The sequence below is a fragment of the Alosa pseudoharengus genome, unplaced genomic scaffold, assembly GCF_046254945.1.
Source record: "Alosa pseudoharengus isolate Yale_2024_CS ecotype anadromous, Long Island Sound unplaced genomic scaffold, YU_APseudo_1.1 YU_APseudo_1.1_scf_22, whole genome shotgun sequence".
In the NCBI taxonomy this organism is placed as follows: Eukaryota; Metazoa; Chordata; class Actinopteri; order Clupeiformes; family Clupeidae; genus Alosa; species Alosa pseudoharengus.
The window spans coordinates 22,138,322-22,210,410 of NW_027468680.1; the positions used below are offsets into that span (position 1 = coordinate 22,138,322).

At 40.6% G+C, this 72,089-nt stretch overlaps 1 protein-coding gene across 5 annotated transcripts; it reads right to left on the reverse strand.

The window, feature by feature from the left end:
- Positions 1–20,463: 20,463 nt before the first annotated feature.
- On the reverse strand, positions 20,464–44,990 carry pax1a (paired box 1a). Of its 5 annotated transcripts, none has more exons than XR_012990302.1 (6): positions 44,607–44,708; positions 43,625–44,236; positions 42,407–42,537; positions 41,902–42,112; positions 40,743–40,911; positions 20,464–22,798 (listed from the first exon to the last, which is right to left on the reverse strand). XR_012990302.1 is itself a non-coding variant. In XM_076299346.1 (5 exons), the coding sequence occupies exons 1-5, from the start codon at positions 44,716–44,718 to the stop codon at positions 40,826–40,828; spliced, it is 1,044 nt and encodes a 347-aa protein (XP_076155461.1). In that variant the 5' UTR covers positions 44,719–44,990; the 3' UTR covers positions 40,273–40,825. The 5 variants fall into 5 exon arrangements, 2 of the variants coding, with proteins under 2 accessions (XP_076155461.1, XP_076155460.1); XR_012990301.1 differs by lacking the exon at positions 20,464–22,798 and adding an exon at positions 25,174–25,579; XR_012990300.1 differs by lacking the exon at positions 20,464–22,798 and adding an exon at positions 31,601–33,820.
- Positions 44,991–72,089: the final 27,099 nt, after the last annotated feature.

Genomic DNA, 72,089 nt, shown 5'->3' on the forward strand with positions numbered 1-72,089 from the left:
AGTTTTGGAGGATCGTTTTTTTTTTTTCTAAACAGTACCATTTGGTGAGATACTGTAACTCCAAAGTCCTATGAGATAACTTGCACAGTCATAAGGAACAATAAACAAAACCAGTCTGCATCGATACCCAGTACAATTTCTTGCAATTTGGGACTATCAAACATCTCTGGGAATTTTTCGAGAGCACATGCTGACCTTGGCTGAGAGACCACAGAGAGTTGGGGGGTAATTGAAATAGGAATGAACAAAAGAACGACATCTGGGGGGGGGGGGGGGGGGGGGGGACCCTGTAACTCAGTATTGCCACAATGTCTACATGTGTTCAAACAGCCAGGAAGAACAAACTGGTGCAACATGTAACACAGGACAACAACAGCCTACTATTTCATGAACAGGAAGAAGTAGAAAGCTGTAATGTTGTATTATGTTTTACACAAAAAAGGTGTTTGGAAGCCAACAGAGGTTCAACGGTTGTCAGTAGGTAGAGATGCTCCTTGCTGTAGATGAATTGATGTCACAGGTATACAATAGCTGTGGTTGTCAGGCTGTGAAAATTCAGTCTATGTAAATAACATCTTGTGCCTACAAGTCAACCACATCCAGATGGCGATCTGCCTTTTTGGAGAGAAACCCTGAGGGAGAGATGGGTGCCTATCTGGCTTTGCCCACTGCCAGGAGTGAGATGTTTTGACATAGTTTATCAGTCTCATCGACAAGTAATATATATCTGCCCTTAGCCTGCATAGTCCTGCTATCTGCTCTGAGAACTCAGCTTACAAATATGAGAGAAATGCTGGTAGCAGGTTCTCACACCTTTGCCTAAGAAAGCACAGGGAAAAAAGGCACTCTATCATTGCCCACATTGCGGGCTTGCACACTCTAGAGGAGAACTGACGTATCAGTCAAAAAAAGAAAAATGCTGTGGTTGCGTATTTAATGAGTAGGTGGGGGAACCTTAACTGACTTTAGATCACATAATTTCGCCTGTTGCAGAATAAAGAAAAGCTGAAGTGACCAAATTACTTGAACAATCCTGAACATAGTTCACGATACTCATCAAACCACATACTAAGCCGTGTATGGAAAAGTATGCAGCAACCATACATACACTGGGGCTGGCGTGTATGTACACGATCTCCAGTGTGCAAGAGCCAAAGGCCCCTCTCAGCTTTAGTTTCCCCTGCTACCAAACAAATGCCAAGCTAAAAATGTTTTCATAGGTGATGCTATCATGGCTTCCATTGAAAAGAGGGACTCCACCTCAAGATCCAGCCTCCTTAAGTGCAAACCACTGGTGCCCAGGTATTGAAAATTTCAGCATGTTTTTGAGTTTTTTTTTTTCCCTTGGCTTCATGAATGTGCCAAATGTGTTACAGGAATGTATACAACTGTTCCCTATTTACTTATCAAACGTGGTTAGTAAATTAACTAATAGGGATATTGAGAGATAATCATCATGGCCCTCGTGCCAACCATATATATATATATTATGTATATATGTATATGTATGGACCCTTTCAAGAGAGTTCCATTATCAGCATCATAGTTGGCCCCACAAGACTTCCTTTTTAACATTCCATATGTTATCTTAATGCAGAGGAAGTAGATTGGGGCCCAAATAGAATGTTCAAGCATTGTTTGTGTTTACCTTGTTGAAAGGGTCTATAAGTAAAACAGAAATCTGTGTACTCAGATCTTTCAGCCTGCTCTATCTTGGTTGAACATGTTCATTGTGATAAGTATTGCTGCCTGGTGGTACGTTTCTTGTGAGCATGTTTCAGAGCTATTAGTTGATAAGAGTGGATAAATGCTCTTATTAAAAAAGTTTATACATGGCACGGCTGATGATACCAATACATGTACTAATTCTAATTCCTCAAGTGACCAATTTCATAACTACCTTGTGAATTTTACTATGCTGTAATAGTCTGGCTGGCCTGGGATGCCTTGGATTGATACTTTGTGTCAACAAGACACTGGTTAGACCATCTATTGCCAGTTATAGGCCTGGCTACTTTTATGCAGCAAGCATAATTAAACACTCACTTTCCTGTGATCTCCTCGTCCACAGAGTAATTTGATTCAATTGAGGGACATTCTTGAGAGAACACAAGTGAACATGAGCCAAATATCAAAGAGAGACACTACCAAGAAAACCAGACACTAATGCTCTGCCATGTTTTTGTCAGCCAGCCTACTTTATTTTGGTTACGGATCTGCCATGTGTTTATCATAAATAGAATTGAAAAATATCAAGTGGGGATTTTCTCCTCAAAAAAAAAGCAGGAGACAGAACAGAAAACCTGCACTTTAAACATAAAAAGAAAGCCCAAAATGTAGGCATGAGGTTTTGTTCAGGGCTTTCTTGTGTGCATAAAATGAAATTTAGTTTCCAAAAAGCCACCCATACTTTGCTCAGTAGTCAGCAGCCAAACAGCAACCATCACCTATTTATGGATTAGGCTACTGCCAGCGAAAAATTCCACAAAGAGAGACAAAAAGCCCAGAAAGTAGGAGTCCTCTATCACGGCACATTAACTGGCTGGTAAATACAATTAGGAAGGGTATTATTGGGGAAGAACCATGGCTCTGATTCTCATAGACCACTATTTCACCCCCCCCCCCCCTTCTCTCTATAGAATGTTTTTGCGTTTGTTGTTTACATTTCACTTATATTCAGTTGTACTGTACGTTTTGGTGTAAGACAATGGATCCATGTTCCCTGTTATATGCAACGGCTTCGCTGTTTTGGTCAAATATAAATACGTTAAGAGTAAATAAGTGTATGTATGTGTGCTTATTTCCTATTTTTTCTATGTTCCTCTTTCACCAAATAGTACATGGCTTGTAGGGATATGACCCAAATGACCTTAAAATGAAAATGAGAATGAAATGGAAAAGAGAAAATAAAAGTAGTTAATGTCTGTTTTTGGTGGGATGTAGCATTTATCAATTTCAAATAGAAAAGTCTTGCTTTACTTGTTGGTTTGTTTTCTGTGTCTGTGTCTATGTGTGTTCTGGCATATAATCTGAAGTCTCCTTTATAGTGGTTATGGTCAGAAGCAGTTAAATGTGAATTTCAAAGCAAACCCTGTGTTTTACGTACACAACATGCATTTAGAGTTAGGGAGCTATCTTCATTAGTTTTTTTTTTCTTGTTGCCTATTCCAAACTGAACTTACCAAAAGCAGAAGCTAAAGATCAGGAAGCAGATTTACTCCTGCTCTTCTGCAGACTACTGACCTGAATCCTTAACCTCTTTAAGTCAAAGCTTTCAAGGCTAGTCTAAAATAAATGATATTGTGATCTTGTGCTGTAAAATAAGCTTTGTGTATTATAATATAAAATAGTACTATTTTGATATTCCCTCATTTTCTATACTTGCTGCAATGCCTGAGACAGTGCATATATGTGTGTGTGTGTGTGTGTGTGTGTGTGTGTGTGTGTGTGTGTGTGTGTGTGTGTGTGTGTGCGTGTCATCAACCACCACTGTCAGAGGTGACGTCATGAACTTCTCCTCACCTGTGCGGATGGTTGACTGTGTATGAGCGGGCAGGGTGTCCCATGCACCCCTGTCTTTGATCCTGGCTCCAGCAACTCGCCGTCCTTCCTGGTATGCAAACATTCCCCCGTTATCAGTGCGAACATCGCATAAATAGTCAAAATGATTGCCATTCAGCAGCCTCAGAGCCAAAACAACGGGGAGAAATTCCCCCCATATGCAAGACTAAGGGCAGGGACCCTGAACACCTTGCCTCATCCTGCTTATCATGAGCTTCATTCATAATTACAAATATGGAGTTAAAATTCAGTTTTTCGTACCTGTTTGGAAACTGACTGAATTATCTGACAAGGCTACTGGTAGGCTTTTTTGTGTGGCTATAAGTATACAGGGTCTGCTTGCCAGTGAAAGGGTTAACACATAACAGCTGAACTTTTCTTAAGGGGACCTGTTTGCTGTTGCTATGGATGTTAAATGTTGCCATAAAGGATATTTTGGAATATTTTTACATGCCATTTCCTTCCAGAGGAGCCGTCTCCCTGAACTGCTGTAAGTCATGGCCCTGTTTAGCAGAGAGGAGATTTATTGGAGTTGGACTTGACCACTTGCACAGCACGGCTTAGAACACATGGAAGATCTGGACAGGCCAGACCAACACGGGAGACCAAAAAATGCACAGTGCTTTGTATATATATATACTATATATATGAAAACGTTTATGATGCACTGCTTGAAGCCATTCTAATAATCTGCTAGAGCCATCTGAGTTAATATGACAGAAAAAAGCAACTCAAATCTCATTGCATGTTTTTAATAATTTGCAACATGTCACAAACAAAGACCACAAATGACACATTTTGAAAATGTGCTTAACTCCTGTCCAACACAGACGCTGAAAGAGATGCAGATTCCCGAGCTGCTTCTGGAGCAGCGCAGCTCTCTGTTCAGGAAGCCCTGAGTCTCGGAGGGCGAACTAGCCGGGAGACAGACCGTTTGCGGATATATTTATGTTTCTTAATGGCAAAGCTTTCCTCTAGGAGCTTCCCAGGGGTGCGGTAGTCCGGCCCATATTAATGTCAGGCCTGCCACTATTCATTACCATTAGGGGTCATAGTGTCTGTCTGACACCTTCCCCTCAAGAGCAAACACACACAGCCCCCCCCCAAACACACACATCTGTGCAGACAGATACACACTGCCATGTAGGAATATGCACACAACATCTCCCATACACAGCATCTCCCATACACAGGTCCACTCTATTCACACACACACACAAACATACAGTTTGGAGACCCCAGCAACAGTGGCTAGATGAGAGAATGATGAAGCTCTAGTCTGGGGTCTTTGTAGCTTAGCCAAACAGTAATATTATCAATCAGTGTTTGTCTGGGGGTGCAACTGAGAAGAAGGGAGGGGGCAGTGGGGGCCTGACGAGAGTCTTGGCCGCCAGCCAACTCCCTCTCACTCTGCCTGGTGCACAGTTTTAACAGGTCTGATTTGAGTGACCTGGGGAAGCACTTTAATGACCAGTGCTAGACTGCGTTTCAACGCGGCATGACTGGGTGGTCTAAACGGCCGGTGGGGGCACATATTATCATATCCAGTGCCTAATATGTGCAGCGCATTGATGTTACAGTAGAGCAACAAACAGTTCCCTTCTCCACCCTCCCTGTGTGTGAACTCACTGATGAGGTCATAAAGCATATTTACACAATGGGCCCAAATTGCAGGTCGCTTTTGGAATATTTCCCACAGATCCCCCTTTGTGCTTCCATTTTTGGAGCACTGCTTTTGAAAAAGCTTCACCCCACTAAGGCTGTATGGTGAGAATGCTTTTTTAATCATTCTATGACTCAACAATAAAACAAGAAAAAGGTGATGAATAACGCATTTGACATAATATCACACAGACTTACTCATTTTATTTTCATTCATCTTTTTTCATCTTTTTCATCATCTTTTTTCCCCCTTTGACTTTGTTATCGTATGACTTTTTTTCCCCTTTGTTCCTTGGAACTGCAGGGTGTCCTGTGCAGATACCGAGATACCTTTTCACTAGTCGGGCCTTTAGAAATGCCCCAGAGTTTTATAGGTACCGCGGCGCCACAACCTGAGAGTTCACCTTCAGTCGGATCCTTCCCCGCACAACCCCTAAGAGTCGGACTGTCCCTCTCACTCCTTCACTCGGACTCATCTGCGATCAATCAGCCGTCCTGTTTAATATGCGCTTGCAACGTTTGCCCTGCCTCCACCCCCCCACAGCTCCTGCCAGCTTTATGGCGAACACTGTGTCGGCATCCCAATTTTAAAGAGTTCTCACACTCGACACAGTTATCAAGTTTGTGTGCTGGAGTGGCTTGGAGGAAAGAGGCTGTTTTAGTTTGTGCTTTCTTTTGGTGGTTTTCTGTGTGGTGGCAGAAATACATTTCCAGTGTTGAATATGAAATTATATGTACCTGATGGAACTATGTTAGAACAACATGGGAAAATTGCTGGACAATTAGATCACAATGAACGCTTGTGCACCTATCTTTTCTTTGGCTCCTGTTCTGACTCATAGCTGTTAATATGATTACAGTGAGGGTGGTGTACAACATATTTATGGATTAAAATTTCCACAGAAGAAATAATGTTTCCAATTACCGCCACTCATGTTTGTAGTGGACAAAAATACTGGGTTAGATTAATGCCTTTCAACCCCGGCCATTTGGATTTATTTATACTATACAAATGAAAAAAATATTTCTTTAATTATGGTAAATGCTAAGCTGCTATTTCATGTGGAATTACTCATGTTTGATGCCTGAGGTGATAAGGCACTTTTGAAGTTGCACTGTATGTAGTGTAAACTGTTTCTTTTGAGTTCAGTCACGAACCAAAATGACTCCTGTTTCACAACTGGGAATACAAAATGGCACTTCAGCAGTTGGGTCCGCTACCAGCTCTCCTTAAACATCTTTTCCTGAAACTAAATTTAGCAGCGTAATAGGGCCAAGGCGCTTCCCTTTCTCCAAACAAATATGCCCTCCCTGTGGAGATGCATTATGTGGAATAACAGAGGGTGAAATACAAGGGCATGGCTGAGTCAAAGACACTGAGACACACTAGAAAGAGTGGATGAAAACGAGCAATAAAACAAAACATGTGGATTTGACATGATAGTACTTTTCAAGACATTTATCATCTTAGTAAGAATCATAGCCATTCCTATTTAAAGGTTATGTAAAGGTGGGAAAATATGCACCTGCTCAAAAGATTGTTCAGACATCAAAAGTAAATATGTCATTGTATTGATTTAGCAAGTAACTATATATTCTAAATTGACAGGTAAAATGCCTTTATGGATACTAGGCATTATCTAGGTATTATGTATTATATGACCCATTCACTGTTGTTATATATATACCTGTATACAGTCTTTCATAAGACCAACTATGAATAATTAATTGCAGTTGTTCATTACCTCATTCATTCATTAAGTCTGTAGCCACACTATTCTGTTCCCATAATAATCCCATAATGCACAACATTTTGTGATTGTAAAGGTACTGAAATGACTCGAGACAACGTCCCGGTGCTTGTTCTCCTCCTGTGGTGAAAGAGCCGATTTGTTTCAGCTGGACTGTCTGCAATGTAAATGCTCATTAGACCGTTTCACATGACCGCCAGGATGGACAAAGACAGACATGTTTAAGTAGAGTCCACTCGCGGACCCAACCTATAGGTCACATTTAATTGCACTTGCATTAATCTGTTTTATTTCTACTAATGAGTGCGGCCATAAATTTAACTGTTGGAGAAGGAATTTTTATGACTCTCAGCCATCTTTTGATCAGGTAATGAAGGTCTTTTGGGGGCTGGGCGCTGAGGCCATCTTTACAGTGTACAGTAGAGAGTCCGGTTACTGACAGGTTACATTTTCTACACTCATTAGGGATTCTCCGAGGGAACTAATGTGTCAACAGCTCCGCCAGAGCAAAAAGGTGTGCTGGTGTGAGTTACTAAAAGGCTCAAATTTGGAGCCACTTGGAGCCTTCATTAGATGACTTGCATTAAAAACACCTCTAAACCCACATCACAGTCCACTGTCTAATAAAAGAGTAGCATTACCATATCTAAATCATGAGGTGACTGGTTATTAATGTTTTTAAGCATGAAGCAGTTATCAAACATGCAACTATAATATCTCCAGTTGTCTGTTGTTTAATTAACTTAGTGTTGTTGAGCCCACTCTGAAATAAGGAAAAAATATCACAAGACATGACATAAAAATACTTATCATAATTGTTTAACATTTTCATATAATGTATGGTGTGAAACCATAAATATTATGTCAACAGATCATCTGCAACCCATCTCGCCTCCTCCCAGCCCCCTGACACAGCATCTGTGGATGGCCCAAAGTATTCCTCCAGCCCATTGACTGTGGAATGGCTGGCCGACCATCATGCACGTTCTCTACACAAACACACAGGCCGACCTGCACGGGCGTCCCAGGCCTGGCCCAGGGAGCCGCAGCCCTGAGATTGCCTCTGACAGCTGTTTCCTGCTCCCTAACTACACACAGCTGCTATTTCCAGGAGAGGGCATCTTGGCGTTGTAGACATTGCCAGGGGTCAAAGGGAAGAAAAATAATGCCGTTTTAATAGTGACCCAACAACTTGGACCACCAAGGTTTCGGACGTCCGCAGCGCACTCTGCAGGGTGCGTGGACGTATGGAAAGGTAAATACCAGAATGCTGGGAGCGTTGTAGCGGAACACTCTAGAGGACATCAGTTCTCGTGGTTATTGACATTGACATTGATAAACTTCTCTTTGTCATGCGACTGCATTAATCCATCAATGCCTTTTGTTTACTGGAAGCAGAAAACATATTTGATACTGCCAGTCGTAGCATCTTCTTAAACAAAACTGTCACAAAGACATGTCATAGCTAGTTCATGCACACTGCATGTTACTCTCCAGAGTTCAAAAGATATTTGCGGTCATTTCTGGGAAAGAGTCTGGCTGTTTGGCTGCAGTTACTTTTGTAAATATTGGTTTAGGTTGTTTGAGCTTCCTCAACAAAATAAACATTTTACATATTGAGTAGATTAGCATTCTTATCTGACCTGGATATTGTTTAATAGCATGAGAACAAGTCTTTACTCCGCTTGAGTGGCTGATCTGGAGAGACCACCCTAAGAACTAAGATGGCTGTCTGTTCCCCATCAGCTTTGAGTGTTTGTGTCTTTCTTAAATGTGCCATATATGATGGCTATCAGGGCTTTTTTTATATTGTTTATCGGATGTGATGTCAACCTTTATCAAAGACTTGACCTGAGAACCAATTATCTGGATTTCTTTTCTTTCTCAGAAATGGCACGTCTACTTTCAGAGAAATCGGCAAATAGGGTTTGTATATAAGACACAGACAGTACCTTGTCTGTTTGTGTCAGGCTTACCCTCATTGTATATATGAACCACAATAATACTTGAGTAAACAGAAGGATCTACTAAGCAATCCACCATGTCCACCATGCCTTCAAAGGGAAAGCATGGCTTGATAGACAACCCCAAACAACCTGTCCATGCTTCTTTGAAGCTGTATTTTACATCAGGATGTGTTTCACAGGCCAGAACTGGCTTTCAGAGCAGACGGGAAAAGGAATATGAAGAGATAGACCAATAAAAGGAAGGAGAATGTGTAAATCTCCCCGCGCAGATGTTTGTGGAAAGATTATTACAGTGAGTTGATAGGTCGTAACGTAGTGCCAGACTCTGTAACAGGAGGGAAATTGTAACAGCTTCGCCGAGTGATCCCAGGGGAGCGGGCAGACCATTCTAATGGAGCTGTTACCTTCCCCCAATTAGACTTTAATGGGCAGCGTATCTCTGAGTTGCCCCTGGTCCATGCACACACGCAGGGAGACGACGACACGGCCGTATTATCAACCTCACAGTTTGGTCAGGTGTTGCCCAGCCGAGGGGCTTGGCGTGGTGCAGTGTCCTGCAAGGGCGGCTCGGAGAGAGGCGGCCCTGGGTCACACGCTGGAAACCTTCCACGGGTCAGCGACGTTTACGGAGGACATCTGTTCTGGGTTATAAGGCCACGGCAAGCACAAGTACGGTACATATGGCAGTCTCCCCCAGCCACGCAGGGAGCGAGCCCGCCCTGACCAGCACGGATGTCCAGGCCAGTGAGGAGGAGGATGTCCCTCCCGAAACGATACGTATGCATGCAAACACATTCCCACCCACCTCTCACGACTGCGTCGGTCTCTGCGCTCATCGGGGCGACAGAGATTTATCAGCCCTCTGGATTTATGCCCTCTCGCCGGGCAGATCCCCGCGCTTCGGCCGTCCAGCTCGCCGTGGGCTCTGTTGTCCTTCCTGCACACTCTTATTAGTTTAGTTTACTACTGCAGCATGTCTGGTGAGGTCATTTATGGCCGACCATGGTGGTACTACAAACTCATTTATAACGTCGAGGCTTCAGCACGTTGGATGAGATCACTGGTGCATTCCCCTTCTCTTTTCTTCCTCTCTGCCACTTTTTCTCTCTCTCTCACACACATACTCTCTCATCCTGTCTCCAGCATTAACTCCATAGGTAATGAAATCATCTGTTTATCTGTATATTTGTGGAGGGATATGGCAGCGCTGGGAGTCTCCACACTGTTGCTCTGGGAGCTCGGGGTCAGGGGTCATTTCACACACGGCCACAGCCACACTTTTGGCAGCTGATAAACAGCCGCGAGACAATGCAGGGGAGGCAGCAGGTTGAAATCGCTTCTGCTGTAGGGCTGGAGAAAGAGCTGTCTGTCGTAAAGACAGGAGACTAAGGAACCATGACCTTCATGATGGATGTGTCATCCACGCACTCAATCATCAGCTGATATAATTCATCGAAGCTGGAAAAACTATTTGCTTCGATTCTAAGACCATATGCACCACCTGTTTTGAGGTTCATATTGCCCCCACTTGAGCCTAAAAAACATATCAATGGGCAAAGCCACAGAAGCTGCAGTGCTTCCCTCACTCTGAAAATGAAGGGCAGATACTCTTCAGTTTTGTTGGCGTCTGTCAGGTCCCCCACTGATATTGAACTTGTGACCTCATCTCCATGGAGACGTGTTGAGACTAAGATGGAGGGCAGTGGGGAGAGTTGGACGTTCTTCTGGAACTTGTGTGGTCTCCAGAAATGTGTGCCGCAGTCCAACACACACATTCACGCCTGGGCTAAGACTTAGCTCTGATTCATAAGGAGTATCCATCTGCTAGAATACCCAGCTGAAGCATACACAAGTCCTGCCGTTAAAAAAGCCAGAGAGCCGCGCACGAGGCTAGTGAAGCAATCCCTGAAAAACAAATGCCTTCTCAGTTGTGTATAATTGGAGAGGCTGTGCAGTCAAAAAGAAAAAAGAGGGGAGTCACATAATTCATATATTTTTAAAAGGAGGCGCTAGTTTATAAAAGGTGTGTATATTTAAGGTTTTCAAGATGAGTAATGGGAGCTCAAGTCACGATGCATGTAAGGCTGGACAACTTTCAAATAAAACAAAAACAAACCACCATCAGTGCTAATTTATTGTCATTTTAATATATATGTATTTAAAAATGTACGTTGGATACTGACATGCTTTAACGCTGACAGTGATATATATATATATATTTATGAATGAGATATTAACTCTGATTAAGTCTATTCCACCATCAGTCATGTAACAAGACACCCGTTCTCAGTGATGTCTCAAGCTAACATTTGGATGGTTTGCATTTTGAGCCTCACTTCAAAAATGTCCATGGTAAAAGCTTAGAAGTTAGCTAATGCTCGTAGTTGTGACTTGTAAGACTTAAGCTGCGATGAGGAAATGTTACTCATCATTTCATAAAAAATGATCATACCACAACTCTTACCAGATATTTATGTTTTATGAGAAACAGCTCTACGATTATGCCAGCCCGTTCCCAGTTCCTGGTGTCTGTTACAATCTGTGAATAAAGGCAGCTGAGATGGATTAAGGCTAAATGGCCTTGGAAAGAAAGACCCACCACAAGACCAAAGAGAGAGATTCACAGAAAAAAAAAAAAATACCGCCACTTTCCGTGTGATCGAGGAAATGTATTCCTTACCCCTTTTTTTCATTGTACTTTTTCTAACCATCCCCAATTGGGGTGACTCATTCCTTTGGCATTTAAGATAAGAATAGATATGACCAACCAAATATTTGTTTTCACCCTTTACTCTGCATCGTCTTCTTTTTCACATTTTGCATATACACTCAGGGAATTACTACTTGTTGTGCTTGACATGACTTGGCAATCTGATTTTTATTGTCTGCAAGGAATCAGACCGAGAGATAAGGGTGGCCTCATACCCTGCGCGAGTGCGTTTACCCTCCTGGAAGGCAGCTGTTGGAAGCGGACACTTTCCATTATTGCTCTGCAAGACACGGCCCAGGGAATAAGCTGCTTATTGTGCTTCTTCCAGAAGGCAGAAGTCAGGGTCAGCAGAAAGGTAGCCAGCTTGCCCCACAGAGCCAGACTCAACCATTCAAAGCAAAACAGACTCCGACTCAGACTACCCAAAGGGTCAACACTGGAAATGTTGTGAAGAATATTCCAGTGTTGTATTTTTTTTACGCGTTAAACACTGTCCCCATGTGTGTTATGTTTATTTCAACTGATGACATGGAATATAGTTGAGATATAGTGTCTTAATCAATGTGAAGTGCTATTAATAACAACATACGTATTAAAAGCGCAAAAAAATATTCATGTCAAAATGTTTGCTATTATGATGAAAGTAAAGTTTGCTTTTTGGTAATAAAATAAACAGAGAAAGTGTGTTTGAAATCGTATGTCAATATGCAATAAAATCTGTATAAATATAAATAAATATTAAATAAATAAATAAATAAATAAAGACAAGTCGTCAGTCCATGTATGGTGTGTGCATCTGCATTTCCATTTTAGTTTGCTTTACCAATATAAGTACATGCATGGGATGTGCACTGAACTGATTACTTGTTTCCACTTGTATGGTTGTACAGCTAGCCCTGTTAAACATATGGGCTGTACTGAACATTGTATGTACTGCATATAGTACAATTACAGTTTACTTTGAAGGTCATACAATCTAAGCCATCAGTCAATATACATTACATTATGTGTCACACTGAAGCTAATCCCCAGAAATATGTAGGAAGCCGCTATACAAACATGGCAAAAGTAGTTTACATTAGAAGACACTATTTTAACTGTATGAAATGCATGTCAACTCAACAGTATTTAAGTGATCAATCATAATAATAATTGATGGTCAGACAAACAAACATGCAGGTAAAAATGTTTCATTTCAATTAACAATAACCCATACACATTACTGCTCCAAAAACAATTTGGTACCACAAATATAACAAAATGCTAGTGTCAAGAGTATATGAATGTTTCTATGTCACATCTATGTTTGTGTGTGTGTGTATGTGTGTGTGTATGTCTGTGTATGAACCTTTTTTGATATAGGTAGGCTCAATTTCAAATGTACGTCAGAGAAGGCCATGATGACTGTCATCTCTGTATTCATCTGTGCAGGCCAGTGCAATACAAATATCAATGCATTACCAATGATCTGATGCATTAAAGATGCATAATAAGCAACTAATGTAATGTGATGAGATTATTTATGTCTATTACAATACATTGTGATTCAATATGATTTTTCAATGCAGTATAATGCGATATAAAGGAATATGATATTCAATAGGTGCAGAGCAGAGAAATGTGTTTTATTTCTTTGGTTATTCTTAAGCAATAAGCAAAGTAAGTATAAATTATATTTTATATAGCCCCAAATCAGAAAAAGTTGGGATGTTGTGTAAAACACAAATAAAAAAAAAGAATTTGATAATATACAAATCTCGTAAACCCTTTTTTAGCAGCAAAAAGGACAACATGTTTTGAAAATGAAAATGTTGACTATTTTCATGGAAAATATATGTTCATTTTGACTTAGGTGCCAGCAACATTTTTCAAAAAAGTTGGCACAGGGGTATGTTTACCACTGTGCTGCTTCACCTCTTCATTGAACAAAATTCTGGAAATGTTTAGGAACTGAGGAGACCAGTTGCTGGAGTTTTGAGAATTAAATGTTGTCCCATTCCTGCGCGATATAGGATTTCAGGGTACACAGGGACACTTTACTTGACAGTATCGAATATGTTGTGTTTTGAACTGAGCACTAAAACAAGTTAGATAGGTTGGATACTATTATAGTGTATTAAATAAATTAAGTAGAAAAGTACCCATTTGTGAACACTGTCCAGGGAAACAGTGCTGAATGTATTGCTCAATTCAGTAATAATGTGGTTATTCCATTCGGTCAGTCTATTACTGAATGCGGCAAGTTACTGTGAATGGTCACAAAAGGAGGAGAAATCGGTAACTGACTTGAACAGACTTTCTCCTAAAGAAGAGCAAGGTAATGTATTGATTGCAGAGGCAGTCTTTTTAATATAATTTCTTTACACTTACAAATGTAAAAGTACTGGAGTTTTTTTTAGTCTAATGGCTTAAAAGAGTAATTTACTTTAATGTAGCGAGGTTGCTATGGTGTGGCATAAATGCATAGGCTAATCCGGTTTTACTCAAAACGCCATTGATGTCGTTTTGGTACCAAATTAAAATGTATACTAATCCAATAAAAAAATTGGCCCTAGGTGTTAAACATTTGACTGTGCTAGGCTTGATAAAGATCCTTCAAACTTGCTTGGGAGATATGCAAACAATGCATTGCTGTGCGTGACCCCATGCAACCTTGACGTTTGACCCCACAACCTTCTAATCAGAAAGATGAAGATCCTTTAAACAGCTCTGGAGATATTTTATATTAAATCATGATTATTTGGACTAATATTGATGTCATTGTATTTCATTGAGATATCTGCAATTTCTTTCTTGGAAGGATAAATTCAACAAAAAAATATGTTTCCAGTGATGCCAAATATGTCGCAATATTTACTTCCACCTTTGACCCTTCTTCAGGCAAATTCGCTTAGACTACAGCCTTGCGGGGCTTAATGCTTTTCTAAAACGTCTTATTGCTGTGTCTTGGCATGGAGCAGCAGCAAGCCCTTTACCATCACGTTTTGTGAGTGAGAGCGTCAGAAGAAAGTTGAAGCCTGGTCAATTTATCGTAATTAGCCATAGATATATATACACTAGATGTCGCCTTCTGCTTCTCAGCATGCGTCAACACCGCCGCCATCTTTGTACAGGGATCTGAAGCGCTAAACTAGTTCTCCTGTATTGTCAGCGTTAGGCCTACCTATTTAGCGACGTTTGGCCATCCCCAGCGATAGAAAACCTTTTTAGCGATTAGCGACAAATTTGGGAACTTCTCACAATGATGGCAGATCGGCTTCTTTGTTGTTGAAACGTAAGAAAATCACCTTTCTCATGGCTTTGTCATTTATGAATTCAGCTACATCTCGTTTGCCCATGGCACTGGCCCATGATTATAAAAGTAACGACTGGCATAGCCTATGTAGTAGCAGAGGTAAATGTTCTACAGATCTAAAGCAACTTCTGGTGAGATTACAACTTACATGAGTAAACGAGACGAGGGGTATGTGGCCTCAACCAGAGCCTGTCTAGAAGAGCCTGTTTACTTTCATTGTATCGAACCTGGTTGCAGTTTACTCATTGTTCCTCTAGGGGCCGCCGCTAGCTAGTGCAGAATGAATGGGAGTCTATGGGGCTAGACGGGTAAAATGTATCTTTATTATCGTCTTAAGCTTAGTTTTCTCTAGACTCAACCATAAATGCATGCCTGTCAGTTGGAACAACCCAAAAAACTAGATAATTGCATGAGATTTTGACGATTTATGGTGATTTTATTTTCGCTAGATCTTTGCCCAGATTGACGCTAATGCATTATAGAGGAGTGGATCACTGAAGCAAGATGGCGTCTCGATTGACGCATTCGTTCCAATGAACAGCAGTAGTCAAGGCGACATCTAGTGTATATGTCTATGGTAATTGACCTCTCCAGAATAAGTCCGGCCTCCGTAACTTCCGTATCCATCCAACTTCCGGGCGTGGATTGTCTATGAGAAATAACATGGCGTTTCGAAATATACCGGTAAAACATCTGTAGGTAGCGAAGTTGAAAAAGCTGGTGGGCAGATTGGCCTACACACTTCTGCCATATAGTTTCCACTGGATTTTTTGATTGTCGGTGCCGTTTAAGTAGTATACTATAGACTATACTACTTAAACGGCACCGAAAATCAAAAAATCCAGTGGAAACTAGATGGCAGAAGTGTGTAGGCCAATCTGCCCAGCAGCTTTTTCTACTTTGTCACCTACAGAGTTTGACAGGTACGATCTTTCAAAACGCCATGTTATTTCCCATAGACAATCCACGCCCGGAAGTTGGATGGATACGGAAGTTAGGAGGCGGGATATATTCTGGAGTGGTCTATTAGCTATGACACGGATCAACGGCAACCAATCCCAACCAATTCAAAATAAGATGTATTAAAGTCCTTTCAAGCAAGTCTTGCAACTGGGCGGCCATCTTGGTAACACCTCTGAGCAGTTATTTTGGATTAAAATGACCAGGCTCCTATTCAAATGAATGGGGAGGCATATGTAACTCCAAATAAAGGAGGTCATATTGACACATAAAGTACAGTACATCAGCCAAATCCACATTTAAATCTTAATTGAACGGTATAGATATCTCCCCCCAAATAAATAAGGCTAATAATATGTTATTTTTTACGTTAACTTGCTCAATGTAATGCACATTCACTAACATTCATGGCATGGCTGTTGCCATGGTGACGGGAAGTGAGGGGAGGGAAATCATGCTGTTTCCAACCATGCGATTGGTTACGTACATTACAGGGCAGGATTTCCTGTTCGGCCAGCAATTGACTTGGCGGGGGAATAGGGAAATATGAGACTACCGCCATCTTGCCGTTACGAATGTTCTCCATATATTTGCCCTGTGTCCTTATTTATAAGTCTCTGGATGTACACAGCTGAGAGAACAAAGCCTACGTGAACTTCAGTTCCCACGATTTGTTCCGTTTAGTGTTGGCAATATTTAATTTGTTCCAGGTCTGTATGAGCAATAAAGAAAAATAAATTAAACAAACATTGCATCCGAAATGCTTGTGGTTACAGCAGACCAATCCATTAATTCCTACTTGTACCATTCTGAGCAAGGGCTTAAAATGGAATGTATAGGAATGAGACGGCATGCTGCAATATATCATGTTAATTTGACAATGGCAAAAACATGTTGCATAATATTTTTAGTTTTATGACTGTTTGCTGTTCTGTATTCTTCCAGGCTTCCTCTAAACCCTTGTTTCACGTCACAACATGAATTGTGGGAAATTTCCTTTTGCAAAAAAAACATTTTACAGAAATTGTGCGTATAGGGCTCAAAATGTCTGCAAGAGAGCTTTCCTAAACTTGAACGTTAAGCCATGTGACAGCCCTACGTCCTCATGGATTAAAGCCTGTAAGTGTGGACACTGAGATCGGCCTAAGCATTCTGGTGAGGTCCTGTACTGATAATTCAATCTGACCTCAGGAGAAAGCTTTGCTCTGCTTGAATTTGACTGTGGACACCATTGTACCACCTAATCAATAAAAGAGCTCCGCCACAGAAAAGCTAGAAAACAAAGTTTAGAAAACAGCCCTCCCACCACCATACAGGGAAGAGCAGGAACTACTTTTGCTGCTCCTTTTAATGATCCTACTGATGAACACTGAATGTAGTACACTACACAAGATGTAGCACATAAGACATACTTGTGAGCTATCAAACTGTAGTAAGTCTCACATTATAATGCTGCATGTCTCTCTTTGGTGCACAATGACCTTTCTCTGTCATCACACAAATCAGTCTGTGCACAAAAGTATATGCTTTCCTCAACATGATGTGGATGCAAACGTGATTGTGCTTTACAATGGCACATGGTTTCGCAATGAATTTATGTTTCATAGTACAAATGGCATTCTGTCTTCAACAAAGATCTGAGGCACTTGGTGCCCCAAAAGTTGTGTACCATTACCTTTTCCTCAACTCTATCTGGAGGGTTAATTTCACATAGAAAACTTAGCAGTCAGTTCTCCAGTAGGCAAAGCCAGCACAGGATGAGATTTCTCACTTTACCACCCATGTGGATGCCTCACAGATGAAGATAGCTCCCTTCACTGCACACCATCAATGCACCCTCATTCAAATTCTGCTCTTTATCAGTGAGTGAGCCAACAGGCCATTCAGAGCTGCTCAGGCTGGATAAAGCACGGCCACTCAGGACCATACACTGGCACTGAATACAGAATGGGCGTTTCTTCTGATGTGACCGACAGTTTCATGGAATGACATTCATCATTCCATGAAATGACATCTTCTTTGTCATTAGGTTAAATATGTTATAAACGAATACAGTTTTTTATTTCAAAATAGGTCTGCCTTTAAATATTAAATTGATAACAAGGTCTGGAAATAATGTCTCATTGTCACCAGATAAAATGTTATGCCCTAAACCTAGGCAAACAGATTGGCTATACAATGACAAGAGGGGCTCTTAGAATATTTAGTCTGTGGATTCAGATAGGAAGCTTTTAACAAAAGCTCAGTCCAGGGCAACATCTAACAAGTGTCTTTGCAGACAGATCACATTTCTGTTCTCACTTGACATGCTCCTAGAGCAGATGTTCCTCCTTTTTTCTTGCTTATTCTTCTTTATCCTAGAATTAACATTTTGTTAACAGTGAGTTCACAGAAACTTACACTGACAGCATTTGGGTTTTATCCGCTTGTATGTGTTTGAGGATCATCTTCAACAACTCTGCAAAATCTTGTGCCCAGTTAAATCTAATGCTCTTAATGTTCTGCCCAGACAGCGAGGGCAAGTTTCAACCAGTCCGCCACTCCAGTACTCCAGAAATCTTCTAATCTTAATGACTGCTTGAGAGATGTGACTGGCAACAGAGTAAAGGAATTTCAGGTAAAAGGGGGGCATTTCAGGAAGAGCTTGGCTTTCTTCCTGATACTCATGGACTTTTACTACGGACTAATACTATATTTGAGCAAATATCACACAAGTCATAGCAGGATACAGAATACTTCTACTTATTCACCTACCACTAGGTTTTTGTAATTAAATTCTACATTGATGCCATTCCACTCATTAAATAATTTACATTTTATTGGCTGTCTATTCAAAGAGCGTTTAAATAAATCTTTTCAATATGAACATTTAGCACACCTAGAATCCATTCTTTGAGTTCATGCTCTTTGTTCGGTTTCGATATAGTGCTCTCCCAGCTGCCTAGCTGGACACCTCTGTTGAAGTGACAATCATGTCACACAAATGTAGCACACTAACAAATAACTGCTAACCACTACAGTTAGGGTAAAGCTAGAATAACAGTGACAGTGTTTATCAGTGTCATATATGCAAGGATGGTGACTTCATCCTTTACATTTTTAACTTCATAGAAGTGTTGCTTTGAAGCAAAGGAACACGGAAGTCTCCAGTGTTTTATTGCCTGACTCATACATTTGTCTCAATTTGTGACAGGGATTCTGTCAAAACTGACATGCGGTTGCAGTGAGTGCTATGGGGCAAAGCAATTAAAACGCACCCCGTGTTCCGCATGTAAAGTTACTCAGACATGATGTTCACATCATAACTTGCAACGCCACAAGATCAGGTGAATGTGACAGCTGTCAAGACGTAATTGATTATGTCTCCATTGAAACAACCTTCACAGTCTGTGGCTTATGCATCAACAGCCGCACTGAAACGGTCCAAGGACTGGCCTGTTATTAAAGCTCATTTGGAGTATCAGAGTAGTATTTGGCTAATTGCAGCCAGTCTCTGGCCCTCGTAGACGATAAGGCCCTCCCGAGGGAATCGTGAAGGGAGAGTGGAAAGAGCAGTGGAAATTAGCCAATTCGGGTCTTTTAGACACATTTCAGGGGGGGAAATGTGCTAGCACTAGTGCTTACTCGACTTGCCGACCTATTCTACCTTCATGAGGCAATGGCACTTCGCTATCAGCACCTGAGATCAAGACCCAGCCAACACTGAGCTGTTTGGGCAACTCAACAGGCTTCAGTCACACTGAACCGCCGCGGTGAGAGAGAGAGAGAGAGAGAGAGAGAGAGAGAGAGAGAACTGCAAATGGGGTTGGAGGGAGTCAAATGCCTTTGTGGTGCCAAGTTTTATTTTTGTGTAGGTCCATTACAAGAGCAATTGCAGAGTGTGTGGCATTATGGAAGACGTCCAGATGGTTAAGATGGAATGCCCTGATTTGTTTTTGAGACCTGAACCCTACCCTCCTTGACATGATCGCTATCAGCCAATGCTCCCGCTGCACACAACCATTCATTAGAGACGATTATGGAGGCTGGGTGGGAGGTGAGAGGAGGGTTTTTCAGGGGCAGTAAGCACAGAGAGATCAGTGGGACGCAATCGCTGATCTTCCCCGTTCACCAGCTCACTGCATTGTCTCAACACAGTGCCAGCCACTGCTACTTCAAACGAGTGCAGAGACCATTGAGATAGCATTTGGGTAAAGTTCATCTCATTGGAGCAGGGAGTGTATCCCTTCTTGGGAACACACACATAAGGACACTAGTGCTCAAGACAGCTTAAGATCAACACCACATACCAGGCATTTGCAAGAAAGGATCCAAATGTACCAACAAAGGATAAAATGTGACTGACCTACTTTGTCTGCCGTCAAGCAGAAAGATCCTGTTATCTCTTTGTATGTCATACTTCTTTCCATCACAGCTCTTTGACTATGACACTGAAAACCTGGACTTTGTATCATGCTTTAGAATCAATCTGCCTCTGTCAAAACATTCTTTCTCACAGTCTCAACCATGGCACTCATTGGATTCAACATTGGAATAACAGATTACAAAGATTTCAGATTATTGATTGTGATCATTTATTTTATTTGTATAATGCGTATAGATAGATAGATAGATAGAAATTCACACTTGCTCGATTCATATAACTTGATATTGATCAGACATATTATGTGGAGTAGACACTGTTTTAGTAGACACTGCTAAACATTGTAAATAACCTTTACAGTTAGTAATTGTGGATTTTGAATGAAATATCTATACAGGCTCATTTTCTGACAGCATCAATCCTGTGTTTCAATCGCACTCTAATCTAAATGATCATGTTTAAAGGGCTAATTTATATTTAGAAAACCCTTAAGTAATGAAGTTTGTGAGACTGTTGCACTGTTTAAGAAGGCCATACAATTTGACTTCTTTGGGCTACTTGAATATATGCTGCAATGCAATAGCAGGCATGGTAATGATTATGTTTTTACAGATGGTCTGACAGAAAAAGCTGTCTTGTTGTGAAACACATTAGTCTATCGTTGTTCTAAAAAGTAAAGGCTATTCAATGCAAGAATTTGGCAAGAAACTGAAGATATCTGACAAAGGTGTCCGCAACAGCCTTCACTGAGCAACGCTTTCTGGCTTTTCTATTCATGCTAAGAGATGTGGGGAAAAAATGGATGCAGGTGGATTTAGAACATCAGAATATCTTCAAACAAACAAACAAACAAAAGATGCCTCACAAGCTGGCAATTGTAGTAAATATGCACATAAAACACTCATCATCATAATCATCATAAGTAAAGGGGCTCTGTTGTCTACTCCGTGGACATAGGTGTATTATTGATTATTGATTATTGCAAATATGCATAGACACACAAGTCTAAAGAGACAATTTCACCCCACAACACAGAGACACAAGGACAGACCCTAATTGCTCCAATTTATGCAAGACCTACAGTATATATAGTCAACTGGCAATGCCACACACTTTCTAATAGCTGGACAAGTGAACATAGATTAAATAATAACAATAATAATAATAACAACAATAATAATAATAATAATAATAAATACAACTTTTACATGTAGGCTATATTTGTTATATGCTGTGTACCTTACTTGACAAAAATATGTTTCCCTTTTCTAGATTAATAAAAACGTTTTAACAGTAGTTTACATGAATACACACACACACACACACACACACACACACACACACTGCATTGCACTGCTGCAGCAGACAGCATGACAGCACGACAGCCATGAACATCAAAGCAAATGGGGTAGGAAGATGCTAGTGGCTCAATTTGGCAGGTTTTTTCCTTTTGACCCCAAAGCCAAGGTTTTCCATTCTAATTTGAGTGGTGAGATTTAATTTTTTACAGATGTTTTCAGGGGAGTACCAATTTTGACTCAAAAGCAGGGAAGCAAATCCCAGCGGTTGCAGGGGTTTTACTTGTATTCTCCCCCCTGACATCTACAATCCTGTGTACTTACTTTTACATTCGCCTTTATATTATATGTTTTACCTCTGGTGTTTAGCCCTTGAGAAGTTTTTTAAATTTGATAGGAGCAGCCCTTGGCAGCTGCGGGCAGGACACAAGCGGATGTACTTTTTGAGGGTACGCAGGGACATTGAGAGTCAAGCTGCTGTATTTACAATGTGACCAGTCAACCTGACAGCATAAGCCAGAGGTCTGGCCAACAGTGGACTTGTTTTGTGTGAGCATGACCACACTCCTTAACCAGACCTTAAAAAAAGATTTTTGTTTCTGTTTTTAGGCATTGCATTGGGCAAGACATTATATCACACTTCTTTTAACTAAATGAGATACTCTAAATGACATTGATTACATGGCTGCAATTGTAAAATGTTTCTTGTTTATCTTTTGTATTTAGAATTCCCTAACATTGATCATTTCATTATATGACAAGTAATGTTAACTTCAGCGGAAACAATTGAACAAGTACTATTGTAATATCATTGGGACCATATTGTTAACGCTGATTCCAACCGCCGTAAGGTCAACTCAGCACATCCCCAGGCATGAAAGTGTACCTTTGTGTGATTGACACGGAGATGAACTGGACCGTCCAGCCACTTCATCCAGCCACTGATCTTCAGTTGAGAAAGACGATAAGGACCACAGTAATCGTCCAAGGAAAACACTGGCACTGGGCGGCTTTAAGCCGGGACCTAAATCCTCAAGATACTATAACTATTTACACAAACCAATATTTGCCAGGGTGGAGATGAAACAGTTAAGACTCTCGTCTTTAATCCTGTGTGACAATGCTGATGGATTAACAACAAGAGTGAAATTCAACACTCCTACCAACCATTTTGATCTTGGCTTGAGGTATCATGTTCAGTGTGCCCTGATCACTTTATTTGCTCTTCCTTCTGTTGGGAAAAAAACACAATACATAAATGTTCCATGGAACCTAATAGGCTACTGGAATAATGACCCATATAAAGGTCAGTGTTGATGTAAACATATAAAGAAGAATTCTGTTTTATCAACTGTCAACTCTGTTAATATCAGTTATATATATTTGTTCTATGTTTAATTATCCCTAAAAATATATTAGCAATGTTGCTGTTATGAGTAAGAGATTATGTGTAAGAGAACCTACTACATAATAACACTTGGCTGGAGCACACAAAAACCGGCTTATCATAGCTCACATTCAGGACCTGAAATCTACAATTTAGCACTGTCAACAAGAAATGAAGAGTAAAATATTGTTTTTTATTCATGTCTGGTGATGAAATGTAGTGTAGTGCAATGATAAATACATAAATAAAATGAGATTTAATTCTACCCATGGCAAACACATTTACTTCTAACAACAAACAGAAAGTTTTAGTGAATAACAGAGACATTACAATAGACTGGCCGCATAACAGTCTGTCAATACGAACACCTGTAGTGGATGTGTTCAAACCAGTTAGTGATGGATCATTTGTTCTGTCACACTTGCTCATACTTTTTAAGTAAGTTCCTGATGTTAGTGCTTATTTTGGTACATGACTGCTTGTCCACAGGCTTTGCATACAGGTCTGGTAGTATTGCACTGAGGCATACAAATGGCGTGTGAATAAACTTGCCAAGCGAGAGTTGTGCCCTTTTATCAGGAATTCATAACCAGTGACATGTGTCCTCTTTAAAGATTTGTTGATATTGTGAAGTATTTAATCATTTATTCATGTATCATGAATGTGAAGGGTTAATTATGCTGTTGTTGTAAAGACGTTTGTATCACAAAAAACATTGATTATACCTACATTTCTTTGCTGACAAAGCAGGCCTTGCCCCTATCTCCATACAAATCTTGTCCAGAGCTGCCTGGGACAGGCACTCTGAACCAAAGGTGTAAAAGTCCGGCTTCAGAAAGTAAAAGTCCTACCATGCTTCTACCTGTGCATTTGACACAGGTGATTTCACTAATTAGCTCATCTGCTGAGGAGTTGTACTTATTAGACTTATGGCCACCTTACACCAAACAACTTTGACAAGATTTGGGAAAGATTCTTGAAAGATTGTAGTCTTTTAACTAATGCCCCCCATTCAAGCTTTATTCATCTTTCATGAATCTTTCCCAAATCTTGGCAAAGTTGTTTGGTGTAAGGAGGCCATTAGCTGATGTAGTGAATGGTTGGAGCAAATATGTGGCAGGACTTTTACTTTCTGAAACTGGACTTTTACAACTCTGCTCTGAACTGACTGAAATAGCCCTGTCTGGAAGTGAAGGGCTCTGGTCTTCCCCTGTGGTTTTCTATCTCAGATATACAGCAAGCATGTATTTAGATAAGTTTGTGGCTAAAGCCTTTGGTTGGGTCCCTGACAGCCCCAGAGGCTTAGGGCTTCATATGACAGCTTTGGCACAACATCCAAATATTTCAGCGCAGATTTTTTGCATTTCCTATAACATTTTTAAAAGCAACATGAGGTGTCTCCTTTGGCACAAATCAGCTACTATTCTATGTGAAATGATGCATACAAGTCATTTAATGCATGTCAGGTTTCTTCAGAGCCCAATATCCATGGATACTGCTGGACAAGTAAAGCTATGTTTTTGTCCTTCTCGGAGGTGGGGAGAGAGAGATCTGAAGCATTCTGGACATGAGAAGCAGCAAGTAACAAGCTGGGTTTGAAGTTTGACCACAGTGTGGTGAATCTCGTCTCAGGCAGGTCTGCTTTGAATAAAATCTGATTTGCCTCCCCCTAAAATTAGTTTCCTAAATTACACAGTCTTCAGAGCATTGTATGAATGTGGGAGACTTGGAGGCTCTCATCCTCCAGGGCTGGTAATGAGAAACTGCTTGCGGCACTAAGCTTGGTCATAAAAGCAAACACCTGCAATGTTGACACCAGGGACATCCATCTTCCTTTATCCCCACCGTCATCACCCACCAGAGGGAGTATTTACTTGACCTCTCTATTACTTTCATGTGATGAAAGTGGAGGGAGCACTGTCAGAGTGTGTGTGTGTGTGTGTGTGTTTGTGTGTGTGTGCGTGTGGGAGAGTGAAGAATTAAAGAATAAGAAAATAAGAGAATGACTGAGCTCACAAATGGTGTGGTTGGACATGACAGACCGCAAAGAAGCATCTAGTGTTTTCTGCTTCAAACTGTGCATGATGTGAGATTAGAATGTCACTGGCATTGCAAGAGTGCACTTCCTCTTAGAGGTTGCCAAATTGTATACTCAGTACAGTGTAATGTTAAAACATTCATGACATGAATACTCAGAAAGTGTAGAAGACAGAAACATATTCTGATAACTTTGTTGTTATTATATGGTATGATAAGACAGTCAGTAATTTATTCAAAGGTGGTTACACATTATTTTTTAGGAAAGTACAAATAGCATTATAGGTCCAGGCAAATGACCTTTAAGTGAGCTTAGCACAGCCGGCCGTGAGACATAAAAATCACCTGTTGACATTACAGAACAACAAACGAGGCTCATTCCTCTGTGTTTATTTGCTTTTCCTCTCTAGAAGGCCCAGTCTCTAGACAGCCTTTGAATAGACTCTAAGAATCGGAAACCCTGCTCTCAGGAAATGGACCCTCGGCAGGTATCTGTGTCACATTAAACAGGAAGAGGTGGGTGGCTCTTCCTCAGCATACCTGACAGCCCCTCCTTTGTCCTCACCTGAGAAAGAATGAGCATCAGGGCTTGAGAGAGAGAGAGAGAGAGAGAGAGGTGGAGAGGGAGAGGGAGAGGGGAGTGAGTGGCAGGACTGGCAGGTGATGATACCTCTTGTTTGCATTTCCCATGAAGCCAATGGTTTGCGATGAAATTGTTTCACTGCTTTGTCCAGACACGAGTCTTGGGCTTGAGAGATGTGTCTGGACACTGATCTCCATTTTTGATTTAGTTCATTAGCATACACAACCATGTATACGACCATCACTATTAATGAGTGCCGTCTAAAATCTTATAATATTACGATTTATAAGCATCAAAATGCCTGACTGAAACATAGAGGTATCACAAATTTGAAACATATTTAGTGTTTCCAAGAAATGGGGTGGTGGTATGGTAGTGGATAAGGAGCTGGGTGAGCGTGCAGTAGCCTGAAAGATGTGGGTTCAATTCCCGGCTTCCACTGTTGTCCCCTTGAGCAAGGCACTTAACCTCAAGTTGCTCTGGGGACAATGTAATCCATTGTAATATACAGTAGCTGACATATGTAAGTCACTTTGGACAACAGTGTCTGCTAAATAAATAAATAAAATATCATTGAATTATGGAATAAATAACTTATATACAAAAATATTTAAAAGACAATATATGAGTGAGTAAGGGCTCTTATGAAGCTTAGGGGAAAGGACAGGTACACTTTGCCTTAAAAATGAATTTCTCATTTCTTCATGTTGACGGGAAAAATAACTCAGCACCAGTCCTGTGATGATTAACATGCCTTTGGCAAGTCAGCACTGAAACCCGCTCAGCTGCAGGAAACTGCAGACAGCACGTGAATAAACAGAAGAGCTAAAGTTATATGGTGACATGTATGGCCTGTGAATATAACTCCAAGAAGGAAAACAATCTTCAGCTCAACTGAAAATGAATTTAGGTCATTTTTTATTGCTTAATATTGTCAGTATTCAGTATTGATGTGTTTATATACTCTCAGTACTTGTATTGCACAAGTTTCAATCAAAGTGAAAGTACTTTAAGTACTTGTGGTGATTTTAACATAATTCTTCATAACAGGAGATAGGTTATTATCAACTGTAATTATCTCTTCACACACAGCATAAGGAATATATGATACAAATCAAACAGCTTCTTAGATTGGAAACAGGATCTTGACAGGTGAGTTTGTTTCATTTTTCACATCCTGAAAGACTTGTACATCGTCCGTTGACTGAGAAGAAATTACAATGAAACAGCAGAAGACTGGATCAGGAGAACCTGTGCAATGTGATTAGTAGATCAGTTTCAGGAAGCCTGGCGTTTTTCAGGTAATGATGAGTGTCTGTTGAAATGGGTGTTTGCCTTAGTATTACGTTACACACTTCATCCCTCACCGAGCTGTTTACCAAAGACGAGGAGATAGGAATTTGAATGATGTGGATGCGCGATTGTCAGACGTTTTAGTGTGAAAATTTGGAATGTGTGTTAAAAACAAAACCAATGTCAGCTCAAACGAATGTTTTCATACAGCACAACCGCATACCGCATAGCAGTCTCGTCTGCCATTCAGGACTGTTTTCTCTTTCCTTTCAAAAATACAAATAGATCTTGCTCTCTTGCAATTAAGGCTTTAGTGGTAGGACTACTGTGGATCCCTGCTCCAATTCAGGCAGAAAATAATGGCTTTCAGGACAAATTATGGGACCAACAATGGCACTACAGCACAACAGATATTTCATATTGGAATATTTACTTTTGGCATGTTCGCTAATTTGTCACTTGTACTTTTGAAAAGTTACTGTATTACAGAGGAGACAGGCAGCCCAGTGTCTGTCGCACAAGAGGCTGTTTGAAGACAGAAAACGTTCCGTCTCTAATTACTCCCATACTCCTCACTGGACTTGCTTAACCCTTCCTCCATTGTTTACGCCATGCTAAATTGACAGCAAGCACTCTGGGTCAAAGCTCAGAGCAAGTGCCGAGATGAGGACACGTGATTGGGCTAGGCAGACAGGGCCTGAGACGAGAGCACAGGCTGAGGGCAACACTGCAGAACACCACGGCTCAGCGATTTCGGTGAGCATCAAAGGGCCGCCCCCATTGCAGGAGATCTGAGGCACGGCACGACACGGCACGGCCCTGCGCCGAGTCGACTTTAGGTTAGGTCCACCGCTCTCTCTTGATGGCCCATGGAAACACACTTACACGGTGCCGCTCAGTGACAAAACCCCGCAGGCTACAGGCCTCATTGGCGACAGCTCCTGAAAACAACTCCGCTGACACTTTTTGCAAAGTTTGACGCGTTGTCACAGAGGTTGATGAGGCTGTCCTCTGACCTGATTGTCAGAGTGTGACATACATGGAGAAAGGGAACAGGGTTCTGCCAAAATACTTCAGAATCGAGAGGCGTTGTTTTGTAGGCTGGCGGCATGATTGTGAAACTGTCTCGGGGGTTTATCAGACGAAAGTCATCATCAAGGTGTTTTGCCTGGGCGTGAAGACAAACAGCGGTATGCTGCGTGAGCTTTTGCCTGTCTCTGTGATGAGCACCTCAGGATTGGGGTGCTGTCACAAAATGATTAATGGTGCTCTGTTTTTGTTTACACTTGCCTTTTGTTGTTTTGTCTTTGAGACTGATGGTAAGGTCTTCCAAGCACCATTGTTCAGTATGAGTCATCCTGGCTACCTGACAGGAGCTCCTCTGCATACCACAACAGTGCTACCTGACACACAGAACATTTCCTCAAACCTTCACTGACTGTCACATCCAGTCATTTAAATCTAGCCAATGATACAACAGAAATAGGTCAATAGTCAGTCTGACTCTGTTCTCTTCAATTTGAGTCATAAGCCTTTTATGAACATGACTGCATTTCTATCAACACAGGAATTCCCTTAATCACGGGGATTTAATGCATTATCTTTGTCATAATATCACAGGACAAGATGTGTGAAAGTTTCAGTAGGCCACTCAGAAGATTGAGAAGACTCAGAAGATTAAATCACCTTAATGGTTATGCTCACGATGACATGTATATTGCAGCATAAATCTAATGGAACTTGTAGGCCTATGATCAGTAGATTACGTTTTACATAGGCTAATTGACTTTCTCAAATCAAGTTAATGAACTAGGGCTGTCAAAGTAAGCTAATGTGTTAATTTTGATTAATTAATTATTTAAGGAAAAAACAACACATTAAAAATAACCTAGATATCACACATCACACATAATCACACATAGCCTAACCCTTGACCCTACGACCCTGAGCATCGGCCATAATGGTTTTAAATTCGGGCAGAGAATTCTCCATAAAAACAGGCTCTGATTCGGTTGTCAAATGCGGTAATATTTAGCGTGGCTCCCATCGGTGTGGTTGGCGATATTTGGTAGATGGGTGCTTGATTGACAGCTCTGTTTTATTATTTGTAGTCTACATGGTCAAGATGCTCTGATATGCCAAGGGGAAAACTGTGTGTGGAAGGAAGGAAGGAGGCGGCTACACGAAGGTAAACGAAAATATTTCTAACCATAGGCCTAACTGTAAGAACAAACCGTTTTTCAACTATAGCCTAGTATAAAAAACATTTCATTTGAAAAGGATATGGTGTGGTCTGGTCAGTGGGCATTACAGTGAAGCTCTGACACACGGAGTTCAGTTAAGTTTTCAACTTAAGAGTTCACTAGCCAAATAGGCTATGTTGCTCACCACTTCCTAAGTAAGGGATAATGTATAGAACGCCAGTCATTATAGGTCCCGACAGGGCGAACCGGACCCCGACGCGCAACCACTCCAAAACTCTCTTTGGCTTCCCTCACGTGTGTAGGCCTACAGTGAAATACTCGCTAGTTCGCCAGCTTGCAAGATTTTGTAGCTTCAAGTCAATGACAGATCTGACAAAACGTTTTAATTTTCACTGTAAATAGGCTATGCAATTAATTGGCTAATTAATTATTTATTCACAAAGGATCTGATTAGTTAAATAGATTATATTCAATGGCTAGTAACATTTTTTTTTTTTATCATAGTAGACCCACAATCAACTCACTTGTTTGTGAATGAACATGAATCTGTGGCATGGTACTCATTTTCAAGAAATGATTTCATGATTGAACCACATTGCTAAGCAGAAAATGTCTGATATCTTACTGACCAATCCTCAGTCAGATAGCAGGATAGTGTGCTCACATGAACTGATTAACTTTTGACAGATGCTACAAGCTGGCAGACAGTAAAGATAATTCTATGTTCTTTATGAGCAGGTTACCATTCATGTATTTCCCTCAGCTATTGTCAGTGAATAGCATTTTTCTGTCAACATCCAGATTTTGTACAGTTCAGAGACAAAAGATTGTCATGAAAAACAATGGTAGTCTAGGCCTAAAAACCCGAGTCAGTACAAATAAATGTTCAGTCACAAAGAAATGGACATTGAGACACATGAAAGACACAGCCTATGAGTTTAGTTGTGTTGATCCAAAGTCCTTTTAGGCAAGTACCTCCACTCTGCAGCCATATTGTAAAGCTTTTTGGGCACTTATCGAGAATCTATTTTGGTAGAAATGCGAGTGCACAAGGCTTCACGACACCAACCTTGCTCCAGCGGCGAGATCACAACACATGATTGGCACAATATATTCACAACTGACCACATGATTGGCAACAATGTATTCACATGTTGCCACAGAAGGGGCGGATATGTGTAGACGATTGCCATATTGGCGTTACAAACTAACCACATGCATTTCTATGGAGGATTTTTTGAGTCTCTTGATCTGTATAATTCATATCCACAAGCAATCTGTGGCCAAGCCTGCCTTCTCTGCAGCTCTGCAATAGGTAAAGCTAGTTAAATACTTTTGCAAGTTAAGCTTTCAATGAAGGGATTTTTTTTCTTTATACATGATCAGGTGAGTGAGAGGGTGCTACCAACCTAGCAATGCTGAAATATACAACTTTCACTTCTTGATGGACACAGAGAGGCATCAGGATTGTAACGTTAAGCCCCTCCCCTACATATGGCTTTTTGTGTGGTTCTATTAAAAATGAGTTGTGTTCATGGTACATTGCGTAACTTCTATTACTGTGGCAGCAAGTATGTCTGAGACAACAGAACACTCATGTTGTCATTTGCTAGGCTCTCGTTAGAAAAATGTTTTTTTTTTGTTGTCATTTGAAGGAGGAATGACAAACAGTATCTCTGGTCTGGTGGTCAAACAGACCTCCTCAAACAAAACAGAGACAGAGGATTTGTGTTTGAAGTCCGAGAGCGAGAGAGCACTTAGACACACTCGTGGTGATGTCTCCTTTCATTCCAAAGTCTTACAGAGAATCATCAGCTGACACGAACTGTTAAATGGCACAGGCCTCCTCCCAGGGCGTCTTCATCGCAAGTTAATTAAGTGAAATAAACACACCGACAGACTGAGAAAATGTTTGCTCTTTGGTAGACTACTAAATCTTTTCAGTTATATCGACACACCAGGCTCACCCATTGGACAAGGGAATGTCTCATCTGGAGTTTAAATGTGAAAATTGTCTCAAATTATTGCTCTGCTCTACAGATACAAATTTGAGAGCACGCACTCATCCATTTTGATTTCAAACAATGTCATTAATGTTGTCAGGCCATATATGAGGGTTCAGAAATGCTGTATGAGGTTTTCTTTAATTATATGCAATATCCTTTTGGCATGGTATTTTATAGTTGTGCAGAGCACAGACAGGGTGAATCATGAACTGTCCCCAAACTCTGTAAATACCGTTGGAGTGCCTGTATTCATGGACTCATAGTTTTACTGAACTACCTCATAGATCCCAACAGTGCACTTCTCAGCAGCATGAAGGGACCTTTTTATAGAAATGAAAGATATGATATATTGGGGCATATCAAGGGTAAAAGGATCATTGGGATCATTCGACCACAGTTGTATGTGTGGTACTCCTCTCGAAGGAGATTTACTCCACCAATTCATGTAAATTGTTTGGCCGAAGCCATCTCAATACAATCACTTATTGGATACAAACTTAAAATACATTGCTTGATTTTTTTTTTGCTTTATTATTGCACCCTATTATAACAGTTGCAGTCAGTTGGTTATACACATCATGTAGTTAGACTCTTGGCACATTGGTACTTGAACAGAAAATAATGAAATTCAGGTGCATGTAGTTAAGGACATATGACTTGATCATCATGATCATATTTAGTGCGTTCAATATTCATAGTCAAACCATTTCTTTATTTGACAGATCCAAACTTTAATCACATTACTCATATAGTCCTTTCAGGGTCTATAGCCAGTTAATAGAAGGGTCAGTTTCATTCTCACTCTCAGCTGATGACATTGATGTACTGTAAATGTTTGGGTCTGGGTAGATGATTGCTTGGATCAAAGGTACTGGTTGTGGAGTAAATATCACAATATCACACAACATTTTGTCTGGCTACCTCAACATCTAACCTGCATTTGTCTCTAGTTTAGTCCTTCGGTTCACTCAATTCAGTCTTATGTGCTTTTATCCCATTTACATTTAATTTCAAGCATTTTATATAATGTGATATATTGTATCCAGTCTATCTTATGTAACCTATAGTATTAGATTATGTGTGTGGGAAAAAAAGAAAAATAAATCCCTTTAAATTCCCATAAATTCTTTCCCCAAAATCAACAGACAGCACAGTGGCGAACCACAGAGACATTCCTCAGAGGAAGCTCACCCCCTACCCATTATCACCTCATAAGAATTTAGGCCAGAAATTAAGATGACAGCCCCAGAGGAATCCCAATGCCACACAGCTCCCTTGTAATGTCAGCCCCTGTATGTGGCAGCGTCACGCACAGTATGCATTTCAGTGCCCTGAAATAAATAGCAGCTGGGCACTCAGGCAGAACATTAATTCTGTACTCATGGCAAATTAGAGGGAAATCCAGCCAGTCCCGCTGTCTCTTCCTCTGCCCAGATATCTGTCCTCGGCAGAAGATAGAACATTATTGCATTAAAAGCTGCTGACGCAGTCCCAAAAGCAGTCTCTCTCCTTCAGCATGTTTTGGAGCGAGGATCTGTGTCTCTTGAACACAAGGACCAAGGCAATTTGTAACTATTTACATACCCACTTCTAATATAATGCAGAAATGGTGGACATAATTGTAGTTTACAAAACAGCTCTCCACTGACAACTGTGTCCTGAAAGGAACCATTGCAGTTGTGTATGCAACCATAATTTCATGGTGCTTTAGTCATCTGCATGCAATAATCAGACTCCAGGCGCAGTAATCAGTGAACTGGTGGCTTTCTACACTATGAAAGCAGTGACTACACCTTGCAAAAAGACACTTCCTTCTGTCTGTTTTAGGAAGCCTGGAAGTAAGTGCAACAAATTAAATCTTTCCATTTTTTTTCCAAGACAAATATCGTCATTCTTCTTCTGGCTTGGTTCTCTGAGAGTCTGATGTAAACGGCCAGCTAGCATGACAAGTTTCACTCCGGCATTGCTCCCATGTTACGCAAATGGAGGCCAGCACTCAAATAGTAATAGTAACCTATTAAGGCAATTCTAAGGAAGTCGCAGGCACAGTAAAACTCTATTGCTACACACTCTGTTATAGAAAGTAATACTGTATACAAACACGCCCACGACATATGTAGACAGGTATGTCAACATTCCAGCTGACAAGCCTTTGTGTACAATAGAATTAGTTTCCTAGACCAAACTTTGCTTTCAACACCATTAGTCATTTACTGTCAAGTCTGTGGAAGACTACATTGGATACCTCATGAAAAATTTAAGAAATGAAAAAGAAACAGGAACTGACATCCATTTTGTTCAACGATTCCAAGCTAAAACATGTTAAAATGCTAAACTACTTGATGTCTCACTTTTCAGGTACTACCTGATACGCCATGAGACTTGACCTCACTTGGCTCTGCCGAGTAGTGACCTGCTTCTCTAAAAATGAATAAAACTGCTTTCTGTCTTTCTTTTACTTTGGAGTAATGTTCCTCCAAAATGTCCTGATAAGACAAAAGTCCTCCACCACTACCAGCAGTGTGTCGGAGACTTCAGCTGGGCTCTTGAACGTGCAAAGCAAGTCTGATCCCTGCATACACAATTTGGACAGTGACAAATGATTCAGTCAGCAGAAAAAAATGAAGTCCAACATTGCTTTCAGCATTTGTAAAGGTATCGCCTTCACCATTACCTAGGGTGCTTCATTTCATAATAATCCACATTTGTTTAAGCTTGCAGCTGCAGAGGAGTCTGGCCAATGCTGTGAGGGGGAAAAAAAGACATTCCTGTTCACTTTAGTGTTAACTTATATTTATGACTTTAAGACAGGAAGATAAATAATATTTCTTCTCTGCTTTGTGTCCCCTTCCATTAAAAAAAACTGTCATTCTTTGGAGCGTTGGTCACATCACATGCATATCCTGAAACAGGCGTTTCTGTTCCATGCAGGAGTCAGAACAAAGCAGCATAAACAGAATCTTCCATATCAGTATTAATATTACAATAGTGGGTTGTGATAAATCGCCCACCATCAGAAGGATTTGGATGTCAGTTGTTTGTTGATTAGTCAACGTCTATGATGGAACACCCACTGGTTATACACATGCAAATGGCTGACTATACGTGTAACCTTTTGTTCCAGTGACTGTACCAGTGTCATCATCAAGTGTTGCTAAAAATGCTGAGTTGAGTCTGTAGTTGGAGGTTTGTATTATGCCCCTCAACAAACCTTAAGGCTGTACCATATTGCATTTTCTATCCTATATTGTGACAAGTCCTCTCCATGGTAAGAATTTTTGCCATATCAGAAATTTGTCATATTGTGATACTCATGATATAGATCCATTTGTCATGTCATATTGCAATATTCATGATATAGATGCATTTGTCATGTCATATTGCGATAGTCATGATATAGATCCATTTGTCATGTCATATTGCGATGGTCATGATATAGATGCATTTGTCATGTCATATTGCGATGGTCATGATCTACTGTAGAGGCATGCTGTTTGTATATGCAGTGTGCAAAATTAGCACTTCAGCACTCACCAAACATGTCAAAAATGTACATTGGTGAATAAAATAATGAGATCAGACCCCACTGTCAAGTATTCAGTTCAAAATGTGACTGCATAGCCCCTCCACATAGATTGTTACATTTATTCATTGAATTTACAGAAAATGTGCTGGACTATCAACGTGTATCGGGACATAGAATGACCTTTAACGTGATGTGAGATTTTGGTCATATCGCACATCCCTACACTTGTGTTGACTTGAATGCAACGGTCAGTCTAATGTAGGCTGCAGCAGATGTATTATATTTGTACCTGGACCAGTTGTTGACAAGTTGTGACCAATTAGTATTAGCAATTAACTATTACACTCCCTCAGAAAGACAAAGCCACTTGGTTTGCTGTTTCACGTGCGTATAGGTAGAATTGAGCTGAATGACCATATTTGTGAATACAATCAGGGGCGTCGGACTTGGGGTAAAAGTGGGACTGATTACTAGGGCCCCAAAGGGATAGAGGGCTCTTGAAAAGACTGGAATAAATTGTATGTATGAAAAAAAAGTGTGACATCCGGAGGGGGGCCCCGTCAGAACTGTTTATGCATAGGGCCCATGATTTTGTGCTACGCCCCTGAATACAATACAATACGAAAAAAATTCAATACAATACAAAAACTGAATTAACGTTCTATACCACCCAACAATTACATTCCAGGTAGTTCCGTAAATTAAGCTATGACCTTCGCATTTATGAAATCAGATCGTTCTATCCAACCAGTCCGTGTTCTGTTTACAGATCTGTTATACAACATTAATAGAGCTCATGTAATGCATCTGTTCCGTGCACCTGCTTCAACTGCACAACCATGAATTCCACCCCCAGTGAAATGATTCGGACTCCAGTGTCCCTCTTCTTAGTCCTTCCTCGAATTAGCTTTTACTGGTTCTCACCATCATCACCAGGGATATTACTACCACCATTTTCCATGCCCACATATCATCTCCCCCTAGTGACTGGTGACACCAACCACAACTTAATTTCACTTCATGAAAATTCAAGACTTGAACAGATAGAAGACATTTTTTTTAGATTTCAGTACAAATATGTAGGAATGCAACAACTGCTGAAACTTTGTAGATATTTGCAGTTTTTTTTTCTGTGAAGAATCAAAAAATAATTGGACCACACATTCACAGAGGCTTCGCTAGGATTCTGATTTATCAGTAAATTGGCCAATAAACAACTATATTGCTCTCTGCCTTTCAGATTGAGAGAGTGCAATTTTGGGACACCACAGAGAATCTCAGTGGAAAAGAAAATGGCAAGACAGGACAACACCATCTGCTGCAATAAAGTAAGACATTTCAGTGGGGTCCCTAGCTCCTCACCATGTTACTGATATATGTAATAAAAGTAGCAAACTAAAAACATTTGCTCAGTATATGAAGGTGAGGGTAAAAGTTATGTAAGGGATAACGACCGTCGAGGTGTCCTGTTATACGGAATTAATGGATGAGGGCGAGGGGCAAAAAACTCCCCGACACACAGCTTGTACAACTTTAGATAGCATGGACAGTTAGCCTAGCTTGTTTACAGTTGATTCCATTGTTGCAAAGCCTGCAACCAAAGATTCTAGAGTGCTGCAACCGTCGTCCTACTATGGTTGTTATAGTTACCATTGATAAGCATTGATATGGAACGGTGTCCTGTTATTCAGAATTAATAGCCACCCCACCAGCCAATCAGAAAAGAGTATTTATTCTCTCCGGGTGATAAAAATCTGTAATGTCATGCATTAGGTATGGTTAAATACAAAAAAAATACGTAAATATGTGAAGTGCAAGCTAAAAATGGTATATCTTTTGGTTTTGCTGACGTAAATACATGGACACATGCTAGACCATACATGTACTTGCATGTGCACACACACACACACACACACACACAACCCAAAAGTATTTCATTCATGCCATTGCAGTTTGTAATAAGTTTTCCAAAAATGAGCAGACGCAGATCAGGCAAAGCAAATCCCCTGAATAAATGACTTAAACGGTACATATGTATACATGCATGCGGCGACAACAAAGTGTCTGTGTGTGGACAGTGGATGCTTCTCACCAGCCCAATGACACACACACAAACACAACACTGAAGTGACCAGCACTGCCCAGGGTCCACTCAGCCCTGCTGAGCTGGCTTGAGGGGCACTGCCTAAACAGAGGACGCAGTGTGAAGTGCCAGAAGCCTGCGTGAGTGGGCTCCTGTGGCAAAGCCATCAGCTTTCTCAGCTGTTGGATGCCACTTGAAATGTTCAGGGTCTCCTCTTCAATTAAATGGCTTAGGAAGGGAAGAGGGGCCGCCATGGTAAACACATGTCTATATTCTAAAGTACATGGAGTTGTATAGGCTAGACAAGAACAGCTCTTTCTGCCAGTTATGCATTTTAAAATAGTTTAAGAATATATCATATACTTTTAGTTGACATGTTATCATGTTTGTGTAGTAAATATATAATTTTGTGGTATTCTCACCAATATGCTGAATTGCATCACATATGGACATGGTGATGGCAACAGATGCTAGTTTGACCTGGGTAGCATACATTATCTGAGCAGAGCCATTTTTATTATGAATGTTACACACATATGTTTATCCAAAAACTATACTACAGCTTATTTAAGACTTCTCTGGCAGGTATACAACTTCAAAAGCACTTCAATATTGTTCATGATTTGAGGTAATGAGATTTTTTTAACATAACATTGTATGTCATTTTAATTGTAATTTACCACTGACATACACATCATATTGCAAACTCATAAATTAATTATCACTTGAGGATTCCCATCCTTAGGCTTATAAAATCTTGCCATGTAGACATGCTTATATTTTTCAGTCTGCTATGCCATAGGTTAAGAAAATTGTTGTATGGTATCATTTTAAAATAAAATAGATCATTTTGATCACAGATAAACAGTTCCTTTGGTAGCTTGGCCAGGTAGACTAACAGCAGTCTAGTTCTGTCTTATGCCTCCAGCTATGAATGCTTTCCTAATAACAGGCACACACATATTCTTCTAATAACTGACAGCTACTGTAACTATTCATTTGTCAACAAAAGAAAACAAGCTATATGTTTGTTCCGTTAAAAAAAAAAACCCTAGATGCACGGCCACCAGTTCAATTCTGTTGGATCTCTTTTAGGGTAGAAACTTCATGACAAACCAATACAGTCAAGCCATAAATCCAGTCACTGGACTAGCTGTTGCCAGACATGAGATTTAGGGTGTGAACAAAAAATCTGAAGCATGTCAGTTTTCCATTGTTATACAGCTACATCCTCCAATTATCACTCATTTGACTGACATTGTCATTACCTCATGGAATTAAGGATGTTACCTTAACCTCAGATATTAGTGGTGTTGGCTGAGGAAATTTCCTCATCACCAAAACCTTGCTCCCCAGAAGCTGCTTTGAATGATCAAGACAATGGGCTGCGTGGAAAACGCCTATCTCTATTTTCCAGCAAGGTGTCCACCATTCAAAATCTATGGCTAACAGTTTCAAATGCTCAAACCCAGCACCCAACACTGCGCTCTGCTCTCCTATTGAGTGCTAAATATCAGGGAAGTTACCAAGCAAACAGTTTTCCAAATAGTCACTCACCAAACAAACCAAACAAAAGGACACAAAGGGGAAACTGGAGACCTTAAGTGTAGTTCTTTGACTTAAAGGACACTTGCTTTACAGGGACATTCTATCAGCAGCACACTGAGATGGCTCTCTCTGACTTCACATATGTGCTTAACTTGCAGTAGGATGTGTGTGTTTGGCTTATATGAGCATTGTAGCACCAATAAATCACCATTGTTGGTCAACAAATGGGAGCCTTAAGTCTGTACTGCACCCATGTCCATTATCAGATTGCATAATTAATTGCTATATCCTCTAGGCAATTTCTAGAAGAGAATCTGCAAACAGTATACTCAGCTGTAAATAAAACAATCACCAAGTGTATGGTGTAACTACTGTTTCGCCATGAGCCTTGCACTCGTGTCTATGATACTTTTTTTCTGCATGCAAGGATTTTATATTAATGTAAATATTTAGTGTATCCATAACGTTGTTTTTGGAAAGATTGGCATCGTTAATCACTTGCTAATTCTACACAGTAGGCTATGTGTGAAATTCTGAGAAGGGATTCTCAATAATTGTTTTTTTTTTTCATACAATTGTGGAAGTGTCAATTTTGTCATTCTTAGTATTTTCTTTATTTCTTTCCTATATTTTCAATCACTCCATTTAATAATAATAATAATATAATACGTTTACAATATCCATAAGTTAGTAGCCTACCATTGGCATATCCACGAATAATGATCATTTACGAATTCTCGCGCAGTAAATAGGTCTCTTTATAAAGGCCTAGTCGTTATCAGACAATACAATTTAGCCTGTTTTGTTTGCGCTCTTTGGATATGAATGTTGTGGGCTGTGCTTGAAGATTGGGTCCCCTGCAGAGTTAGCTTTATTTATTTTTTTGCATGCTGATTTAAAAACATAAATGTGTCGTGCAATGATGAAGAAATGTCTTGGTTTGTATAATTTGGACATTATGTCGTGTTTTCCATGGAGGCTACATAAGCACTATTTATATTTTGTCTCCAGTTTTATAGCTGAAATTTGGCACGTGTTTGTGTGCGCATGTTTAAATGAGTCAGTAAGAGAGAGTGTGTGGGAGAGAGGGAGAGCGCAGTGCAGTTGAACATGTAATATGATTTCTTTTGATCGCACAAGTTTTATGGAAAATATCTAGGCCCGCTAAAAGTGCGTGAGAACCACAGTCAGTGTTTTGATACTGTCAACGTTTAGACGGCAGCATATATAAACAGACACATAGTCCACATAGACCTCCATTGGTCTAAATGTGGAGGTTTACTTGAAATGCATTGTCTTACGTCAACTATCTTAGGTCTATAGATGAATACAAATAGGTTACACTTCTCTTGTTCATGTTATATGAACCACATTTTCCATACCATCAGTTTCCTGGGACTTGACAACACTAGATCCTCCAGTCTAAAATGTAGCCTTCCATTTAATTCTACAACGTAATGTAGAATCTACAATCTACAATCTACAATGTAGCCTTCCATTTAATTCTACAACGTAATGTAGAATCTACAAACTCCACGAGTTTGACTGAAATGAAATAGTGATTCCCTACTAAGCAACATTGCTCTTACACTTCAAAAACCAAACCGGTCCCGGATATGTGCTTTAGAAATATCTGACAAAGGTAGGCTAGGCTACGGTTCAAATATTTCAATCACAATTAGATCTAAACTGGTCTTTGAACAAAACAGACTCCAGTGTGAAAGATGGTTAATATTGATAGTAGCCTACACCAAGAGGGCATCCGTCCAGCCGACCTGATAGTATCACAGAGGCGCCAAGAGAGAAATGCGTCATTAAGCGAGCAAGTAGCCGATTCATACATTCTCACACATACAGTTTTTGATAGTCTCAGCTAGGCTAATGTAGGCTACTTATCGCTAATACCAATAAGGCCTATACAAAATCACAATGAGCAGGACAGGTGCTCATCGTCAACCTGCCATCAGATCGCAAAGCAAAGACGCAGGTCTCCTGAAATTATTTAACTTCAGATACATTTAAACACACTGTCTCCAAGTTAATATTTACAATGCCTTTATTTAGCATATTTACATAAGTATTTATAAAAATATAATTAAAGCTTTTGCAAATATTTTACATTTAATATTAATAACTTGTTCACATCGTTGAGTTGAATGCAGTCTCTCAGAATCTGTATGCGTCTTCTTTATTTCTGTACATGAATATAGGCATCTTTGCCTTTTGTCATCAAAATAGCCCCAAACAGAACAACAAATCTGCACATTTGTATCAATGACATAACTGTTATGACTGCAATCTTCGATAGAAGTAGACTATACATGGAGCATCCTATACGATTCAAAACCTATCGTTCAACACCGCGGCATGAGGGAGGCTATGGCATCCATGCCCAGAGGTTTACATTCAGTTTTGGACATATTGTAGGGACAAGTTATGGTAAGCCTGACAACGGATGGCTGTATCGATACATTCCTCCAAGACACTTTAGATAATGCTTCGACTTACTGTTCGAGATCTTGAAATGCACGCAATTAAATGGGATATTTGCGGCTCGTAATGTGTGGTGATTCCTCTCTAGCTTCTGGGGGTTATGATGATGAGGTAGGAAGATTGAGTCCGTGTATGCTGTTCAAAGCCTCGTGCTTGCTCAAGGGACTGGGAGGTTTACGGTCTCCTGCAAAGAGGGGGCAGATAGACAAGGAGTGTGCTTAGAGAGCAAACAAGTCATAATTCTGTCTCACAGTTTTTTGTCTGTCTACAAAAAAAAAAACACTGTTCATGCAACACCACGTACATTTTCAAAAGTAATGGTCAATATTTTAAATCCTTAATGAGCATATAGCTTTATGCTAACATTTACTGTGGGCTATGGCTAACATAAATATTCGACCTGAGGGGATTGTATTAATGATGATAATTATAATAACCTAATATTATTATTAAATCATTATTATTATAATTAAGGCAAACAATAACTATAGCCTATACAAAGTTTCGTTATCTTGACTACAGCAAAATCGAGATCTCGAGAAACCATGTCTAAATAATGCATAAACTCTTGGCATTTCAGGGTTTCCATAGCCTACAATATTTTTGGAGAAATAAGGAATAATTAGGCTACTTAAAATCAAAGCCTGTTTATGTGAACCTTGAAAACTCCGCTGTAAAGCCAGATTATGTAATGAATCGAACTATGCACATAAAGTTCATGAGTGTTCTCTCTATGCACTATTAGGGTTGTCTCTGGTTTTATATCGGTATTAATCAACTCCAGACCCTATACACACGTCTTTTCCTCATGTCATGCTAGAACAATGCAATATATGTGACTATAGGCTACATCAGAGAAGCTATGTTTTCGATCACAACACATGCCCAGCATGATGCAAAATGGCACCATTCACGGTATCATGGATATAACGCTTTTTTGAAACTGAACCGTGATTTTTTTCTAAACCTTGCCTTTAAGACATGTCTTTGTTGGTTGGTTGGTTAAATTTTCGGACTCAATCTAAAACCTCTCTGCGAAATAATGTGTTGGCTACCGCCTCATGATAAATGGTTTGACAAAATTGCATGACAAAAAAGTATTTTCGAAAAAGTCGTCACTACACGATTTCAAGTTACAGTATGAAGTAATCAGCAGCAACCAGGTGTAACCTACCGTCTCGCGCTGCATGTTTGAATGACATTGGCGAATGGATGTCACCCGCGTGTATCGTCATACCGCTGCTTGGGTGCGATAGGGTCGTGCCCTGGGTTTGCCAGTGATGAGCTGGAGTCACATAGCTTCCAGCTGGACCACTATAGACACCGTACTGATTTGACGGAGAGTATGCACACGCAGGTACATAACTGGACAATGTGGATGATGCCTGTGAACGCATACACGGTACACACACACACACGCACACGCACACATACAAAGACAGAAAACAGGGTAACTAACACCTACAAATAATTATATAAATGATCTTCATCCATGTTAAGAGTGCCCAATACTAGCTTCTTGAGAGGAATGCTGACTACCACTATTCACTCTGGAAAAACACACGTTGCATTTTACACAGCCTAGTAGGCCTCAACGGGGAACAACAGGACGTTTTACACTACATTTTAACTAACACTGTCATTTGGACAGTATGTTATGTTTTGCTGAGGACATTTACCTGAGGATATTTAATGTCCGCGTCGACAGCCGATTTGTCAATTCCGTTCACCCCATGAGCGGTGGAAAACGTCCCTCTGTTGACACTTCCCCAGTCTTCCATTTTTGGTGGGTATCCCTCTGCAGCAATGGCTGGATGGCAACAAAAACATGTCAGGCTAGATGCATTCTAGTAGAGCAGAACTGTAAAATAGTTGGATATCAGACCCTCTAAAATAAGAATCACTATATGCTATGTATGAGACGATATATAAAATATATTTTTAGAAAGATCAATCGTAAAAATACCCTGTGGTATGAGATCAGAGACCTCACAATCCCTCATATAAGTTTCATTTTAAACATTCAATACATATTTGAAAACAAAAATAATTGTAAAAAACTGAGGGTTATTTTACAAAACTATAACTAATAGCCTACGTTGAATACGTTACACGTTAAATAATAAACAGAAGAAAATGTATGTGCACCAGTATGTAATATTATACGTTATAATAATAATAATAATAATAATAATAATAATAATACAAATAATAATAATATCATTATAACTGTTGTTATTCTTATTATACAAATATATAGGTTACTGCTATTTATGCTACACTGCATTGGACTACCATTTACCTTAAACAAGACACATGAAGAAAATTTAAATAAAGCGTGCAAAATCTTATAATCAAGAGATACAGTGGGCCTAGTAAAAAAAACGATGATAATAAAATGTCAGGAAACAATATGTTCTGAAATGTGCCCAATTGATCTATTGCTGTCAGGATGTAAATATATAAAATGATAAACATCTAGGCCTATATCTTGTTAATGGTCCTTGAGTTCCAGTAATATGAATTCCAGTTTTCAGGACCGAAGAAGCATATTTCTGTCGAGAATGCAGCCTAATCTATCTCGATTCGTGTTATTTCATTTTATACTGACCAAGGAGTGTTTTGTGCATTTAGTTAGGCTAATTTAAAGACAACAGACTAATTTTTTTTTCCCCCCCTTTCAAATGCCTCCTTGTTAGGATCAGGGCCTACATGGAAAAACAACTTGATTTATATTATGCATCCCACGCCATAAGTATTGAATAAACATTAAACGTTCTTACAACAAAATCTATAGTGGTTAAATTAAAAACAAATTGTAGGTGGTGGATTTCAACAAGACGTAAAAGCCATAGTCGAGAAAAATAGGATGAAATATTCGTGTTTGAACTACTGACCTGCAGGGTCCATGAAGGGTCTCATACCAAGGATACTGCTGACCGTGTGTGCTGAGGGCCAGCCCCGTGATATGCCCGTGACGGGCACACCAGGGTTGCCCATTTTGGTCCCAGTAGGTGACATTGCGTTTGGATACGAATAGGGATAAATATGGTTGTATGGAATTCCTGGCTGCGGCGGCTGCTTGCTGGTCTCGTACTGGTTCGGCTGGGACAGAGTTCCAATCTTGTTCCGTAAAATCCTACTAATAGAGCTGACTGATGGTACGTTATATTTGTCACAAACGCCGTCCGCTAGAAGTCTGTCTCGAATTTCCCAAGCAAAGATTCCGGGGTCATTCTGCTTGTATTCCCTTATGTTTTTCACCACGTTAGGTGTGGTAACCCGTGGCTTGCTCCCGCCGATTGCACCTGGTAAAATCGACCCAGTTTCGTTGTATCTTGCTAGGATCTTACTCACACAGCCATGGGAGACGCGGAGTTGTCTACTAATGTCACAAGGTCGTATCCCGAGCTGAGCCAACTCCACTATCCGTAGCCGTATTGCATTGGGCAGCGGACGTCCATTGACAAACACCCCGCCTAGCTGGTTCACCTCCCCATATGTTTGCTCTGTAAGAAAGAAAAAACATTACTTGCACTGTATTTGTTCCAAAACAGCTGGAGAACATGAAGACTTTCCATGCCGTCACTATTGGAAGTTATGAGTAAAATGGCGATCCAATGTAAGCGGCTCTATTATTTAGACCCAGTAGGGTACAAAAAATAGACAACACTTACCTCGCCTATGGCATTGAGTCTAATATGGCAGAATGAGGATATCATGTTATAAACGTACATGTAGACAATTTACAGCTCATGCGTTGCTAGAGACCCAAGGCATGCAAGGACTATGGCACAAGTCAGAAATTCTGTTCTGTAGTATATTTGTTTCTAGCAGCTATTGTACCCATGCAAAAGAGACCATCCAGTTTTGACTAACCCGTGGTCGACTTTACGGTTATTTCTGGCGTTATGCAGGCGTGTAAAACATGCTCTGCCGCTATCATCTTCCTGCCACTGAAGCATGCAGACGTGAAGAGTGGCTCACCCATTTGCCCGTGGTTTTGTGATGCTTTCCTTGAAATAGCTACTCTTCAATGGCTGAACGCACTGTGTCGATTGCACCGGGTGGGGGAAAGCGAGGAAGTTAACAAGAAAATGACGGAGTCCCCAAGTTTTTCTCTCGAAGCTGCGGTCCCACGCCCCACTACAACGAGAAACTATTGTGAACACTGGGGCTGCAGTGATCTTCATCCGTTAAAGACAAATTTCTCTTATCCCGGAGCCTGGAGTTTGCTCAGATTAATTTGACGCGTCCTCCACGTCAATCGAGCTGGCTACGCTACGCACATTGGTTTGATCTCATTGGTCCGTCAGGCTCCGGATAGGCTGCCTTTCCTCGCACATGCACCATCCGGTCTACACAATTTAACCTTTGAGTAATCCGAATTGGTAAGTGAGATGGGTGTGATATTTTGCTATAACCTTTACCAGCACATACAACGAAAGGTGGTCTTATGTAAAACGAATTGTAAATAGAGTAGTTAATACCTAATGGTTAATATTCTGGAGAGTTTGGTGACACCACAAAAGAGTTTGGCGACACCACAAACCACTTTAAAACAAACACACATATACGCAATAACCTGGGCATCTGTAGACTACTTAACAAAATGTTGTTTTAGAAAGTGGGCTACAAATAAATTGGTCAAACAGCAGCCAAGCCTTGGTGGAGTTATGCCATGCATGCGCATGCAGACATAGCCTGGGCTGTATCTTTTTGAAAAGGTATGAAAACACATTCACGGTATACACGAACATATAAACACAATGTGTCATGTGCTTTCCTGGCTAGACATGCCACTAATTGCCGTTGCAGAATTAAACTGATGTAGTGGAAAGTCAGACCGAAGGGCGGCTAATTTACGCACTGCTTGGAACAGTCACTGACTGTCACTTAATGGCGAATTTTACTGAAGTATGATCGTATTTCTGGCTTGATTTATCAGGGAGTGGCAGGAACAGACCTGAGCTCACCACAGGTTGCACATGACGACCAAGTGCATCATGGGATAGGAGTGCGCGCGTGGATGAGGTCGTAAGGTCAGTGATGCAAGCCTATGCAGTGCAAAATAGTGGCGCAGTCCGAATGGACGGACCAGATTGAAGAAGGGTGTCACTTGTACTAAAAACAGGCCTGTTGTAATCAATACCTATGTTGGTTGAAGTACACCCATTACTATATAGGGTATTGACTGAATTCCAAAGGCTGGCTTTATCACAGCATGTTTTCGGTGTTTCCTGTGTAAGTAAAGAAGGTATCGTTTACTGGCTCGCAAAATGTCGCTTGTAAAACTTAACAGTCGACCCGACAGTAACAAGGAGCAGTGTCACTGTCTTCTCTGACGAGACCAGTTCACAGGTATGCAGGCGAGACACACATGGAAAACATCACTTCAGGTCGCACTTATAGCGACATAGGCCTAATTAAAAAATCAAACATGGATTACCCCAGTAAAGGGAAGTTATGTTGTCTTTCTTCAGGGACGCGGTCATCAGACATTTAGGTTCTGATCCTGAAATTGGAGAGGAAATAGGCTGAGACATGGTACCATAATCTACCTTATTAGATAATTATTATTATTATTGGGGCAGCCGTGGCCTACTAGTTAGCGCTTCGGACCTGTTACCGGAGGGTTGCCGGTTTGAACCCCGACCAGTAGGCATGGCTGAAGTGCCCTTGAGCAAGGCACCTGACCCCTCACTGCTCACCGAGCGCCGCTGTTGATGCAGGCAGCTCACTGCGCCGGGATTAGTGCGTGTTCACTGTGTGCTGTGTGTTTCACGGATTGGGATAAATGCAGAGACCAAATTTCCCTCACGGGATCAAAAGAGTATATATACGTTTTATTATGATGGGCTACGAATCCCCTTTCAGTCAATGCAGTTCTATGGATACGCTACGCTATGTTATCTGATTTTTTTTTTTTTTACCATTTTGTCATTGGATGTGCATTTGCCGACAGGGTGAACCCCCCCCCCCCCCCCCCCCCCCCCCCAGCACGCACACACATACGCGCACACACACGCCCCACATTTCATTCAAGAAACACACATTCAGTTGTGGTCGTAGGGAAAAGTGTTGCCCTCTTCTGGAAAAATTAGGTAGTGTAGAGTTTCACTACTTTGTCCTCTACCGAAGTAGAAACATATGACATAGGATCACCGGAGAAAAATCCCATTTTCTTGAATGTAAACGTTTGTAATGAACGTGGCAATCGGAACAAATTCAAGCAGATAAGGTATGGAACCTTGCATGGATATTTTAATGGTGTAATCTAGCATTGAGAGCCCGCAACCTACAGAAAGAGCTGCGCGTCATTACAGCACGTTGAAACATAGGCATGTGGTGTCAGTCTAGTGTGTGACAGTCGCAGTTGAGTCAAATGAAATGCTCGCAGTTGGTGCTTTGGATGAAATGCAGTTACTTTAGTGTAAACAGAGTTGATGAAAGCATCATTCGTTTATAGCTTAGATGTGCAGGGATGGTCATTTACAGTGTGTTTGTGTTTCTTCGGTGGAAATATAAAAGGGAAAACATTCAGAAGTTGAAGTTGTAGACCACTCTAAATAAAAAGCGAGTTTTGAATGAAGGATTGAATGCGTCTGAATATGTCTTTTAACTCACCGTTTATCATGACTACAGATATTTTTCCACACCGTTTTTAAAAATTGCCTTAACCCCCAACAAAACGGCCTCGGACAAAAGTTGAAATAGAGCGTTCTGGAAGTACTTGTAGGCCTACATTTGAATGTTTTTCAACAGTCCTTCAGGTGAAATTCGTCATGGTCCCATTATAGCACACATTTCCAACTCCTTAAAACCAACTGACGTTTTCCTCGATACAATCATGAATGCAAACTTATGCTATCACTTGCGAAATTCAGTTCAAATGTTTCTTTTTTTATCGTTTTTATGACGAACTGAAACGTTGCAGTAGTTGTGCACAATGACAACAGGGAAACTGCAGTTACATTAACAAATGTAAAATAGATTTGTCCTCCCTCTGTGTATTTATTTGTAATACAAAATTACACATAATAATTCCAAGTTTATGCCATAATATCACAGGCTATGCAGTGAGTTAAAATCGCCACTCTCTCTTGAAAAAAGGGTGCTCATTCAGTCATTGTAATTCAGTCATCGTCATTGTACAGTTGAGTTCGGTTCGCCAGCCCTCTCATAATTGATTAGGCCTAATGCTGCGCGAAACTGAAAATGCAGAAAAAAAGACGAAGACGATTTGTTAAGAAGGTGTAACACCGAATTTTAACCTGCTGTGAATATGCTATATCGTGTTAAAAGACAATAAAACAAATGCATCATTATGTTTGTTTTTTTCTAACGATGTCTTTGTTTATGCCATTTTTTTCCTGAATAAAATAATGTTGTGGCCTAAAAATAATTTCTGAATTTCAGTGTATTCAGTTGGCCTTACAAACGAATATAAAAATGTAGATCTCAAATTAGGCTGATCGAAATTCCCTGCGGAAAAGGGCGATCCCTGTCAGTTAGCCTTTTGACTATATTATTTGGAAAGATGTCGGAGACTCATCTGATCTGTCAAATGAACCCTACATTATTTCAAATTCATCAGTCTATAATTCTCTACTGTCATAGGGCTCGCATTGCCTATAGCCTACCCACACCACTTTTTATTTATTCATTTATTTTTACCGAAGGTTCTGTCCATCTTAATTTTCAAAAGTGGATTCTATTAGCGGGAGCAATCCCTTGGCGCACATCAGTGGCTGTCTGAGGCCTCCAAGTCGTTATATTGTTTCTACAAATCTATATTTTCCAACGAAAACAAACTGCATTGATTTAATCCAGTGTTAAAATAGCTGCAACCCTGTATTTGCATGTAAATATAGAGTATTTGATATGTGAGCAGCAGGTACGCATACAATGTGAATGTCGACACGTTATGTGACCAATAAACTGCGCTTTCGATTAAGAACCCTGTTATATGTACCATTCCATCAAACGGGCCCTACCATTTTAATCAGGTAAAGCCAATCTAAACAGTTCAACTGCAATAACGCTGTAAAAGTGCATATAGGCTATTATATGTGTTCCTATCGTGCATGCCTATCATGGTTATAGTTATGGAATTTAGCAGACGCTTTTATCCAAAGCGACTTACAGAATATTAGGGTACTAATTGGGGTAATCGTTTCATCTTTGGTGAGTTAGAAAATGTCATAGGCTAATGTAACTTGAATGTAACTGAATGTTCGTTTGTGTGTGTTCATGTAGCCGTGTTGATTTCAACTGAAGTTACAGAATGGTCTAATAATAAGGGGGCGTGTATGGTTTGGGTTAGAGCATCATGGTCCAAATGTCCTTGATAATGTTGTTTCTTCATCTTTGTTGCTGCGTTTGATTCGTCTGCCTTTCATGTCCCGGCCTTTTAATAAATTCGCTGTTCAATGTGTGGCTTGTGCAATCACTTTCAGATTTCATTTTCTGACGCCACTTCATGACACAATTCGGCTCCAGAGACGGCATAGATAGACTACACATGACGCCCACTTGAAGATGTATTTTATGTTTGTTTATTTGTGAAACATCGAGCTGTGAAGATTGCTTAAGAATGACCTTGACATTCAGGCCAGCCCTCACACGCGCTCGCTCGCTCGCACGCACGCACCCACTGACTTTGCGTCTCATAGGGCCTACTTGCATTTATCGCCACGTAAATAGTCTCTATTAAAATAAAATCGAAGTTGCCTACTGCGTAAGGTGAGTTAATGCAAACGAGAGACTATTACTCCCTGACTTGGGCCTTGGTTTATGGCGGCAAATCCTTTCCCAAGCTTCACTGATTTACTTAGTCTATCTATAGGTCGTAGCCACGATGCCATAGACCACTCATCCTTATGATGTCGGTATTTGTCATTACTCGAAACATCACAGCTCTTATACTGATGCAGCCATTGCATATTTAAGAGGAATCATTTTCACCTCATTACAGCATATACATTATATTAATGACAAATTCACCATGTCTCTGCTTTACGTTTAAATAACCGATGTAGTTTGACTCGATGCATATTGCATCTGATATGGTTTCAATTTTCTTTCCTTTTTCCTTCTTCGACTGGATAGGCCATGGTGTTTTATTGAAGACCCGTTGTGCCTCCGGTTTTGATTTAGTGTTTGTGAGTTTTGTGATCTCATTGCCCTGTATGGAAATTATTAGACAGAGCCAGAGTTGCGTGCATTAAGCAGACTAGGATCAACATGGGGTAGGGGGAATAAAACGGAGTGTGCTGAAATAGGTTTTACGTTTTACCATCGACAGCGCTCAGAGATCCTTAAACTTCATTCGACTTAGCATCTGTCCGTATTGTGATGTTGAGACCCGCCCATTTCCATGACACTTGGCTTGGCATGAGCAGACAGTTGCAACTTCATTTGCGTCAGATGTAAACCCTTTGCTATTCAGCACTTGGTGACACCGTTGAGAAGTATGAAGTTGGCATTTAGAAATGGCACAATTACCAGTTTTGTTTTACCAGAGATGTTCAGTTTATAGAGAATCTCAGTGTGAAATGGCAATGAATGGAATGGTTTCTAAAACCACTGAGAGGACGGGCCCAGATGGCACATCCATACTGGTTATGCATGAAAGTATGTGGGACATGAATGATTGGACCTGTCGCTCCATTGCCCTCAGAAACCACATGTTAATTGCTTCATCCCCAAACCAGTGTCTAAGTTGAGACCTCTATTCACGCTAATGGGACATGGTGTAGGCCTATTCCTGCTTTGATTCATACTACTGACTGAGCTACATATTCGTCAGTATGTGGAGTTTTGTGATAACAGTGAATCAGCACCTTGACCTTATAAAAAAGTTTTTTTTAATAACCTATTAGTAATGGCAGACAGCACTTTGGTAGCCTTTAGCTGGCATTAGACGGGTAATAGAGAAATCTGAGGCCTGGGAATGGCAAGGTTTTATGGTTTGAAGCCTCTAAGTGTGCAGTAGAGAGGGACTAATGAGACTGCAAAACCCAATCTGCGCCATGCCAGTGTTGGGCTGCGTGACCCTAGCTAAACGTGGCCTGAGTGGGAAGTGTCTGATTTCCAGATAAAGGGTACAACAGTGGAATCCCCCACAGACAGCAGTTAGCAGTCCCAGCATGCCGTATAAATGGTGCTTTACTACTCCAGACAGGACAAATCACTCACTGTGAACATTTTCCTGTCAATGACTAAATGTTGTTGTAATTTCGTTAGATATTAATTGACTTTAAAAAAAATAATTCATCAATCATTAGTTGTAGTATAGCATACTGATAATGTTTATGTGACATTTTGTGTGCGGGAATGGAATTTGTCATTAACTCTTTAGAGTCTGAGGTACTGACATATTATGTCCACACACACACACACATGCACAGATATGCGACTACACAAACACAAACATTGCAACGTCAGTGATTGATTTTGCATGATATGTCACATTACATCACCTCTATCAAGTCTGATTACACAGGAAAAACAATGTCAGTGTAAGGTAGATGTCTATCATAACATGCAGGTTCCAACAGAATAAGGCCAAGCTAGCCTGGTGAGAATGCCTCTAAACTCTTCAGAAGTGAATGGATTGTCACATGTGACATTTCCTTGGAAGTAGCCAGGCATTACCTAAGCCTACTAAGAAGAGTATCAGATTGCACCCTCCCATAAAATCCCAAATCCCATTTCTTATTGCAGTCAATATCCAAATTTTATTGGCATGGGTATTTATTTGCTATGGCTAGTATTTGTAATAATAGCTGTGAATGAAATACACACACACACACACACACATTCATATTTTTGAATAATAATGTTATGGTTCTTGGCAGACCCAAGCATGTTCAACAATAGCATTAAACATCATGATCAAAAATTGACAGTTCAAAGTAGTCATAAAGCCCACCTAAAGAATACTAATAATAGTAATAGACTAATTAATTTGAACAGAATAATAACAATAGCTAATCGTCACTATTATAGCAACAACCGTAAACACATACAAACCCTGAGTCTGCAAAGATAACTAGCCTAATTGGTTTGACATTGGTAAACATTAATCATTTTTTGAAAATCACAAAACTATAAATGATAAATTAATGATAAAATGCTGAATAAATATTAAAATAATGTGAACATAATTCCAGATACAGTGTCTAGGAAAATTCCTGCAGCACACACAGGCACATAAAGATTCACACAGAGCGAAAGAGCTAAAACACATTAATCAAATCACTGAATGAAGAGATCATTCTGAGTAGCCACACTCTCAAGTGTAGGTAGGCAGTGTATTATGTAGATGAAACTCAACCAAGAAAATAAATGGTCTTTTTCACTGATCTACTGAGTTTCCTGACCTGGCTGTGCTCAATGTATGACGTACCTGCACACATTGTAACCATTGCAATGTTGGCTGTCCTTGAAATTTATAAATGTTTTGCCAAATACTGGCGACTTATCTGGTTTTCATTATCTGGGGAAGGATATTTAGGAACATTTTCAGCTCTCTACAAAGAGCAGCCATTTCTCCTTTGAGTGCTATGATCCAAGAATATGTCATCGTAAGATACTGACATCGTTCACTATTAGTCTTTTCAGCTTGGTCTTTGTCTATTAAGACTCAGTATGTTTCCCCACTGAGACCATATGTACTTGATCTACTGTTATCCTCCGCTTCCCATCTATAAAGACTGAAACCGTTTGCCCTGCATGGTGAGGAATTCAAGTTGGGTGTTGGATGACAGTGGTTATCAAATATAAACAAACACTGCAATAACCAGAAATCAAGGCCATATTTCTGTCCACTACTGCACACAGTGCTCACTGTGTGAACTGGACAATTCTCACACCTTGTACCACCTGCTGGGTAACAGATAGTACCTCTCTATACAATAGATCTAGTTCCTCTTCAGTTGGATCATGTCATTATTATTAAGGAAGAATGCAACACAGTATATATGTGAATATACAGTACAACACAGGCAACATTCTCCTACTTTCTGTAACGTGTGGAAGTTGTATCATCCAATCAATCGAAAGCACAACAATCTGTTGGGGAAGCATCAAATTGCAGAATTGGGTTTTGGCAGCCCATATAGGGAGGAGAGAGAAACATGCCTAATTCTGAACTAAGGGCTTTGGGACAGACATGTGCATCAGACTTAAAAGATGCTGTCAACACAAACAAGAACATTACAATGGTGAAAGATCAAGAATCACCGCACTTAATATTTATTTTTTGAACGAACCGCGTTTCGCCTAGCGCTTCGTCAGGTTCGCTTTGTACCAATAGTGATCAGTGTGCGGTGATTCTTGATCTTTCACTCTTGGATTATACTTACCTGCCTCACCTGCACCTGTTCAACTGAAGGTTTGTGCACAGGGACACCTATGGACTAAGAACATTACAATATCAAGATTTTTTACCTGGGTAGATTTAGCCTGGGAGAACCCAGATGAACTTTCGGCAAATTTGAATGCTCTGCAAGTCCGTCTGGCAAAGAGGCCATTCACTCCCATTTCCATCACAACTGTTGAGGCGGGTATACCATGATGACATGGAAGCAGTTTTTGAAAAATGCTCATTTGTTGAGATGTTTTTTTCCGTTGCTCTGCATATGTCATCTTCTTCATTGCTCTGATTAGTTTTAGGTCTATCCAATTCCGTCCAGAGGCATTTTGATCGGCGTCTGTTGGTGACGCCCCTTGAAAATGGGAGGTGAATGAACCTTGTCCAGACCCAATCTTAATTGAAATTGAGATGAGGTCTGGTGCTAATCAGACTAGTTCAGATTGTTTATATGGAGCTGGAAGTAGGCCTCAAGAATTGTCTGTGTCTGTGTGTCTGTGTCTGTATGTGCGTGTGTGTGTCTGTGTGTGAGTCTGTGCAGTGTTTCCCCAAAATGATTGCGGTCACTGATTCAGAGTTAAGGCAGGCGCACAATATTGTCCTGGTTGCATGGTAAGTGTCCTCCGCTGACTGGCGTTCACATCATCGCAGTTTAACAATAAACAGCAATGCTAATCAGATGTTATTAGGACATGTCCAGTTTTAGTCCATAAACATATTGTTTTCTGAGACGTTAGTGGCATGCGCAATCAGAGCTTCCATTTACTGCACCATAGGCTACTGGTAAGCTATGTGTCAACCATATCACAAAAAGCGGTACGTTTTTCACAAAACTTGGTGGAAAGTTGTAGCACAGACTAAGGGAAACCCATTTATTTTTGGAGCAGATCCAACTCAAAGCGCACCTCAAAGGATTTTCCATATAGTAGCCGATTTGGCTACTTTTGACCCTAACGCTACCCCGCACCCCCCCCCCCCCCCCCCCCATACACTGTAATTAGTCCTTATTTGTGTGATCCAGTGATCCAAGTGAATGCACCATTATGCCCATGTTGGTCCTCTTGCCTTTGCTGTTGTGGCCACAGTGCCTCTTGAGGTACAAAGCGGTATGAGAGAAGACGAGCTGGGGCTGGCGGGCTGGCTAGCAAAATCAGGCAACATTATACAGTAGGTGTTTATGTTAAACGTGTTGTTTATAAATTCTTCATTTTTGAGTTATTTAAACTAAGATTGTTGTTAGAGCAAGATATAGCATCTTTAATTGTCCTTCAACATTTAAGTGTACACATATATGTTGCCACACACTACGTATGAAACATCAAAGAATCAAGACATTTCTCCATCAAATCATCTTCAGAGCAGAGTATATCTATTTCTTAAATGATGATCCTATACTTCATGATGTTTTAGGTCAGCTGAACTGAAATAGGCTTTTAAATTCCTCCTAGCAGCATGGGACTACTGTTTTGTAAAGTTAGACTCCCCAGCTGCTTTGGATTAATTCAAGGAGCCTTAATTATGTCGGGAATTTGCCCAGTCTTTGAATTGCAACCATGTCTGCTGGCTTCTGGTCACTTTTCATCTCACTCCTAGTAGACTGGACAAACAATCAGATGCCTTTATGATTCACACTAAATCTTTAATGCAGTTTAAAAACAGGCAAATGCTAAATACAAAGTTGTGGCTAAATATATAAAAAGGAAAATGTAGACATGTCTAAACTGATACTTAAAAATTAGTGATGCATGTTGTTCTATAAACAGTCGTCATATAACATCTTCATAAGCTCTGTATAACACAGTTATAAACAGTACATAAGAGCATGCATGAGTACATGAGATGGTGTATATGGAGTTAATCATGGGGAATTTGTGTCCATAGTAAAGTTGTCTAGAATCTTACTACAGTACAGCTGTATTTAAACTGCCATTGTTTTAAATTGTGTATTGAAACAGGACAAAGTATTGGCCAAATATTTCATATAAAAGCTCTGCTTGTTATTAAGGCCAATATGACAGGTGACAGACCTTGTTCATTTTCATTTGTATCTTCCAAAGTGCATAGAGATGTTGTCCTTGGACTCTCAGAGTGGCGCGGACTAGCTGTGAGAACACTGCTCTGGGAAATCCCAAGGCCTGCTATCGAGAGGCAGTGTGATCTTGTTTTCCGCTAAACCAAAAATCAAGGCCTTGGACATGCCTTTTCTATGTCAGGAATAGGGGCAGTGTATGTTTTTGACAGTTGCTCCTTTCAAGATTAATGGGTTTATGAAAACCTTGTGTCTTCCGCCAAGATCCAGACCCTATATCCGTCAGTGTTACCAGCATAGAAGCACAATGCAGACATTGGAATCCAAAAGACAGAGTGAGTATTGATGTCACAACAGCAGACAGTTTGTGTCTTTCTCTCCCTCCCGCTCCCCCCTTTTGTCCTCGCTGTGTGTGTGTGTGTGTGGCAGCCATCTTGGAATCGTTTAGACATTAGTGGTTGTGGAAAATGTGGCCACAGCTTTTTCCAAAATTTGACCCTTCTCTGACAAAGCCTGAACTTACAATATTGATGATTAGAAGAAAAATGCTAGTTCTCTGAAAGGGGTTTCATCTCCAAATGCACACCACGGAGAGATGACATGAGTGAAACTGTGGAGCATCATTTGCTTGGTCAATAGAATTGAAAAAGTACTGTTGTTGCCACAATAACTTGCAAAATAAAAAAAATACTCTGATTCTCAGGATGATTTATTGTTGAAACATGGCAAATAATGTGACAAAATGACAGCCAAAGTTCAATGACAGTACGTTGAATATTTAACATTGCAAAGGTATTTTGCAGAGCATATGATTTTTACCTGATGGAACATGTGCTGTTTACTTTTCAATTGCCCAAAGTGGCAAAAAAAACATAGCTAAAACAATAAGCAAAGTTTGAAGCACAAATGTCCATGTAAAAAAATTAACACCAAACGGCATATAAAAATCTGGAAGAACTCAGGAGTGTTTGAAGGCGAAATGTGGCCTGATCAGGACGTAATGTAGGTACAACCTTCTTCTCCAGCTTTCAACCTTCTGCCAGGCATCCATAAATACGATCCCTTATTTCTGCCCTTGTGTGGATGCCAGTAGGGCTAAGAAGTGGGTTTGTGTTGGGTGTTCTCCGTATTTCAGCAAGAGCTTCAGGTTCACCTGGTACATAAGAGGGCCACTGACTTCCTGAAACACACACGAGCTCCTGCTGTTAGTCGTCTGTCATTTCAACGATTTGTTGAAAGCTGCATAAGTTAAGCCGCGTGTTCGCATAATGGGAGCTTGTTTGTGGAGTCACACATGGATTCATCAAACTTTGCCCCCATCAACGGCCATATCGACGAAATGCAAAATCATATTTTGGGAAAATATTAAATTGGCCAAAGAAAGTACCCATTTTATAACACAATATTTCTGTTTTCCTTTTGCACAAGCTCTTATTTAATTTCATTTACAATTTACAGAAAGGCTACCGCTAGATGGATGGGTGAAAACTGTGTCTAGTTCACAAATATTTCAAACAACTTACAAATATAAAAACTTAATGTCCAAATACATTTTAATTTACTGAAAAGTTAGCCCTTCAGGTCTGGGGGAGATCATTTTGGTTTATGGAGCTTTATCATATGATTAAAAGATTAACTGAAATGTGTTTTTCTAGGAGGGTAATGTTTGTTTACAGAAGTGCTGCATTCCAAAATAGACTTCATTTTTATTTACGCATGAATGAAACAGATAATTTAATTTGCATCATAGTTCGGATTATTTCATTTGCAGCATTCATTCACATCTGTTGTGAGATGTAACTCATAGTATGCCTGCTAGTTGTTTTTTCTTTCGGCTACCGTTTCATTTTAAACAAATGACCGTGTCTTTACCTCAGAATTAAGTGAAAGAGCTGCTGCCTGCTGGTAGCAGAACTTGAGAATGTCCGACCCGAGTCCAGTCTGACATGGCAACGCGCCAGGCTGGACTCGCTGGCTTGGGTTTAAATTTAACATGTGCTGAATACACAGTATGGGTGGTCAGGAAGAGACGGCACGCAAAGCACACTGCAGGACCAGTGCAATGGGACGAGCGAGTGAGTGAGTGAGCGAGGCAGCCTGAGTGGGCGAGCGAACCTCCACTACTCTATAGATGTGTCAGTGCATAAACCATGATCATTATGCTCCATTACATGGCCTGGCAGATTTTTAGATTTTTTTTTTTTTTCTGTAGAGACATCAAGCACATTGTGAGAAATCTGAAAATGACCTAAGTGGTAGGAAGTAAAAATTAGAACTTTGCTTCAACCAGCTATAGGTTATATTAATAACTTTGAAAATGCATGGTTGAATGTTTGAGAAATGAATCAAGCTGCTACCATTTTGGCCAGAAATTTTGCTCTCTCAACACTTGATATTAGGTAAAACAATAATGTCTTTCATTGTCTCACCACACACACAAACACACACACACACACACACACACACATCTGACAGACAGACTCTCACCCTCACTTTCCCTGAACAGGACCCCCATCATATTCCTCTTTCAAACAATGAGGTGGCTGATGTCAAGCAGTGTTGACAGTGCTCGTGGGTACTCCGCTAGGAATGAAAGGCAACTATGCATCACTGTGTGGCCCTCCTCTCAGTGGCCGAGGGAATGGAACATGCAGTGACTGGTGGAGAGGTGGGGGAGGGCTGCGGTGAGGTGAGGTGAGGTCAGGCCTGGTTGTACGTGGCAGCCTGTGTGGGGGTCTCGGGGATCACACACCTGTTTTCCCCTCGGGCTGCGGCTCCAGGACGTTCCTCTCGGACCCCCCTGCACACCTTTGCTCCGCTGCTCCTCTGTGCTCCCGGTCAGTCCAGAGCGTCGAGCCGCCTGAATTTGTGAGTCTCTTCTGATTTCCGTCCGAGGCAGTTACTAGTGGTGTAACAGCGCAGACATTCAAAATATGACCGATTCTGTGTTCTTGGCATTCAAATGTGTTCCATTCTTGAAGTGTAGCTGCTTCATATGGGTTAGTTAAATTGGTTTAGTGTTTTTTTTTTTTTTTTTTTTCAAGTTTTTGGCCAGAATATGTGAGACCTTGAATAAGAGGGGATAGTATTCCAACTTCTTCAGGTGTTTTGATAGTGCCTGTTACAAATGGATTTTGCTATTAGCTAGACAGTTGGGTATGAGGTATCATGGTACTACACTGCGAAATGATCAGTAAACTGGTCTATTGGAATATCTCTGTCATGGGATTTTACTTGTTGTAGTGCTGCTGACAGCACTGCCAAGAATCCTGTCAAAAAGGACCAGGGGTCAACAGCAAGTGCATTTGCTCTCTGGTTGGTTGTGATGGAGCCATAATCTTTGAAACTGACAATTTTTAATGAAATGCGCACGTTTCTTGTCAGTTGTGGTGTAATTTTACTTTATTGTGTTTGGGCCATTAGAACATTGCAAACTTGGCCTAGCAGTGCTTCAGACAGCCAGAAGCATTCCAACCACTTCTGTGGAAAAAAGAAAAGAAAACACAAGGTAGCTTCGCTTGCCAAAGACCAAGAAGGCATCCAGTGATAATCTGTTTTTTTTTTCTTATGACATCAGCTTCATAATGAAAGGGTTGATGGGAAGGCTCCCCGCAGAAAAGTGTTACTCAAGTCATGATGTTCCGAAAGGATTACCTGAGAGAAATTATCTTAATCCAAAATAATGAGGGAAGGTTTACATCTCTGTCCACTTGCAAAAGTTGTGTGCCCTGTTCTGAGGATGTTGGGCCATGCAACCAGCAATTGCTTTGGCCTTTTTTTTACTAAGCTAGCAAGTGTTGATTCATCAGACATACACATAATCTAAGATAAATCACAGAGACAGCCTTTAGGAAATCCATTCTGCATTGAAAGGTTTGGGGAGCAAAATGTCTGAAACACATCATGACAACTTCACAAGATACTAAAACATCTTTTCAAAGATTTATCAGGAAATGGTGAAAAAGAAGGCACTAGTTTGAAGCTGACTTTGGAAAGGGTACAAGGATATGCCATGTCTCTCTAAAAGGTGAAGTAGAATTGCTGTGCCAGACCTGAGTAACCACAGACTCCCTATGGAGACAAGCTTCTGACCTCAGAACACAGCCTGCCAGGCCTTTCTCCTCATTCTCTGTCTTTCTCTCTTCTCTCTCTCTTTATTTATCTTTCTTACACACACACACACACACACATACACATATGTGTATATATATATATACATACATATATATATATATACATAAACACATATACACACACACACAGAGGGTGGGAGAAAGGAGAGTATCAAATCAGATTTGTTTTATAATCCAAATTCAACTCAGTCTGTGAGGTTTCTGTGTTGACCTAGATCCCAAATCTTCGAATTTTTGCATTTCAGATATATTGATATGATATGTTGAGACAATGTATGGCTGATTTGATTAAACGGTTGTGATTAACATAATTGTTATACTTTGCAATAACTATTCATGTTCTACTCTGAAATGTTTGTCACTGTACTATTTTTACTTTTTGTACATGCTTGATCCTTTAGCACTTCTCTTCAATGTCTGAGCTGGCTCTGGCTCTGAAATCTCCATTTTAATGCTCGATTGCCATTTGACGGTCATCTGTGTCGATGACAGATAGGAGATGGCACATGAGAATCACAGTGCTACTAGTGCCAAGGCTTCCCGCTACCAACACATGACCCAGAAATGGGCCAGTAAACCAAAGCTGACCTATCTAGCTAAAGTACAAATAGCAAGAGAGGCCAGTTCTGTTATCACAGTATCGTGGGAAACACCATGTTCCTGAAATGCAACTGAAAAATAAAACAAATTATGGCTTGATGGTAGTCCTAGGTAGTCTTTAATTCAGGTTATGATTCATGGAGACATTTGATGACAAAGGTGAAGGCCAGTTCATTCATTTGAACTGATATTCTATACAGCGTGTCAACTCAAAGTATCTTCTCATTCTAATTTAAACTGGCTAATAACCTTGTAGTTACTTTTTAACACAATTTAATCTTTGTGTCATATGTTTCATTTATTGTGATTTGTTAAATTTCAGGCATATTGTATCCTCTTAAAAATTAAACATTTTCATTCAAATGTTCATTATTTTGATAACTGCAAGAGTCTTTTCTTGTTTTGGTTTCATGTTGGGTTTGTGGTTCTGAAAATGGTACATGAAAGTTACTTTCCTCTAACTTTAAACTGTGTAGCTGAACAAAAGCAAGCAAATCGATATGTTGATTGGGAAGATTTATGTCATAGTGACACAACAGAACATAAATAGGAATCATAGTTACAACGATTGTATGAAATCAACACACATGTAAATGGAGACACAGCAGAGAGCTGATGTTTTTAAACCTGTGCTAAAATGATACAAAGAGTAATACTCAGGGAACATTCATAACAGCTGTAGCACAGAGTTCTATTATTCCACACACTGGTGTATTACCATCACATAGTACAGAGTCGCAGCGATAATTGCACCTTTACTAGGAGGACACATCACAAGTGAAGACGAAGACATGCAATCAAATGAGGCCAGGTTTCTTCCACTTCAGCAGGGACTTTCTATTCAACTATTTATATCTCTCTTTGGCATCCACCATGTTACTGCTATAAAAACACTGGCACTGCCAAAGTGCAGAAGCAAAGTTAATGCAAAAGTGCTTCTGTCAGTGGTTCTCAAACAGACGCTCTAAAATTGTGAACAGTGTCAGTGTGTGCAGGTCATCTCCCCTCTCTCAGGCATGTTTACCTTTTGAAAAAGAGTTTGTAATCTTCCATTAGGGGAATGTCATGTGGTGTTGGACCGCTGCTAGCCATCATAATAGCATGGACATTTGTCTTTCTGCTTGCTTTAGTTCGGTGTTCTTATTTGACAACTTGTAACGACTGTGATTTTTGGCTTATGCCCGTAAGCCTGTCGTGTTTTAGAGAACAGAAGCTGGTCTAACCAGTAGTGAGTGGCTGCTATCTGTACGTAGATAAAGGCTGTGTTTCCAGATATACAGTATATTTTTCTTTTTGTCCCATAACAAATTCATTATATTCTTTAATGAATCATTTAATGCTTTATTTCCCCTCAATGTTCGATAGAAGTAACATAATTTTACCTAAACTTAATTAAACTTGTCTAGACATAATAGTTTACATCTTACAGCATTAAGACTCCTCAAGAATTGTATTGAGCTTTACTGAAGTATTATGGCATCATTTACTGTGTGCGTTGGTTCACCAGTGTTTGTCTAGTTTGTCCTTGAGAATCAGAGCAAACGTCTGGATGCTTATACAAACTGGCAGAGCCGGTTGTAAGTGATACATACTGTCTCTGGAGGCCCCTACGACTAAATCAACCGTGACATTATTAGCATTCTAACGCTAAGATGTTTGAGGTGAAGCTAGAAACGGATTTGTCACTGTCTCCTTGGCTGGGGGATGATTCATTCAATCAGTGGGATTTTTTTTTGCCCCCCCATCTTTTGTGTTGAAACTTAGCCAGAGCAAGCGCTGACAGGCCCTGGAGGTGAGCATCAGATTGGTTCAATTTAATTGTTTTTCCCCCTCCTATTTATCCGAGTTCTCACTCCGGATAAGCGCAAAAAAGTTACACACTTTATTGTATGTCCCTGTGTAAATTATTATAAATAATGTACTAGAAAAGGCCTAAATCATCCTGGTAGTTTTTGCATAATCCTGTTGACAGGCAGACAGACAAACAAACAGCAAAACAAACTACCCACTAAAAACGTGGTGGAGGTAATGTGAGCATCATATCTCAAGTATTTTGTGGAAACACAATGCTAAAGCTTGGAATTCCAAGTAGTGAGGCTTCATTTGGCTTGTTCTTACACATCAAGGACGGGCTTTTAACAGGCAGTGTGTGCTACAGGTTTAAGGAGTGGAGACACCATTAAAATCCCAGCGGTTCCTTTCTTTTTATGGGGCTGGGCGCAGCTAAGGTTAGGTGCTCTGCGTGGACCTGCCGGGGCCTTTGAACTGGGCCTCCCGCTCTCAGGTGGCGCACAACAAAAAACGCACGGCCTCCCTCGGACTCCCCTCTCCCTTTCACACACCTCCACCTCCTCCTTCCTCCTCCTCCTCTTCCTCCCTCTCACTCTCTCGTCTCAGCGCCTCCCTCCCTCCCAGCTCTTTAGGTCATATCGAGTTCTCGGGAGGGGAATCTAGATTGCAGAGATGCCGTTGATAAGGGCGTGCGAAGTGATGACACGATTGCAGAATCAGCTCGCAGCAGCGTTCCGCGAGGGCACGGGTGAGTGAGCACACGTCTTTCACCAAAGGTCACCTGGCGTCTCCCTCCCTCCGCGCACCAGGCGCAGCCTCCACCTGAGCTGTGGGCTGGCTTGTTCATACCTGATGGAGGGTTGTGTTGATGATTTTTTTAATAGTTCAGCGCCCGTCCTTCTTGACCTGCCAGTTACATCTTTGTCAGTGCTAGGCTTGTGGCTTCCTGCCATGTTTTCTTTTCTTTTTTTTTCTTTGGGGTTGTTGTTTTTTTGGCACTGCCCTCATAATTGATAAAGACCAGCCTGGCAAGATAAATGATGTCAGGTACAAGCACGCTATTTATTTAAGCAACCTACAGTGACTGTCCAAGTTGATCTGGCAACACCCACCAAATCATGATGAAGCAGATTATTCTCTTCATTCTGCCAACTGGGCAATGACTAATTGCTGCACAAGATGCATTCTTAGTCAACTGCAAGTGCTTATACCCAGTAGGTTGCTGTTAGCTATCAGTCAATGGTGAAATAGTTTCTTCTGCACTGGCATGCATTACTGACATTTTAAAACAAGCTACAGTGTATAATCTTTGTGTTGAAGGACATGAAGTTAAAACCAAATAGCTAAATAAATTTGACTTTACAGTTTTAAAACTACTATGTGTGTGATTTCTTTCAAAATACTTTTTACTGTAGATTGAAATGGATCTACAGACCAGTTCATTGACTTCAACTTCCCATGCAAAGAACTGTGATATATTGTTCAGCATCAGCTTGGTGCCATCATAAAAACATTTTGCTGTGAACGATCATTGTGGATTATGATATCAGTTTGACAGAATGTGTTTTCCTGGACCCCACACACTCACATAGAGATAAAGCTGTGCTTTGTGATCAAGTATCTTTTAATCGACTGTTTGCAATGGGCTGGTTAAATTGGCATGTGTGGGAAACGTTTCACCAGATCAGACTTTTAACACAGAACCAAATGTCTATATTAAAGCTCCAGTTCACTGAGAATTCAAAGAATTGTGCTTTAAAGTTCTGTTGTCATTTGCCGGAGCATTCCATCTATTGCTTCACTGCACCATGTTCTCTCATCAATCTACCAACACTCACCTTCTCTCCTTACCACTCAACACACACACACACACACACACACACACACACGAACATGTACAAACACAGAATATATACATACACAGAGGGAGACAGATACACACCTCGATGTTTACCTGTAAACACTTTAAACATGCAGGTGGAAATACGGGCCCGTAGAGGAAAATAAATAAACCTTTGTCAATTCAATAACAGTGGAATTTTCAGGACACATTTGGACTTGACCAGTACCTCCAGGCAAGGTGCAAAAAGTTACTGGTGAAAATAAATGCATATTAAAAGGATCAAGATGAGAAGACAGGCTTGACTGTTGGAATAAACTTTTTTTTCTTTGTTCTGAGTCAACAGAATTATCTCCATCTTCTCATACTTACTAATCGCCTTCATATCAGAGACTTTTTCTTTCTTTGTCAGTGACCCATGTAATTAATTGATACGGGAATGTTCCAAACTGTTCAGATTGAAGTGCAGATGTTCACTCTACAGCAATGGTAGTGCCACATAATCTGTACCCATTGTGCCACCCTCTGGACAAAAGTGGAACTTCTTTGCAAAAAAATAAATAAATCAAGGATCAACACTTAATGGATCTATTACCTGCATGAGTTGCTGTTTAATAATGCTAAGACTGAACAGTATCTCCAAAAGATCAATAAAGGTTAATACAATGCAATTACTGGCTCAGACACAAACAAGGCTACCTGTTTACTCATGCTTTTCTTCACTCATTACTCCTATATTGATAATAATTCACAAACATTGATTCATATTTTTATTCTCATGGGTTAAGAAAATAAATGTGTTTCATTTGTCTATGGGGCAGTTTCTTAATAGACTATGTGCACAAAATGCTCTCTGTGCACTGGTTTGTTTCCGGTAGAGCCAGGTGTGTTTGAACCTGCTGCTATTTTTTATGTAATTAGTGTCTACGCGGACCCGGTTGGGTTTTTCACCTGGGAATCAGCATGTTATAATAAAGAAGGATTTATGTTAAGATATTCAGGGTCGGAGTGAAGATAACAGAAGATGTCTATACAACACAGTTCACGCTCCACCGGAAATACATGAGCGTACAGGAAAAGCCTTTCATGCACGTAGTCTATTAATCTGAAATCTTTGCCTGTTGTTGGTGTGCCCTATGACGGTGAAAGTACAATAGAACAGTGTTTGTCACAACCACACCATACAAGTGTCTTGGGCACCATGTATCCCTGATGTTTTTATTAGTAACAGAGGATTAGACTGTTAAGTAACAAACGGTCACAGATATTCTCTGATTCCATTTAGAAGGGAATCATTCTGTGTAAAACAGTGTTTTGGGATATGTTTTGGTCTAGGAAAAAATAAATAAACTAGTTCCTACTTTTGAACACATTTCTGATTTGTTAACACTTTCGTATTCTAATTACAATATATTCTTGAATGATTAATGTTGAGCAGATCCTGATGAATAATAGTGACTCCAGACCCTCTCTGAGAATTTTCTCATTATGGCCATCTAGGTAAATGAGCCAGTAGATGGCAGCATTGGCTAAAGAGACTCATGACATTCTAGAGGTGGTGCATTCAGCCCAACACCCCTCCTCCTTTCAGGGCAAACAATGTAATACATAATATCTTAACAAAATCAGTTTAGCTAAATACAGGACGTTCATTTTCAACAGCGTAAGAATATAATTTATGTATTTATGTGTGATGCTCTAAATAATGTGGCATCTATTGTAGTATGCATGAAAACATTGCACAGTACTCTACATTGTAGTGCATTGTCAAAACGTCATTTTTTTCACTCAAATATTTCCTCAATCCAATAAATGGTAATTATACTTCCTTTCTCATGAAAAGTAACAGAACTCGGTTCAGCCGCAGTGAGACGGTAGCCTTGCTCTTTCTATAGATCTAGTACTAAAACCTAAACACATTTATTCTGTACCCGAGGCAGAGTGAGGGAACAATACAATATCGATGAGAGGAAGTATTCAGGTTAGCAAGGTCACACTTCAAGGTCATAGAGTCCTTTATCTTTTATCGAATGCTATACAGTGGTGGATGCCATAAGCACCTGCACAATGTCAATTCAAGCCTGGCAGCCCAAAAGGTCGTCGGCTGCCCTCTCCCCACACTGGAAGAACTACAGTTCCCGTTGTCTCACAAAAGGGGGGCAGTCTTTGCCCAGACTCCTCCGAGGAGCTTGCACTGATGTGAAATGTTGTTCCCCTCCTCACTATGTTCACTCTATAAGACCATCAACAACTGATCCTCTTTCTATGTTTTCTTAAGGTCTTTTTTTTTGTAAAAAGTAATATTATCAACAAATGCAGTAGTAATTTCTAGCTAAGGTCTCCTCTGCACTGTAGCTTGAATGTTTATTCTTATGTAAGTCGCTTTGGATAAAAGTGTCTGCTAAATGAATAAATGTTTTTCCAAATTACTCCTTGGATGACAACATTGGATTGCCTTTAGAGCATCACAGCATGTGCAATTCATTGATCATTTAGAATGCAGTGTGTAATTTGTTAAATAACACTGAGTACCTACATTTAAGATCTTATTTACCTTAATAATAAATGACCAATCTAACAAGCTGTCAGTGATGTACCCATCAAATCAACTGGTTGGGCCTATGCTACAATAATGTCCGAGATTCAAAGTAAAAAAAAATGTTGAAAATGATATGGACAGATCTTATAAAGTAGCTTGCTGTGTATATAAATCTAAACTACTTTAACAGTCTGATACATTTCCTAACAGATGCATAAACCTAAAGTTAAAATTCAGTGTCAGTACTTTGTCTCATAAGCTATAGGTCCCTAGAAAAATACAGAGGCCTACCACATCTGAACTCATATTTTCCCTTTCTGGAAGGCGCTAGCAATTTAAACACTGGCTATCTGGCAGATGTCAGCTGTCAAGTGAATGGAGGTCCCTGAATCAGGAAATGCTACAAAAAAACATTTAGTTGAAAATCGAATTGAGTTCGTCGGTGTCAGGTTGTGTGTCTCAGTTGTAAACGTGCGCTTGGAAATCTGTGTCTGGGAGTTGAAAAGGAATCCTCTGATTGATGTGACTCAGAGGATGGAGAGGGAGGAAAAAAAAAAAAAGCAAACAGGCGCCCAAAGGTGAGCTCATTCATGAGAGGCTTCACAGTACTTTTCACGGCGACGCCATCTCCGCTCAACCCGCTCCCCTTCACTTTGAAAGTCGGAACAAATCTCCTGACATTGATCCCGCCGCCTCCGCTGGACTCGTTTCATTTCATCGGTGCGCAAGCGGGGGAGAGAAAGAAAGCGGGAGATGGAGGTGGAGCGAGAGAAAGTGAGAGAGAGATAGAGAGAGGGATAGAGAGACCTCTATCTCTGCCCATCTTGACAGACAATTGTATTTACTATTTTCTTTTCACAAGCCAATAAAGGGAGAGCCATTATTGCATCAGATTAAATGAAAAACTGTTTAATGATTCCAATTTATAACTCTACAATGAATAATGCTACATTTAAGAGCTGACAGGCGATGATAAATGGGGGCTCATATAAAACGTATTCAGACTGAAGAATGGCTGGAGATGAATTTCACACCGATACAAACCACAGATAAAACACAGTGAGAGCCACTAGAAGGCTTAATAATGTGCTATTCATTCTGAAGTGATTATTTCTGGTTAATATAAGAGCACAAATTAAAATATATATATATAAATTCTGGGAGATTGACATCGGGGATATTAAGGATCAGACAGTGAGACATGCAAGCCCTGGCACCTGCTCTGCGGGTGGGGGGTTCTGTGTTGTTGATGCATCCTCTGGAGGGGTGTTCTTGTCCCTGTTGGAAACACATTTGAGCACATATGTGTTTTCTCAAGAGTCTTTGGTGTCTCCTCATGTTTTACTGCTGGTATGTGCAGCACTGGTCATGTTTTAAGCATTACGTTTGGTGAGCTGTGTGTATGTGTATGTGTTTGCTGTTTTGTAGCTAAGGATCAGTGTAATTAAATATCAGCATCACATTAATTGAGGGAAGTGAAATCTTTTGGCCATGAAGCATGCAATGTTGTCCTCCCTCCCCTAAAAGGAGACGGTGTTGTGCAACGGTCAATGCGCAGTGGTATCCCTCAGAGGAGCCTTTCTGAATGAATCACATGCTCTCAAGACGCCAAATTCTTCACCTTTTTTTTTGTTTTTTTCTTCTTTTCGACTCTACCACCTCTTATCTTAGGTGACCCCACAATCACAATTGCTAATTTCTCCCCAGCAATCTTCATTGATTAGGTACAAAACCATTCTGCATTCCTGATCTAGCGAAAGTCGTCGAAGGCATTCAGTGGCTGGAAGGGAAGATGCACAAGGGTTCTGTAGTGGGCTTGGTGAATTGTGGCGATCCACCTCATCATTCCATTCCATGGCCTCGGAGAGATGGGTGCGCGCCCCATCTTCATCATGCCAGCTCCCTCCACTTTGTTGTCGGGGGCAACCTGAGCGCACAAGAGGACGACTGATATCGCCCTCCCTCCCCCAGATTTGAATGATAAAAGTGCCGTGCTAATGAGAAAATGCTAATAAGACTCTCTTTCATGAAGAAGCAAGGGCCGGGGGGTGGGTTGGGGTGAGGTGGAGGCTAAGGGGACCCATGTCTGAGCGTGACACCTGGGCCTTTAGATGAGCAGGGGCAGGCATTGTGTGCAGATCCCGTGCTGCACATCCCGAGAGGTGGTTGGAGGAAACCCCATGAGGGCAAATGGCCGTGACCTACACCTCCCCACCCACCCCCTGATCGACATAAACATTTGGTGGCCCTTGCAGAAGACCAGGATCAAATAAATTTGGCCAGAGATTGAGTAGCTACAGTTTCTCTGCAATCACAAGGGACTGTTTGGTTTTACCTCTGCAGCCAAATGCCGTAGGAAAAAGCACGGCTAAACAGCCTGGACTGACTATGCTCTTCTCCCTGCGTACCTGGCTGTGATTAGACTGACATCAGGGCTGCGTTCAATCAGTGCCGGAGACAGAGGCTTGAATATGTAAGACTGTGCTGTGCTGCAAAAGGGGAAAAAAACACGCAGAACAAGAGCTGACTTTTGATATCCAGAAAGGGGACAGAGAGCAGGTTTTGGGTGAAACAGGAAACGTGTTCGGTACACTCTCCATGACCGTTAAAAGTGTGACAGTAATAGAGCAAATCAGGAAGCAAATTGTTAAAGAAGGAAAACAAATGTGTGCATGTGTGAAAAGCTAACATTACCTATACATTCCTGAACATGCCATGATATAACAATCATGTAAAATGTAATAAAACAAACTTAGATGAAAACCTAATTACCACAGGTAATCCTGTCATGTTTTTTGGACCTTAAACTGTATTCAACAAGCACTGATTCAAAACATAAATGTACAAATGTGCATGAAGAGTTCGAATGTGAGTGTTAGTGTAATGGTGACCACTGAACTAAAAGAAGATCCTATTTAGATCCTGTGCCTGTATACACATGAATCTGCCGTACCAAGGAGTAAAACAGAGCATGTGTATATGCCTTCAAATGTGTAAATCTGCCTCAAACTGGACCAAGGAGTAAAACGGAGCATGTGTATATGCCTTCAAATGTGTGAATCTGCCTCAAACTGGACCAAGGAGTAAAACAGAGCATGTGTATATCCCTTTAAATGTGTGAATCTGCCTCTGATCACCACTACTCAAGCAGTCCTCAAGATGTCATTGCCCGTAATTACCTGACACCTTGATTGTGCCACACAATGACAGTTCAGCTCTCTTGAGCCTCTTAGAAACATCCTAGCAACACCCAGCGGCCTGCCTGTCTTCGTGGTCATCCGCTCCCACCCCCGCCGTTGGGGCAGGGTCTTTGGCCCTCTGATAAGGAGCTGGGGGGGGCAGTCCTTAAGAGCCACCGTGCTAAATGAGGCCCTGCCCCGGCTTTTGTTCGAGCCCCATGGCGGCAGCTCTTTATGTACACAGCTTTTACTCTGTGTGTTTTCTGGCCCTTAATTGCATCAGCCCTCGACGGCCTTCCAGTCAATCTATAGATCCCGGCGATGACATCACTCCTGGGCCCTTTTCTGAAGGGTCGGGCCCAGGTGATGGGAGGGGTCAGTGTGGGAGAGGACGTGATGGTGGGAAAGACTTTAGTGTGCAAACGACTGATGATCCCCAAGTGAACACTTTGTACCCCCCCTCCTATTATCGCACACCTCTTGAGTGGACGTGCTTATGCTCACATGGACAAACACGCACACAAATACACAAAGAGACAGAGACACACACACAAACACACACACATACACACACATACACAATAGCAGAGAGTGAGAGAGAAGCATGCATACAAACGATATGCCAAACTTAGACACAGAATAAGGAATTAAAAAGCATGCTACCATTCAGTGCAGATATACTTTTATGTGGATATTGGGAGACCTGTAGAGTTCCCATGGTACACTATACATGAGTTCTAAAACTTGGTCATTACTTTAAGTTGGTCAATAAGTTACTATTTTGCAGACCACAATTAAAATAGTCCATACCATTAAACTCAAAAATTCAGGTGAGGAAAGTGTCTGTGTTTATTAATTAGGTAGAAGGTGTATATAGAGCCTGCTATGCTTCATTGTATAATAGTATTTTATGTATGAGTGTAATGTTTGAAAATATGAAGCATTTTAAGAAGAAGAAGTAGCACAAGAATAATATTTCTTCAGGACCCCTTCTGTTTATATTGCAGCAAACCACTGTTTCCTGAGAGAGACAGAGATTCAGAGATGGATAAATAGACAGACAGAGAAAGTAGAGGGAGGCTTGTGTGTTTTGTGATTCAATGTGTGCTGTTAAAGGTATAATTATGACCGCTAGCATAGTGGTTATATAGGGATATAACCTATATAAGATTGTCACCCGGGAACTTGGTGGCATGTAGCCCTACTAGACTTTTACGGAAAAATTTCATTTGGTCCCCGGGGGCCACTCCCGCCCCACAAAATTGTTTTGGTATGTTTGTCCCAAGGGCCCACATTAACCTAGCCCATAACCACTCATTTGTGATTTGCACCCCCCCCACCCCCCCGCTAAAAACATTAGTGTGCAATATCATACTGCTTTAATTGCCCCTATCTTCAGTTGCAATTTTCTGAACTGCAACAAATTACATGTGTATGATTAACATGAGATCCTCTGGGGGTATGCCAAGTTTCGTGGAATTTTAGCTTACAGTTTCAGAGCTTTGTGGCTTGTGTATTCATGGTAGGATGATTTTCACATGATATGAAATTCCCATTTCTTCTTGAAGCCGAAATAAACCTGAGAATGTTTATCGGACATGCTTGGTTTTTACTTCAGGAAAGTTCATCTTACACCAGCTTATTATTATTATTATTATTATTATTATTATATATTATTATATAGGTAAAATAATGTTAACCTTAGCATTGGTTGAGTGATGGAGGCTAGTTTGATCGTTGGTGTATTTGTGAAACATAAACACGGTTATACCAAGCAAATTGATAACAGCACTGTAATTGCCTCTTTTGACTGTCATCCCATTCTTTTCTGACCATATTGACAGGAGCTAAGTTAGTTAGCCAGAACGCTAACGTTCGCTATTGCGATGGTTTGCTGATGGAAGATATACAGCACAGGGCTGGGACACTTCTGCTGGGAGCTCTGCAGAGAGACCTGCAAGCAAATTGCTTTTGCTAAAAAATTTCTCTTTAAAAAAAAAAGATTTACTGTATGAGCCTTTCAATAACAAACTAGATAGTTGGGCTATTCAAATACATAATGCCCCACCACCTTGATTAGAACCTTATTATGGGAGAGCATTTTTGCATTGTGTTTGTTAAAAATGACTCGGCCAATTTATCAGTTTTTGAAAAACTGAAATATCTAAATCGGTATTGGCCTTCAAAATCTCATATCAGTCAGGCTTTATAGGAGATGAGGACAAGTTGACACACACACACATGCACAAACACACATCCACAGACACACTCACACGCATTCACGTACGCACGCACCCACCCACCCACAGGGGCACACACACGCACAGAGGCACACACACACACAAGCATACACAAAAGTTGCAAGAGTAAGGGATGGAGCAGGAGACAAATTGACAAGCACAATTTATTTTCGGCGAAAGGATGTACAGGACTGAGCGTCGGGTCATATTTTGTACTGCTATGCGGTACATCTAGTTGTTGGCATGACCGAACATTTTACATTTACATTTAGTTATTTAGCTGATGCTTTCATCCAAAGCAACGTCAACAATCAAGGTACAGTGGGACAAGGACATGTTAGGGCAGCAATAAGTACTACTACTACTCGCATAGAACAGAATGACAGTTTGAACATGTGCTCAGCAGCCCCCGTGTTTTCGTTAGAGTGTGTGTGTATAGTGTGCACTGCAGGGTCAGCTGGTGTAAGTCGCTCACATGTTCAGCGGAGCAATCGGCTCCATCCAAACAGTTTTGTCGACCTTGACCTGGCCCTCAGCTCACATCCAGAAGAGAGTGAGTGAGGGCTGAGCGCGGTCAGGGTGCGTGCAGTTGTGATGATGAGGGCCAATAACATTGAAGGGCCTCACATCCA

Coding starts and splice junctions, on each gene's coding strand:
- pax1a (XM_076299345.1), bottom strand. CDS start 44,673: ATGATAGCGGCAGAGCATGTTTTACACGCCTGCATAACGCCAGAAATA. Junction 42,538..43,624: donor ACCCTTCATGGACCCTGCAG/GTCAGTAGTTCA, acceptor GTTGCCATCCAG/CCATTGCTGCAGAGGGATAC. Junction 42,113..42,406: donor CGGACATTAAATATCCTCAG/GTAAATGTCCTC, acceptor ATGCGTTCACAG/GCATCATCCACATTGTCCAG.